This window comes from Pantherophis guttatus, chromosome 18 (genome assembly GCF_059756535.1).
Source record: "Pantherophis guttatus breed Tessera chromosome 18, ASM5975653v1, whole genome shotgun sequence".
Classification (NCBI taxonomy): domain Eukaryota; kingdom Metazoa; phylum Chordata; class Lepidosauria; order Squamata; family Colubridae; genus Pantherophis; species Pantherophis guttatus.
Window position 1 is genome coordinate 6591697 of NC_142080.1, and position 70048 is coordinate 6661744.

General features: G+C 44.5%; 2 protein-coding genes, 1 long non-coding RNA gene and 1 pseudogene across 5 annotated transcripts in view; 2 read left to right on the forward strand and 2 right to left on the reverse strand.

The window, feature by feature from the left end:
• The window catches only part of LOC132712553 (uncharacterized), a 10200-nt gene extending 2984 nt beyond the window's left edge, over positions 1–7216 (reverse strand). Inside the window, exon 1 of the long non-coding RNA XR_009623187.2 lies at positions 6485–7216. This is a non-coding gene — a long non-coding RNA (uncharacterized LOC132712553). The remainder of the gene's footprint in view (positions 1–6484) is intronic.
• Positions 7217–12084: 4868 nt separating this feature from the next.
• On the forward strand, positions 12085–21023 carry ACKR1 (atypical chemokine receptor 1 (Duffy blood group)). Of its 3 annotated transcripts, none has more exons than XM_060694380.2 (3): positions 12123–12200; positions 14234–16240; positions 19406–21023. In XM_060694380.2, exon 3 carries the CDS (start codon positions 19463–19465, stop codon positions 20312–20314), a length of 852 nt encoding a protein of 283 aa, XP_060550363.2. In that variant the 5' UTR covers positions 12123–12200; positions 14234–16240; positions 19406–19462; the 3' UTR covers positions 20315–21023. The 3 variants fall into 3 exon arrangements, with proteins under 3 accessions (XP_034264341.2, XP_060550363.2, XP_060550364.2); XM_060694381.2 differs by having other exon boundaries at positions 12155–12200; positions 16093–16240; XM_034408450.3 differs by lacking the exon at positions 14234–16240 and having other exon boundaries at positions 12085–12200.
• A 12991-nt stretch (positions 21024–34014) lies between these two features.
• Positions 34015–48629, forward strand: LOC117657498 (mucosal pentraxin-like). Its single transcript, XM_060694379.2, has 2 exons — positions 34015–34195; positions 45831–48629. The coding sequence occupies exons 1-2, from the start codon at positions 34132–34134 to the stop codon at positions 46424–46426; spliced, it is 660 nt and encodes a 219-aa protein (XP_060550362.2). The 5' UTR covers positions 34015–34131; the 3' UTR covers positions 46427–48629.
• On the reverse strand, positions 39427–40518 carry LOC117656471 (C-reactive protein pseudogene; annotated as a pseudogene).
• Positions 48630–70048: the final 21419 nt, after the last annotated feature.

The following is a 70048-nucleotide window of genomic DNA, read 5'->3' on the forward strand; positions in this document are numbered from 1 at the left end:
TTTGTCTCTCTCTCTGTGTCTCTCTCTCTCTTTATCTTTCTATCTTTCTCTCTTTCTCTCTCTCTCTGTGTCTCTCTTTCTCTGTGTCTCTCTCTCTCTTTATCTTTCTATCTTTCTCTGTGTGTGTGTGTCTCTCTCTCTTTATCTTTATCTCTCTCTTTATCTTTCCCTCTTTCTCTGTCTCCCTCTCTCTTTCTCTCTCTCTGTGTGTGTCTCTCTCTCTCTTTATCTTTCTATCTTTCTCTCTCTCTGTGTGTGTCTCTTTCTCTGTGTGTGTCTCTGTCTCTCTCTCTCTTTATCTTTATCTCTCTCTTTATCTTTCCCTCTTTCTCTGTCTCCTCTCTCTATGTGTCTTTCTCTGTCTCTCTCTCTCTCTCTCTTTATCTTTCTCTTTCTCTGTGTGTGTCTCTCTGTCTCTGTCTCTCTCTGTCTCTTCATCTTTCTCTCTTCATCTTTCTCTTTATCTCTCTCTTTATCTTTCTCTCTTTCTCTGTCTCTCTCTTTCTCTCTGTCTCTCTCTTTCTCTCTGTCTCCCTATCTGTCTCTCTCTCTTTCTCTCTCTCTCTCTCTCTTTCTCTCTGTCTCTCTCTCTCCCAACAGCGCCGTTCCCTCCCCATTTTTCAAAATCTTTCTCCCTTCATGAATACATATGCAAATGTTGCCATGCTCTCCTTAGTCCAGTAAGGAAAAAAAATTAATCGTCATCATTATAAAAGCTCGCGTTCTTCTTTCGTCTTCTACATCTTTAACCACGGAGGGAGGGAGGGAGGGATGGGGGGGGGATTCGAACAGATGGAGGCTGGGGTGGGCAAGCGAGCCCTGGGAGGGGGGAAAAAATTATTTGCAAAGTTAAAGTAGGAATTTAAAAATATCCAGGGCATGGAAGGGGATGACTGGAGGAGATAAAAGTATTTGAAAAACCCAATTAATTTATAACTGCTTGCATTGAATGGTCCTTTTTCTTTTCGGCAATTCACACTTGGAGTGAATAGCTGGATCCTAAAGTTGATTTTATCCAGCAATCCACTTTCTGTGGGATTCGTCGCCACTGCCGTTCCTTGCTCTAATTTCATGCCAACATTGCTAAAACCAGCTGAGAATCTTATCTCCCTCCTTTAATAAGATCCTAGACCTCATGCTGGCCCAAATTATATATAGAAAAATAAGAAAATAAGAAGGCAGATTCGAAATCTCAAAAGCCAAGGTTGGCATCGGGGAAGTGAGTACCAACTCGGCTCTATTCTTCACACCTTCTCAGCCTTGGTTACTTTAAGGTGTAAGGACTTCAACTCCCAGAATTCCCCAGCCAGCTGTGTTGTGCTGGCTAGGGAATTCTGGGAGTTGAAGTCCCTACATCTCAAAAAGGCCACGGTTGAGAAAAACTGCTTTACACCGTCTAGGTGACAATCATTTACATGTCTATCGCACAGGTAAATCCTCAACTTACAACCATTTGCTTAGTAACCGTTTGACGTTGTACAGTGTTGTGAAAAACTGCCTTAAGTTATGACCGGTCCTTGTGCTTATTTATGACCATTGCATCACATGATCACTGTTGATGACCTTCCCAGAAGCTTCTGGGGAGGGGAAGGCAGGGAAGGTCACAAATCAGAGTCATGTGATGTCTACTTAATGACCACACTACTCAGCAGTGAATTTTCTGGTCCCTATTGTCATAAATCAAGGACTACTTGTATATGTATGTGTGTTTCATATTCAGTAGCAAGGAGCTAGCAGATAGGGAGATGATAGATAGAAGATAGATAGATAGATAGATAGATAGATAGATAGATAGATAGATAGATAGATAGATAGATAGGATTGATAGATAAATATAGATGATAGAGATATAGTTGAGAGAGAGAGAGATGATAGATGATAGATGATAGATAGATAGATGATAGATAGATAGATAGATGATGGATAGATAGATAGATAGATAGATAGATAGATAGATAGATAGATATAGATGAGAGATATAGATGAGAGAGAGAGATGATAGATAGAAGATAGATAGATGATGGATAGATAGATGATAGATTAGATAGATATAGATGATAGATAGATAGATAGATAGATAGATAGATAATAGATAGATAGATAGATAGATAGATAGATAGATAGATAGGATTGATAGATAAATAGAGATGATAGATGATAGATAGATAGATAGATGATAGATAGATAGATAGATGATGGATAGATAGATAGATAGATAGATAGATAGATAGATAGATAGATATAGATGAGAGATATAGATGAGAGAGAGAGATGATAGATAGAAGATAGATAGATGATGGATAGATAGATGATAGATTAGATAGATATAGATGATAGATAGATAGATAGATAGATAGATACATACATAGATAGATAGATAGATAGATAGATAGATAGATAGATAGATAGATAGGAAAGAGAGATGATAGATAGGTAGAGAGAGATGATAGATATTGATAGATAGATAGATAGATAGATAGATAGATAGATAGATAGATAGATAGATAGGATTGATAGATAAATATAAATGATAGAGATATAGTTGAGAGAGAGAGATGATAGATGATAGATAGATAGATGATAGATAGATAGATGATGGATAGATAGATAGATAGATAGATAGATAGATAGATAGATAGATAGATATAGATGAGAGATATAGATGAGAGAGAGAGATCATAGATGATAGATAGATAGAAGATAGATAGATGATGGATAGATAGATGATAGATTAGATAGATATAGATGATAGATAGATAGATAGATAGATAGATAGATAGATAGATAGATAGATAGATAATAGATAGATAGATAGATAGATAGAAAAGAGAGATGATAGATAGGTAGAGAGAGAGATGATAGAGATAGATAGATAGATAGATAGATAGATAGATAGATAGATAGATAGATAGATAGATAGATAGATAGATAGATAGGATTGATAGATAAATATAGATGATAGAGATATAGTTGAGAGAGAGAGAGATGATAGATGATAGATGATAGATAGATAGATAGATGATAGATAGATAGATGATGGATAGATAGATAGATAGATAGATAGATAGATAGATAGATAGATATAGATGAGAGATATAGATGAGAGAGAGAGATGATAGATGATAGATAGATAGAAGATAGATAGATGATGGATAGATAGATGATAGATTAGATAGATATAGATGATAGATAGATAGATAGATAGATAGATAGATAGATAGATAGATAGATAGATAGGAAAGAGAGATGATAGATAGGTAGAGAGAGAGATGATAGATATTGATAGATAGATAGATAGATAGATAGATAGATAGATAGATAGATAGATAGATAGATAGATATGGATGTAGATAAGATGATGTACCACTAATGTCTTAAATTTTGTTCTGAGTGTGTCATTCTTTGACTGAAAAATAAAAATAAACAACCATATATAGTGAAAAAAGATCTTAATCAGTTCATTGGGCACCTGTGATTCTCAAAGGCCCATTAAATCGGAAGGTATGTCACCCACAACCATTGAATGACACCATTACACAAATTATGTCATTTACATCATTGCATAATAATGTCATTAAGTAAATTGGTTGAAAATTGGTCCATTTTATGCCAAGTCGCTGCACAGAGTGAAGATAATTTGAGGTTAAGTTTTCTTGCCGTCCCTTCCTTTAAATAGCTAGGCATTAATCCACACGAATGGCTTCGGATAACCCCTCGCAAAAAATCCTGTTTTATTTCAACCTGCCAGGTAGGTTTGTAAAATATTTTTTTAAGGTGAAAAATAGACATGAGTGTCAAGAAGCTTCTGTATCTTACTTGGAAGGAGCTCCAGGAAGAAAAAAAAAGAGAAACAAATTGGTTGGATCAGAGGTTACCAATTCGAGATCAAGGAATCCATATTTTTCATATGGAAGGGAGGGAGGAAGAAAGAAACAAAGAGAGAGAGAGAGAGAGAGAAAGAAAAGAAAAAAGAGAAAAAAAGAAAGAAGGAGGGAGGGAGAAAAAAAGAAAGAAAGAAAGAAAGAAAGAAAGAAAGAAAGAAAGAAAGAAAGAAAGAAAGGAGAGGGAGGGAGGGGGAAAGAAAGAAAGAGAAAAAGAGAAAGAAAGAAAGAAAGAGAGAAAGGAGAGGGAGGGAGGGGGAAAGAAAAAGAGAAAGAAAGAAAGAGAAAGAAAGGAAGGAGAGGGAGGGAGGGGAAAAGAAAGAAAGAGAAAAAGAGAAAGAAAGAAAAAGAAAGGAAGGAAGAGAAAGAAAGGGAAGGGAGGGAGAAAGAAGGGAAAGAGAAAGAGAAAGGAAGGAAGGAAGGAAGGAAAAAGAAAGGGGAAGGAGGGAAGGTGAAGGGAGGGAGAAAGAAGGGATAGAGAAAAAGAAAGAGAATGAAAGAAGGAAGGAAGGAAAGAGGAAGGGAGGGAGAAAAGGGAAAGAAATTAAGAAAGAGAAAAAGGAAGGAAGAAAGAAAGAAAGAAAGAAAGAAAGAAAGAAAGAAAGAAAGAAAGAAAGAAAAAGAAAGAAAGAAAGAAAGAAAGAAAGAAAGGCTCATAAGTTGTGTGAATGCTATCTCTCCACTAACCTGGTAGCTCTGACTTGCTTTGCTCAGTGGCAGTGCGGGACACAAAACGGGGACTTCCCATGTGATCTTTCTCTGCTCAGCTGCACAGACCCTTCCCGGCTCCTATGATGGGGGGGCTGCCCCCCCCCGAACAGAGGCACGCATGCCAGGTTGGCACCAAGTGTCTCAGGGCCTCGGCCAGGCCTGCCCTTCCCTTGTTCCACCCCAACCACATTCGTGGGGTGAGCTGCTTCGGAATGAGCTGCAAATCCTACAGGAGCCTCCCCCTCCCCCTCCCCAATTACGCTTCTTTGATCCCCCCTCCCTCCCCCCGAATTAGCCCTCGCCTCTAAATGGGCTACGATGGTTTCTTTAATTAACTTTTACCCAAACAGCAGCTGCCGAGGCAGTTAACATGCACGGGAGAGCACAAATCACGCGGGGATTCGCAACCAGGCCCTGCTGCACCTTGCTGAACCGCCAACCGAACCCCCAAAGCCCCCCCTTTTCCTTCCCATGGGGTATGGGTGGGTTCCACTTAACTTTACTACCGGTTCGCAACGGGATCGCCTGTGCGCTCGCTTCACTCGGGTATGCGCAACGCCTCTGCGCATACGCAGATCACCCATGACGATGTTGTGGTGGGTGGGCAGAGTCTCCCGCTGGTTTTACTACCGGTTCTATAGAACTGGACCGAACCAGGAGCAACCCACCACTGGTATGGCTGGGTGCACATCTGGCTGGAGAAAGGGGAGCAGATGAGGGAGCCAGGGGGGAGGACGATCCCGCCTTAAATTACAGCTAATCGTCCTCTTACAATAGTTTCGTGACCGAAGTTACAACGGCCCTGAAAAAAGCAACTTACAACCATGTTTCACACTTACGACCGTTGCACCATCCCCAGGTCATGTGATTTGCATCTGGATCTCGACAACGGACTCCCGTTTAGGACGGTTGCGGTAATCCCGTGTTCCTGCGATCTCCTTTTGCGACCTCCAGTCCAGCAAAGTCGATGGGGAAGCCGGATCCATGTCACAACCTTAACAACAGCTGGTGTTTGCTTAACAACGGTGGCCAAAACAGGTCGTAAAATGGGGCAGAACTCCATTCTCTCGCCGAGCTGCTCGATTGTGGTCATAAGTGAAGGATTACCTGTAAATTGCGCAATGACTCCCATCCCCCATGTCAAAAGTGCAGGGCTGAGTAGGCTGCGGGGGGGGCGCCTCCCCACCCCCTCAAAACTAAGATTAACCCCCTCCCCAAACAGATCCACTGCAATTGGTGACTTATTTCCTGATTCTTTGAAGGCAAGAGAGAATTTTCAAGCCGTCAACGGCTGCATTCAACACTGTCCTTATGTCAAACTCCCCACATCTGGAATATTTTTCTCAGTTTGGGCTGAAGCAACCTTACAAAGCTTAGAGACAGCCTTCTGGGATGTTAAAATGCCCCATCCAGATGTTTTCAGTAACTGTCATCAAACAAGACCCCGATCAGAGGTGGTATTCAGCCGGTTCGCACCGGTTCGCGCGAACCGTTCAAAATTTGGCCAAGGTCGCCGAGCCGGTAGCGATAACTGCCTCCGAACTGGTCCCCACATCGCTGCTCGCTCGTCCCACCCGCCATGTTCGTCGCCGCCATGTTCTTTGTGCATGTGCATCCCATTCCCTTCCAAGCCCAAATCCAACTCTCTCCAAAATATCTCCCTTGGTTCACATATTCTTCCTATCTGGCAAGGGGAGAGGGAGAGACGCTCTAGGCACTCAACTCTGTAGCTGCATCTTGCTCACAGCCTCCTCTGCGGTGAATTTCATCTCCCCCCCCCCACATGGCGAGATGCAGGGAAAAAAAATCCTTGTCCCCTTGTTAAAAATAATCATCATAATAAAGTGTAAACCCGTAAACAGTCTCTTCCCCCAGCGGAAATTTTCCCTTACCTGCAAGATTGATGACCTCTCCTCGCTTCTCCTAGACGCCGTGTGAAGTTACTCATCAGTTACTCCGCGCAAAACCGCTTACCGTTTCCATGACCTGCAGGGACTCCATCTGTCATCCACCATAATAAAACAAGAAGGGGAATTGAACTCAGGAATAATACGGGTAGATCATTCGGGAAAGACGCAATAACTTTTATTCCTGCTCGTAAAAAGAGGAGGGAGAATGTCGGTGGGTTACCTAAAAGACGCGACGGAATCCTATCCAGTCCAGTACAGGTAGTCCTCGACTTACAACAGCGATCCATCTTCCAACTTTTCCCGCACTCACCGGAAGTCAAAGAAGACAAATCTCTATGTTATCCTGGCTACTTCTAACCTTTGGCTCTCTTCTTCTGATCCCCAGAGAACCCCTTGCTAAAATCTTTGACGCCCACCCCTGCCCTCTACCCGTCTCACCACATGGCACCTGGGAAGATTACATCACCCGGCAAAGCTCAACCAAGCTTGGGACTCAGGACAGCCTACGGAGTTCCCCCTGCATGGCCCCATGGGAGTCTGACAACCAATCAGAATACAAGCTCAATTTCAAAAGCCCAGAGAGGCAGGGGTGGGCTTCAAAAATTTTAAGAAGGGGTTCGCCACCCGGTTGCTGGGTGGGTGTGGCCATGGTGGGCGTGGCTTAGTTGGCCTCCTGCAGCACGGCGGGGAGATTGTTTTTGCCCTCCCCGGGCTCCAGAGGCTGTCCTCGAGCCTCCGGGAGGACAAAAATGGCCTCCCCAGGCTCCGGAGACCCTCTGGAGGCTGGAAACAGGCCCGTTTCCCGCCTTCTCGAACTTCCGGTAGGCCCATTTTTCACCCTGCCCGAGCCTCCGTGCACTTACCTACATCCAAAACGGGTTGTGTGGGGACTCCGGGGAGGGGAGGGGCGGGGTGGGCAGAAGGGCAGCCAGGAGGGGGATTTAGGGGTTCTCCGAACTGCACAGAATCTTCCCTAGAGGTTTTCCCGAACCCCCTGTGAACCCTTAGCCGCCCACCACTGCAGAGAGGGTATAAAACTCGGGCACCTCTCAGCATCCCTTCCCTTTTTTTCTCTCACTTCAAGGCATGTGATAAGCCCGTTAAAAACCATCTTTCCAAGTCACTTCCATAAATCCAGTGTCTTTTTTTTTCCCCCACTTGGAACTGAACCCAGATGGACATTTCTTCCAACACCAGGGACAGAGGGGAAATCTCCGGGCACTCCGAGGCAGGCGCTGTGGGGCAGCCGTGCGTAATGCTTCAGAGGCGGCCCAGAGGGGGTTTGCCTGTCAAACTCCTACCATCTTCTCTGCATCCACCGAGGCCTGGTCTCTCCCCCCACCCCATAGCCGTTGCCCCCTTCCAGAATTCCCCTCCCCAAAATCCAGCCAGAAAATGGAAGACGAATAATTCTCCAGCGCCGGGAAACAGGGGACGTTCCTTGATATTAAGGAGAAGCTTGCAATAACCCCACCCCATCTCTCTTGAAACGGAGATGACAGGCAGATGGCAGGTGTCAATCAAGAGAGAAAGAAGTGCATTCCTTTTCTTTTCTCCTCCTCCTCCCTCCCATCTCTTATTAACAGAGAAACCCAGATTTTTTTAACCTCTACCCCTCCACCCCCACCCCAAATTTTTCAGCAACATCCATTGAGGGAGTGTCTGGCTGGGATCGATAGCTCCACACTGCCACCTGGTGGCCACCTGGCCGAGGAGGGGAGGGGGGGAAGGTCAATAAATAGCCATTAAAGCTATTTATTGTTTTACTGAGTTTTTTTGGTTTTCTAGGGTGTTCAGGAGCATGGGTCTTATTTTATTTATTTTATTTTTTAATTTAATTTAATTTGTATACCGCCCTACTCCCGAAGGACTCAGGGCGGTGAACAGGCACAGAGTAAAACACGTAAAATACAAAAATTAAGAGCAGAAATAAAATCGAATTAAATCAATTTAGCCCAAGACAAATTTAAAACCCCAGGTTAAGAACAAATTAAAATTTACATTAAAATTTACATTAAAAAAGAATGGGAAAGGTTAGGCCAGACCAGCCTGGTGAAATAAAAAGGTCTTAAGAGCGCGGCGGAAGGCGCGTAGGTCCGGGATCCTCCGTATTAGGCAGAGGTGGGCTTCCAAAATTTTAGCAAGGGGTTCTCTGCCCGATCGCCGGGTGGGTGTGGCCATGGTGAGTGTGGCCTAGTCGGCCTTCTGCACCACAGCGGTGGGGAGGGCATTTTTGCCCTCCCCAGGCTCCGGAGGCTTTTCTCAAGCCTCCGGGAGGGCGAAAACGGCCTCCCCAGGCTCCGGAGGCCCTCTGGAGGCCGGAACCAGGCCAAATTCCCAAATTTCTAGTAGGCCCATTTTTTGCCCTCCCTGAGCCTTACCTGCATCCAAAATGGGCCGCGTGGGGACTCCTGGGAGGGGTGGAGTGGGCGGGGCTAGCCAAGAGTGGGATTCGGGGGTTCTCCGAACCGCACAGAATCTTTCCTAGAGGTTCTTCCGAACCCCTGCGGACCCCCAGCAGCCCATCCCTGGTCGTAGGGAATTAGCACGATAGCACAGCCCTTTCAACATCTATGAGTTGTTCTTGTTGTTGTTTTGTTGTTGTTATTAATTATTATTATTATTTTAAGGGGAAATGCAAGTACGGCAGTCCTTCACTTACCATCATCCCATCAATGACAGTTCACACTTGCAATGGTACAGGTGGTCCTCGGCTTACAACAGTTCATTTAGTGACCATTTAAAGCTCTGAACATGTGACCTATGACCGTTTTTCACACTTATGACCGTTGCGGCCTCCCCAGGGTCACGTGATTCAAGTTCAGACGCTTGGCAAGTGGCTCGTATTTACTTACGACGGTCGCGGTCTCCCACGGTGGCGTCATCCCCTTTTGCGACCTTCTCACGAGCCAAGTCCATGGGGAAGCGGGATTCCCTTAACGACGGTCGCAAAACTGACTTAGCCAATGTCTCCCTTACCGACAGAAATGTTGGGCTCAATTGTGGTCGTAAGTCAAGAGCTACCTGTACTGGAAAAAGTGACTTACGACCGATCCTCGCACTTACAACCATTGCAGCATTCCCATGATGACGTCATCACGTCGAAGCTTCCCCTTCTGGTCTGCTCCTGGCATTATCTTGAAAGGTAGACTGCGCCAGTTTATGGAGGTTTCACTCAAATAGCTGGCCAAAGGAAGAGGAAAAAAAACAAAACTTATATACAGGCAGCCCTAGACTTACGACCACAATTGAGCCCAAAATCTATGTTGCTAAGTGAGAAACTTGTTTAAGTGAGTTTTGTCCTGTTTTGCGACCTTTCTTGCCACAGTTGTTAAGTGAATCGCTGCAGTTATTCAGTTAGTAACCGAGTTGTTAAGTGAATCTGGCTTCTCCGTTGACTTTGCTTGTCAGAAGGTCGCAAAACAAGATCACTTGACCCCGGGACACTGCAACCGTCATAAATGTGAGACAATTGTCAAGCGTCCGACTGTGTAAATCACGTAACCGCGGGGATGCTACAATGGTCATAAGTGGGCCAAAACGGTCGTAAGTTGCTTTTTTTCAGCGCTGTTGTAACTTCGAGCGGTCACTAAGCATCGAATGTGTAAATCACGTAACTGCGGGGATGCTATAACAGTCATAAGTGGGCCAAAACGGTCGTAAGTCGTTTTTTTTTTTCAGCGCCATTGTAACATCGAGCGGTCACTAAGCGAACGGTTGTCAGTCGATAAGACTAACCTGTATACAATCAGCACAAAAGCAATCAGCATTTCCCGATTAAACTTTGAAAAGTGGGGAAGCTGAGCTAATTCCCTTGGATTTCAGCTTTAAAGCGAAAGAAGTTATTTACGTTTTGCTGGCAAGATATTACGAGATGTTCCTTTTGGAGAAAGCCCTAAGACATGTTGTGACGTCTTAAGAAGAGATAAATCAGTGGAGGGGGGGGCGAATCAATAATTTAGCACATTCCCCTCAAACAGGTTGGTTTGTCCCCGGAGTAATCTGTCTTAATAGTTGCTCGTGGAGATGATAAGCGATGAATAATTTAGCACAAATGCGCGCACACACACTCTCCGGCACTTCACTGCTGTAATTAAAGAATGTGAAACTTCGTTTGTTATACAAAATTATTGCTGAATTATTCAGATCCTGAGTAATTACTAAAACGGTGCCGGGATTCGCCGGCGGGAGGGGGGGAAGGAAAACCGGGGCCCTCTGGAAGCGTCACCTGCGAGCAACGGGCAAGGAAATCAATGGTGTGTGTGACCTCACAACTGGAGATGGTGTTATGTGGGAGGTTTTCTTGCCCCCTAAAAAGAGAGATCATCCCCCCCCAAAAAAGCCCCTTTTTTTTAATATAATATGTGACAGTGAAATAAGCTTTGCAAAACAACACAAACTGTTACCCACAGTTGTTTACACGCGCTGGGATGGGAAGTGTGTCTAATATAAAGGCGATGATGTTATTAATATTGTTAATATTAAGCCACGCACGGTGCAAATTAAATTAAAGATTGAGATTACAATCGTGCGCCTTGTGTCCTGGGAGTAAATTTCATGGAACATGGTAGGATAATGTTGGTGATGGGTTTATTGTTCCTTCTAATGCAGTCTTTCTCAGCCTGGGCAATTTTAAGCTGGGTGGACTTCAATTCCCAGAATCCCCCAGCCAGCATGCTTTAAGATGAATGGACTTCAACTTCCAGAATTAAAGCATGCTGGCTGGGGGATTCTGGGAATTGAAGTCCATTCATCTTAAAGCATGCTGGCTGGGGGATTCTGGGACTTGAAGTCCTCCCATCTTAAAGCATTCTGGCTGGGGGATTCTGGGAATTGAAGTCCATTCATCTTAAAGCAGGCTGGCTGGGGGATTCTGGGAGTTGAAGTCCATTCATCTTAAAGCAGGCTGGTTGGGGGATTCTGGAAGTTGAAGCCCACCCCTTTTAAAGCAGGCTGGCTGGGGGATTCTGGGAGTTGTAGTCCACCCATCTTAAAGCAGGCTGGCTGGGGGATTCTGGGAGTTGTAGTCCACTCATCTTAAAGCAGGCTGGCTGGGGGATTCTGGGAATTGAAGTCCTCCCATCTTAAAGCAACCTGGCTGGGGGATTCTGGGAGTGGAAGTCCACCCCTCCATCCACTCCATCCTCTTTCCTTTATCTTCAACACTGGTGGGTCTACACAACTCTTGGTCTCTCCACCATATTCCTATGCGAAAGACCTCGCCCTGCCACAGACCCTCCTCAAGAAAACGGTTGGCCTTCGAGACAACACACAAGGCACGTTGTCGGTTTATTGTACCCACCACACCTTGGCCTCTCTCCTCTCTCTCTTGTTGCTTTTGGCCCGCTTCAGAAGAGGTCTACCAAGACCAGGAAGAAGGTCCAAAACCAAGGGGAATTTGACGTGCCTTCTAAAACGTTCCGGAGATATTTCCTCAAGTTCCTGCCAAGCGTCCGTCTCCCCCTCGCTTTCCGTTTTCCACCCAGAAGATGGAGTGAGTCCACTATGTGCTTCCTGTCCAAGAACACACCCACCTTGCTTATCTTCCTCCCCCTCTCCATCCTTCCCCCCCCCTCCCCAATCTTATCTATGAAGACCAGATGCCACCTCCGAAGACTGTTGGAGCTACCAGGTCACACAGACTTCAGTGGAAGCCACCGGGCTTGGCATAGACATCATGGGTAACTGCATTCGCACGGTGAGTCTTTCCAAGGTTTTGGAGATCTTTTTGGGGGGCGAGGGGGCTGGGAGAAGAGGGGGGGCTACTAATATAATGATGAAGATGATGATGACTGGCGTAGCGTCCCCACAATTCATGGGACTGACCGGCACAATGTATTTACATGGGTTGCAGCATTCCAGGGGCTCACGGGATGAGTCCCCCCCATTTGCCCCCCCCTTTCCAGGGGTCTTCCAATCAGCAAAGTCAGGGTGGGGTGGGGTGGGGAGAAGCCGGATTCGGCTTAACGACCATGGGGATTCGCTGAACAGCTCCAGGGATTCGCTTAACAACCACAGCAAAAAAAAAAGGGGGGATAAGAATCGGGGGGGGTGGCTCCTTAGACCCAGACAGAAGGGCCGGCGGTCCCAATTGTAAGTCGTAAGTCGAGAACGAACTGTAGTGGTGGAAGAGCTGGACTAGGAGCCTGGAGACCCAGGTTCGAGTCCTGCCTTGGCCATGGGACACCCATCGGTGCTCTTAGCTAATTGCACTTTCTCTCTCTCTCCCTCTCTCTCTCATTCCCCACTCTCTCTCCTTCCCTTTCTTCCTCTCTCCCACTCTCTCTGCCTCCCTCTCCCTCTCTCACCTTCCCCCATCTTTCCTTCCCTCTCTCTCTTTGCCTCTCTCTGCCTCTCTCTCATTCCTCCCTTGCTTTCATTCCCTCTCTCCCTCTCTCTCTGCCTCTCTCTCCCACTCCCTCTCTCTCTTTGCCTCTCCCTCTCTCCATCGTTCTCTCATTCCCCCCTCTCTCCTTCCCTTTCTCCCTCTCTCCCTCTCTCCTTCCCCCTCTTTCTTCTTCCCTCTCCCTCTCCATCTCTCTCTGCCTACCTCTCCCTCTCTCATCTCCCCTTCCCCCTTCTCTCCTTCCTTCTCTCTTTGCCTCTCTCTGCCTCTCTCTCACGCTCCCTCTCTCTCTCCCTCTCTCTCTCTCATTCCCTTTCTCCCTCTCTCTCCCTCTCTCCTTCCCCCGTCTCTCTTCTTCCCTCTCCCTCTCTGCCTCCGTTCATTCCCTCTCTCCCTCTCCCTCCCTCTCTCTCTCTCCCTCTCTCTCTCCTTCCCTTTCTCCCTCTCTCCCGCTCTCTCTGCCTCCCTCTCCCTCTCTCATCTTTCCCCATCTTTCCTTCCCTCTCTCTCTTTGCCTCTCTCTGCCTCTCTCTCATTCCTCCCTCACTTTCATTCCCTCTTTCCCTCTCTCTGCCTCTCTCTCCCGCTCCCTCTCTCTTCTACCCTCTCCCTCTCTCCATCTCTCTCTCATTCCCCCCTCTCTCTCCTTCCCTTTCTCCCTCTCTCCCTCTCTCCTTCCCCTTCTTTCTTCTTCCCTCTCTCTCTGCCTCTCTCTCATTCCTCCCTCGCTTTCATTCCCTCTCTCCCTCTCTCTGCCTCTCTCTCCCGCGCCCTCTCTTCTTCCCTCTCCCTCTCTCCATCTTTCTCTCATTCCCCCTCTCTCACCTTCCCTTTCTCCCTCTCTCCCTCTCTCCTTCCCCCTCCTTCCCTCTCCCTCCATCTCTCTGCCTACCTCTCCCTCTCTCACCTTCCCCCTTCTCTCCTTCCTTCTCTCTTTGCCTCTCTCTGCCTCTCTCTCATTCCCTCTATCTCTCTCTGCCTCTCTCTCCCGCTCCCTCTCTCTCTCCCTCTCTCTCTCCTTCCCTTTCCCCCTCTCTCTCCTTCCCTCTCCCTCTCTCCCTCTCTCTCTGCCTTCCTCTCCCTCTCTCATCTTCCCCCTTCTCTCCTTCCTTCTCTCTTTGCCTCTCTTTGCCTCTCTCTCATTCCCCCCTCTCTCTCATTCCCTCTCTCCCTCTCTCTGCCTCTCTCTCCCGCTCCCTCTGTCTCTCCCTCTCTCTCTCTCCTTCCCCCCTCTCTTCTTCCCTCTCCCTCTCTCTCCCTCTCTCCTTCCCCCCTCTCTTCTTCCCTCTCCCTCTCTGCCTCCGTTCATTCCCTCTCTCCCTCTCCCTCCCTCCCTCCCTCCCTCTCCATAATATGTGGGATTATATTATTATTTTTTTGCTTAGACAAAAAAGAAAAATGAATTCTGAACCTTTTCAAAAGTCAAATTCCACAGTTAGCCTCAAACCATCCAGTAAATTCATTTGCGTTTGGATCTCTTCTTTCAAATCTGACATTAACCTTTTCTGGAGCAGAAATCAGCTTACAAAATAATCACGAAAAGAAGGCAATTTTTTTTTTCTCGGGAGCCCCTGACCTTCCCTTGCAGACAATAAAAATGAAAGAATTATGCAACTTGATACAAGGCAGGTAGATCTGCCCTTAATTGTAGCAGGCGTTCGGAATATACAGACCTTCCAAATCGGAATTTAAATGGAAATGTTATACGTGAGGAGCTGAAAGAAAGAAAAGCATTTCCCCCCCCAAAAAAATCTCCCAGAAATAACATTATTGATGTACAGTAACACCAAAACTGCAAAGAGAAACTAGACAAATCGATCCAATAAAAGCCTAAAATATCAATAGACAAAATGATATGATATTATTTAAACAAAGCAAAATCCCTTTGGCTCTCATACAGGTAGTCCTCAAATTACGACCATCAGAGACCCCGCCCCCCACGGTTATAACTCATTACGGTCATAAAGCGAGTCAGTTTTTATGACCCACCTGATTGGATGCCCTTTTTTTTTTTGGCACCCATCATTAAGTGAATCCTCATGCGGGAGGGGAACCCCCGTGATTGTTCAGCGAATCATAGAAGCCAATGGTGTGATTTTGAGCAAAACCGTCGTAAAACACAGCCACGTGACTGCGGGACGATGCAAACGGCCGTAAAACGAACCGTCCCGATAGGTCGGTGGGGAACGTCAAACAGTCGCTAAGCGATCCGTCGTAAGTCGAGGGATGTCCACCAGCCGTCCCTTCATTTGCACAAAGGATTGCACAAGGGGAGCCCAAAGAGAGGAGCCATTTTTATTTTAGTTTGGCTTAAGGACAGAGCTTGGATTTTGCAAAAAGCATTAGGAGAGGCGGTTTGCAGGGTAAAACTGCAAATTAAGTGTGTAAAACTCCAGTGCAAACAACCTGATTCCCACAATCCATCCCAGGCAAGAGGCAAATTCCAAATAGCGTAACTTTTGGCCAGGTGGGAAGGCAGGGAATATGGGTCTAGATCCCCCATACATTTTGGGGTTTCTTATCTTGGTAGAACCTCCACGTCCAGGACAGTGGTGGGTTTCAAAATTTTTTTACTACCGGTTCTGTGGGCGTGGCTTGATGGGCGTGGCATGGCTTGGTAGACGTAACAGGGGAAGGATACCGTAAAACCTCCATTCCCACCCCACTCCAGGGGAAGGATACTGCAAAATCTCCTTATGAGCCGAGGTGGCGCAGTGGTTAGAGTGCAGTACTGCAGCTACTTCAGCTGACTGCTAGTTCAGCAGATTAGCGGATCAAATCTCACCGGCTCAAGGTTGACTCAGCCTTCCATCCTTCCGAGGTGGGTAAAATGAGCACCCAGATTATTGGGGGGCAAGATGCTATTTAGTATGCTGTCTTTGGTGTAAGCCGCCCAGAGTCCTCGGAGAGTGGGCGGCATAGAAATATGACTAATAAAAATAAATAAAAATAAATTCCCACCCCGCTCCAGGGGAAGGTTACTGCAAAATCCCCATTCCCTCCCAATCAGCTGGGACTCAGGAGGCGGAGAATAGATGGGGGCGGGGCCAGTCAGAATTTTTTACTACCGGTTCTCCGAACTACTCAAAATTTCCGCTACCGGTTCTCCGAACTACTCAAAATTTCCACTACTGGTTCTCCGAACTACTCAAAATTTCCGCTACCGGTTCTCCAGAACTGGTCAGAACCTGCTGAAAGCCACCTCTGGTCCAGGAGAAGTTTACCTTAGCGTGTCCTTTACTAGGAGAAGAAACATCCAGAGAAGCTTTCCGGTTTTGGCCTCCGGGCGGATCGGCGTGAAAGGGGAAGACGCTGAGCTAAGGGAAGCTCCGGTCTGGCTCAGAATGGCTTTATCTTGATGACGTTTCTGCTGCGGCTTCTGGAATGTTATTGTAAAGCTGTTTATTATTTTATGCTGCGGTTCTATATTTTACTGTTTTTATTAGGTTTGCAATTTAGCAATTTTATTGTGTTTTAATGATGTTCCTCCTTGGGAAAGCAGCTTGAGATCTTTTTAAATTAAAAGATGGGGTGGAAATATATTTGCGAAGGAGGAAGGAGGGAGGGAGGCTGGGAGGGAGGGAGGGAGGGAGGGAAGGAAGGAAGGAAGGAAAGGAGTTGGGAGAGAGGGAGGGAGGGAGGAAGTTGGGTGAAAGGGAGGGAGGGAGGAAGGAGGGAGGAAGTAAGTTGGAGGGAGGAAGTTGGGAGAGAGGGAGGGAGGAAGGCAATTGGAAAGGAGGGAGGAGGGAGGGAGGAAGGAGGGAGGGAAGAAGGAAGGAAGTTGGGAGGGAGGAAGTAAGTAAGTTGGAGGGAGGGAGGAAGGAAGTTGGGCAGGAGGGAGGGAGGGAGGAAGGAAGTTGGGAGAGAGGGAGGAAGTTGTGCAGGAGGGAGGGAGGAAGGAAGTTGGAGGGAGGGAGGAAGGAAGGAAGTTGGGAGAGAGGGAGGGAGGAAGGCAATTGGAAAGGAGGGAGGAGGGAAGAAGGAAGGAGGGAGGGAAGAAGGAAGGAAGGAGGGAGGGAGGGAGGAAGGAAGGAAAGAAAAGTTGGGCGAAAGTGAGGGTGGAAGGAAGTTGGGAGGGAGGGAGGGAGGAAGGAAGGAAGGAAGGAAGGAAGGAAGGAAGGAAGGAAGGAAGGAAGGAAGGAAGGATTTTTTGAAGAAGTTGGGGTCTCTGCTTCATTAAACCACGATGGGGGAGGAATTGACTGCCTTTCGCGCAACGTCTTTTTCTAATTCAAGCCTGCGATCTTATCGTCACCTAAAGGAAGAGGATGAAAAATGGCCTCGTCTCCTTCCAGGTGGGACGAAGTGGCGGCCAGAGGGGAGAATTATTCAGCGTATAAAAATCCAGCCCTCTCCCGCTCTGAGCCGGAGTTTTGCTCTGGGAAGGGATATCTCAGACACACAGACACACAACCGACACACCAACACCGGCACCCTTTTGCCACCCACACCTCAGCTGTCAGATGGAAACATCGGCCGGCCATAATGAAAAAGACAAACTCTGTTTGCCCCATCACACTAAAAGTCTTCTTTCTTTCTTTCTTCTTCTTTCTTCTTCTTTCTCCTCCTTTTTTCTTCTTCTTCTCTCTTCTTCTCTTTCTTCTTTCTCTTCTTCTCTTTCTCCTTCTTCTCCTTCTCCTTTTTTCTTCTTCTTTCTTCTTCTCCTCTTCTCCTCCTTCTCTCCTTCTTTTTCTTCTCCTTCTTTCTTCTCTTCTTCTTTTTCTCCTCCTCCTCCTTCTCTTTCTCCTTCTCTTCCTCCTCCTCCTTCCTTTTCATCTCCTCCTCATTCTCTTCCTCCTTCTCCTTCTCTCCTCTTCTCTTTCTCCTTCTCCTCCTTCTCTTTTCCTCCCTCTTCTCCTTCTCTTCTCCTTCTCTTTTTCCTTTTGCTTCTCCTTCTTCTCCTCCTCCTTTTCCTCCTTCCATCTCCTCCTCCTTCTCTTCTTCCTTCTTCTTTTCTTCTTCTCTTTCTCCTTCTCTTTCTCCTTTTGCTTCTCCTTCTCCTCCTCCTTTTCCTCCTTCCTTTTCATCTCCTCCTTCTTCTCCTTCTCCTTTTGCCTCTCCTTCTCCTCCTCCTTTTCCTCCTTCCATCTCCTCCTCCTTCTCTTCTTCCTTCTTCTTTTCTTCTTCTCTTTCTCCTTCTCTTTCTCCTTTTGCTTCTCCTTCTCCTTTTCCTTTTCCTCCTTCCTTTTCATCTCCTCCTCCTTCTCTCCTTCTCCTCCTTCTCCTCCTTCCAGCTCCTCCTCATTCTCTTCCTCTTCCTCCTTCTCTTTCTCCTTTTGCTTCTCCTTCTCCTCCTCCTCTTCCTTTTCCTCCTTCCTTTTCATCTCCTCCTCCTTCTCTCCTCCTCCTCCTCCTTCTCCTCCTTCCAGCTCCTCCTCATTCTCTTCCTCCTTCTCCTTCTCTTCTCCTTCTCTTTTTCTCCTTCTCTTCTCCTTCTCCTTCCAACATTTCGCTCTCAGCTCTTCCCCTTTGGGGCAACTCTCTCTCTCTCTCTGCCTCCCAGAAGTCAGTTTCCCCATCCTGTTCGGTGATCCATCGGACATCACTCCCCGATAATAAATGTGTTTAAGGAAAGGCTAAGGTGAAGAGATAAATTCCCATTAATTCGAGTGGCAGTCTAGCAAGGGACGCATAAAGTTATCAAAGGGAACGTCTGGGAGGGAAACAAATTCACATGCCGAGCAAGTCTGCCCTTCGGTAACTCTTTTTTTCCCTTTCTTTCTGGAGCCAAATGGATCCTCTGCTCTTCGAAATCTTAAACACAAACACCTGCGAATCCTCCTGCAGTTTTGCCACCTTGGGAATTCTGCAAAAACTCCCCTAGGCCCCATATTTCCCCCCTCCCCCATACCAGAGTTTGAGAAATAACATCTTCCACATGTTGCCCTTCCTATATCCTCCCCTGTATCATCATCCTAACAAGACCACATCTGGAATGCTGCAACCAATTGTGGTCCCCAGACTTACAAAAACAAAAGATGTTGAGACTTTGGGAAAACTTTAAGACAAGAGCAACCAAGATGATCAAAGGCAGCAGTGGGCTTCCAAAAAAAATTTTTTTTAATTGCCCGGTTGCTGGGTGGGCGTGGCCATGTTGGCCTCCTGCACCATGGCAAGAGGGGGGCATTGTTGCCCTCCCGGGGCTCTGGAAGTTTTTCTCGAGCCTCCGGGAGGGTGAAAATGGCCTCCCCAGGCTCCGGAGGCCCTCTGGAGGCCAGAAACAGGCCCATTTCCGGCCTTCCCAATCTTCCAATAGGCCCGTTTTTCACCCTCCCCAAACCTCTGCACGCGCCCTGCACTTATCTGCATCCAAATTGGGCGGCGTAGGGACTCCTGGGAGGGCCAGCCAGGAGTGGGATTTGGGGGTTGTCCGAACTGCACCGAATCTTAGCTAGAGGTTCTCCCGAACCCCTACGAACCCCCAGCAGCCCCACCCCTGCTACAAGGTCCCTTCCAACTCTGTTAAATTTGTATAATCCTCCCCATTTCCTTTCACATTTTCCATTTATCTCCTTCCCCGTCCTTCACCTCTCCATCTTCTCTCTCCCAATGGACAGGATTTAGCCAACAGCACCGTGTATGACTATACAACCAATCCTGACCTCTGGGAGCTGATGGACAACTTCACCCAGAACGAAACAGCGGAAGACGACTGGTATCAAAACTTCGCGGAACCGTGCCAGTACACCTTTTGTTCCAGTTTTATCGGCGGGATTCCGGTTTTCCTAGGCATCACCTGCTTCCTGGGAATTGTTGCCAACGTGGCGCTCGGCATTGCCTTAACCAAATGCCCTCGGTTTTGGGATCAGTGCCAGCCAGGGAAGGTGGAGCTTGTCCTGCTTGCCGTCGGAGGGGTCATCTTTGCTTTCACGTTGCCGTTTTTCGCCCTGGGCATCGGCTGGAGGTGGGCCATAGAAGACCGTCTCTGCCAAGTGATCCATGGACTGAAATTCGGGAGCCTCTTCGCTCACGGCTTGTTGGCGGCTGGCACCGCCTGCCGAAGCTCATGGGGTCTCCTTCAGCCATTTCTGCCCACCCTGCTGTGGATGATGGGCTTCCTCTGCGCCATCCCGGCCGCGTTGGTGAGCAGCACCGATGGGCTTTGCATCCCAGATCGTCTCGCCAAGCTTCACGCCTGGTCCCTGGTCCACGTGGCCTTCTGTTTGGTGATTCTGGCCCTTCTCCCGCTCATCGTGGTCTTGACCACGGCGGGTCTCAAGGGGTGTGGAAAGAGGGGCCACCCCCGTTGGAACATCAGCTGGATTTTTTATCTCTTTTGGGGTCCCTACGGGGTCGCCGTGTTTCTGGACATGCTTCAGGAGGAAACGAAGTTTTCCCAAAGTTGCCGTTTTCTGGAACATCTCAACTCCTTCTTGGGCCTGTCAGAAGGATGGGGGATGCTCCACTGTTACCTGAGCCCCTTTTTAATTTTGGGGTTGGGCTTTTATCGCCGAAAGACGGCCTAAAATGATAAAGAACTGAGAGAAAATTCCTACAGATAGTCCTCGACTTATGACCACACTTTGAGGCCACAATTTCAATTGTTAAGCCAGGCGGTTGTGAAAAATGAGCCGTGCCCGATTTTACAACCACTGCAGTCGTTCGGCGAATCACACAGTCATTAAATGAGTCCAGCTTCCCCACTGACTTCACTTAATGGATGTCAGCCTGAACTAGGTGGCTCAGTGGCTCAGACGCTGAGCTTGTCGATCAGAAAGGTTGGCAGTTCAGCAGTTCGACTCCCTAGTACAGGTCTCCTTGCGTGAGCAGGGGGTTGGACTAGATAACCTCTAAGGTCCCTTCCAACTCTGTTACTGTTAGTTTGAACTGGGGAAAGGTCACAGATGGAGATCCGGGGACACACACACACCCTTCCCGGTCCGAATTTCGATCACGGCATGGCGGGGATGCTGCAATGGTCATAAAAGCGAGTCACTTTTTTCAGCGCCATCATCACTTCAGACGGTCACTAAATGAATGGTCGTAAGTCGAGGACTACCTGGCCCTTGAACAGTCTCCTTTACTTCCCGCGATGAAGCCCCCGAGGGCATTTCTGGTGCGTTGGCCACTGAACTTTCGCTATTGAACAAATCACGTTGTGTTTTCCATAAAAGTGTGTGGGTGGGTTTTTTTTTTTTATTGTTTAGCATTGCAAATAAAGATGTTTGAAATGGCCCCTCTTGTATGCTTTGGCTGAGTCGAGCCTGGCACTTTGTTGCAGAAAGGACTTTGAACGCTAGAGTTTCAGGCATGGTCCCAATCCAATCGGAATAGAAGCTGGAAGGGACCTTGGAGGTCTTCTAGTCCAACCCCCTGCTTAGGCAGGAAACCCTACACCACTTCAGACAAATCGTTATCCAACATCTTCTTAAAAACCTCCAGTAATGAAGCTACCTGCAACTTCTAGTGGAAAGTTGTTCCACTGGTTAATTGTTCTTACTGTTAGGAAGTTTCTCCTTGGTTCCAGGTTGCTTCTCTCCTGGGTTAGAGTAGAATAGAATAGAATAGAATAGAATAGAATAGAATAGAATAGAATAGAATAGAATAGAATAGGATAGGATAGGATAGGATAGGAGAGGAGAGGAGAGGAGAGGAGAGGAGAGGAGAGGAGAGAAGAGAAGAGAAGAGAAGAGAAGAGAAGAGAAGAGAAGAGAAGAGAAGAGAAGAGAAGAGAAGAGAAGAGAAGAGAAGAGAAGAGAAGAGAAGAGTTGGAAGGGACCTTGGAGGTCTTCTAGTCCAACCCCTTGCTTAGGCAGGAAACCCTACACCACTTCAGACAAATGGTTATCCAACATCTTCTTAAAAACTTCCAGTGTTGGCGAATTCACAACTTCTGGAGGCAAATTGTTCCGCTGGTTAATTGTTCTCACTGTCAGGAAATTTCTCCTTAGTTCTAGGTTGCTTCTCTCCTTGATTAGTTTCCACCCATCGCTTCTTCTCCTATCTTCAGAGGCTTTGGAGAATAGCTTGACTCCCTCTTCTTTGTGGCAGCCCCTGAGATATTGGAAGACTGCTATCATGTCACCCCTGGTCCTTCTTTTCATCAGACTAGACACACCCAATTCCTGCAACCGTTCTTCATATATTTTAGTCTCCAGCCCCCCCCAATCATCTTTGTTGCTCTTCTAATATCTACTCTCCAGACCTTTAATCATTCCGTCTTTGAAATTATATCTGATTCCCTCCTGCTGGTAGGAGGGAGGTTGGGGTCTTGTCTGACTACAAAACCTATAAGCAGGAGCCATGGAAGGGTCGTTGCAAATTTTGATGCAGGAGAGAGTTTCTGACAAGTGGAATGATTATTAGGACAAGCGGAATAATTGGGGGGGGAAACCCCTTTCTTTTCTTCTGATCTTCTAAACTTCCAACCTCGGTTCTTTCCAAAAAAAGAAATTGTGCTGTTCTACCAGGAATATATATATATGTGTGTGTGTGTGTGTGTGTGTGTGTGTGTGTTTTTCTTCTAGCCAGGTTTTCCCTACGTAGCCAAGGTTTTTTTTGTAGCTCCAGCTCAGTAGAATCACATCTACAAAAAAACCTTGGCTACGTAGGGAAAACCTGGCTAGAAGAAAAACACACATAAACCCTACGAAGAAGTAAGAAAATTTATATATATATATATATATATATATATATATATATATATATATATATATATATATATATATATATATATATATATATATATAAATATTTACCAAATATATACACTTAAAAAATTTACACCAAATTTACACTTAAAAAACTAAAAAGCTAAAAAGAGCTAAAAAAGATTATATATATATATATATATAATCTTTTTTAGCTCTTTTTAGCTTTTTAGTTTTTTAAGTGTAAATTTGGTTTTAATTGGATTGTTTTAAATTGTGGGCCAAAGCTGTATAATTCTTTCAATTGATTTTAAATTTTGTATTGGTATGTTTTTTATCCTTGGCTGTGCACCGCCCTGAGTCCAATAGGAGAAGGGTGGTATAGAAATTGAATGAATGAATAAATAAATAAATTTATTTATTCCAAGAAAGTCCTTGTTTTGATCGGTGGCTGATCGTTCCCAAACTACCAAGTGATTAAATCTGATTTTTGGGAAGCAACAGATTGCAAGATGCCAAAATAAACACATTAATTTCGGGCAGTGTGCGGCATCCGGAAGCCTTTGTTAATCAAGGGGGTCATAGACACACAAATATACACAACTCTGTTTCTGGGAAGAGTTAAACCAGAGCTGATTACGATTTCCTTCCAAGACAATTGTAGGAAAATCAGAACAACTCTTCTCATTTAATGTTTAGCAGTGTTCTAATATTTGAAGGGACGCGGTGGCTCAGCGGCTAAGACGCTGAGCTTGTCGATCGAAAGGTCGGCAGTTCAGCGGTTCGAATCCCTAGTGCTGCCGCGGAACGGGATCAGCTCCCGTGACTTGTCCCAGCTTCTGCCAACCTAGCAGTTCGAAAGCAGGTAAAAAAAAATGCAAGTGGAAAAATAGGGACCCCCTTTGGTGGGAAGGGAACAGCGTTTTCCGTGCGCCTTTGGCGTTGAGTCATGCCGGCCACACGACCACGGAGACGTCTTCGGACAGCGCTGGCTCTTCGGCTTTGAAACGGAGATGAGCCCCCTAGAGTCGGGAACGACCAGCACATATGTGCGAGAGGAACCTTTACCTTTACATTTAATATTTGAGGGGCTGCCACAAAGACGAGGGGGGGTCAACTCATTTTCCTAAGGCAAGACAAGAAACGATGGATGGAAACTAAGCAAGGAGAGAAGCAACCTGGAATTAAGGAGAAACTTTCTAACAGTGAGGACAATTAACCAGTGGAACAGCTTGCCACCAGAAGTTGTGGTTGTTCCATCACTGGGGTTTTCAAGAAGAGATTGGACCGCCATTTGTCTGGAATGGGGATAGGGTCTACTGTTTGAGCAGTGGGTTGGACTAGAAGACCTCCAAGGTTCCCTTCCGACTCTGTAATATCTATGTTCTCTATTCTTTTTGGAGACTTGTCTGGTCTTCGCCTTTGACTGCTGAGATTCCCATGTTGTCCATTGAGGGTTTCAAAAAATTTAAGACCAAATGTTAAGATCAGGTTTCTCAAACTTTAAGACCGGTGGACTTCAACTTCCCAGAATTCCCCAGCAAGCTTTGCCAAGATTCCACTCAGAATCACTTTGGATAGTGAGATGGGAGGCATTTATAGTCCTCAATCTACGACAATTGCAATTTCCACTGCTGAGCAAGGCAGTTGTTAACCGAGTCACTAAATGAATTGTTGTAAATCGAGGATTTTGTAACTAACTGGCATTTCTAATGTGAAAGCCAACTAAACCACTCTTCGTAATAACAAGCCACTTAAAATTCTCCCCTTCCCTAAACGTCACTCGCCTTCCCTCACTCCTAAAGATTTACCATATTTTTCGGACTATAAGATGCACCTTTTTGTCTCTCAAAAGGGGGTGGAAATGCCTGTGCGTCTTATAGACCGAATATTGCCAAAGCCCCGCCCACCCGCCAGCCATTTTTTTTTGGCCTCCGCATGCCCTGTTTTCGAGCCTTTTTCAGCCTTTTTCAGGCCTTTCTTCGACCCATTTTTTGGCTTTTTCGGCCTGTTTTTGAGGCTTTTTTTGGCCCATTTGGGGGGCTTTTTTGGCCCATTTTGGAACTTTTTTCAGCCTGCTTTTTTGCCTGTTTCCAGCCTGTTTGGGGGGCTTTCTTTGGCCCATTTTTTAGGCTTGAAAACAGACCAAAAAGAAGCCTCACAAATGGGCCAAAAAAGCCTCGAAAACACTCCCCAAAAAGCCTCAAAAACAGCCCCCCAAAAGCCTTGAAAACAGCCCCCCAAAAGCCTCGAAAATGGGCCAAAAAGCCTTGAAAACACTGCCCAAAAAGCCTTGAAAATGGCCCCCCAAAAGCCTCAAAAACGGCCCCAAAAAGCCTAGAAAATGGGCCAAAAAAAGCCTTGAAAATGGGCCCAAAAAAGCCTCGAAAACAGGCCAGAAAAAGCCCCAGAAACAGGCTGAAAAAAGACTGGAAAAGGGCCGAAAAATGGCCCGAAAAAAGGGAGGCCAAAAACTTTTTGTTGTTGTTTTCCTCTTCTAAATTTAGGTGCATCCTATAGTCCGAAAAATACGGTAACCACTTTTAAACCAGCAAACGTGGTTTGTGCTGTTCCCAGGATCGAGAGACCCCTTCCCTATCCTGGCCAAATGCCTGTCTGTTTTGTGATTCAAGTGTCCCTCGCTGCTGGCTTTACGCAAGGATAAGAGTTAGAAGGCCATCGGATCAATGCACTCAGCACATCGACTTCACACTCATACACACACACACACACACAATTGCAAAGTGGCCTTCCTTCCTAAGCGAGGAGCTCCTTTGAAGGCATCTGACGGGCTGGATTATTAATCTCATTGTATTTTTAAAAAATGAGATGCTTTAACCAGGATGGAACCAGAAAGCGGCCTCTCTCCCCGTTCATTCATTCATTCATTCTCCGCAGGCTTTTATTGACTGTTGCTCCATCAACTTAAATGCGCATCAAATTAACGTGCCCTTATGAAAATTGGGGAGGGGGGCGGCAGAGCCTTTTGTGAGTCAGCACTGCCCCCTGCTGTCTGGCATGAGCATTGCGGGTTCCCCCCAGAAAGACCAGCCTGTAATGATCTGGATAGGATAGGATAGGATAGGATAGGATAGGATAGGATAGGATAGGATAGGATAGGATAGGATAGGATAGGATAGAATTGGATAGAACTGGATAGAGAAGAGAAGAGAAGAGAAGAGAAGAGAAGAGAAGAGAAGAGAAGAGAAGAAAAAAGAAAATAGAAGAGAAGAGAAAATAGAAGAGAAGAGAAGAGAAGAGAAGAGAAAATAGAAGAGAAGAGAAGAGAAGAGAAGAGAAGAGAAGAGAAGAGAAGAGAAGAGAAGAGAAGAGAAGAGAAGAGAAGAGAAGAGAAGAGAAGAGAAAATGGAATGGAATGGAATGGAAATATTTCTTGTTCTTTTGCAACAGGTAATCCTCAATTTACGACCACAATTGAGCCCAACATTTCTGCTGCTAAACTTGTTAAGCGGACTTTGCGCCATTTTACCACCTTTCTTGCGACTATTGCCAAGTGAATCACTGATCCAATTAGTAATAGGTTTGTTAAGTGAATCTGGCTTCCCTCATGGACTTTTGCTTGTCAGAAAGTCGCAAAACGGGATCCCGGAACCCCGTGACCTTCTGCAACTGGCATAAGTACATGCCAGTTGCCCAGCATTTGAATTTTGATCACATGACCATGGGGATGCGGCAACGGTCATCACTGTGAAAAACGGTCATAAGTCACTTGTTCGGTGCTGTTGTAACTTCAAATAGTCATTTTATAAACTGTTGTAAGCTAAGGACTATATAATATAGTCTTGTTTTTACCTTTTTCCAGACCTAAATTCAGTGATGAAATCTAAATTTTTTTACTACTGGTTCTGTGGGTGTGGCTTGGTGTGTGTGGTGTGGCTTGGTGGGCGTGGCAGGAGAAGGATACTGCAAACTCTCCATTCCCTCCCCACTCCTGGGGGAAGGATATTGCAAAATCTCCATTCCCTCCCCACTCCTGGGGGAAGGATATTGCAAAATCTCCATTCCCTCCCCACTCCTGGGGGAAGGATATTGCAAAATCTCCATTCCTAGCCCATTCTGGGGTCAGCCAGAGGTGGTATTTGCCGGTTCTCTGAACTGCTTAAAATTTCCGCTACCGGTTCCCCAGAACCTGTCAGAACCTGCTGGATTTCACCCCTGCCTAAATCCCATTCCATACCCAGAATAAACAGGGATCTGTTTTTAAAAGTCTTCGGGATGCCTGATTTAAGTTGCACCGTTTTCCCGCTAATAGCTCCGAGATCTCCGCCGATGTTATTAACTTTTTTCTCTAATTTGGAAGCCGGTGGAAGCTTCCACTTCCCAGCAATTACTCCCCGGGGGAATCTTAATTATTTTAGCAATGAGAATTTGTAATGCGTATCCTTGGCTTGGCAGTGTAGGGTAGATGTAGGAAATGCTCACAGAGGGAGCCTGGCCCCCCAGGGAGGACAGGAAAAACCCTTGGCATTGCAGCTTGCAAGATAACAATCCTCCTTGCATCATGGACGAATCCTCTCTGGGTTGTGAATTGCTGATGACAAAAAGCTTACGAAATTTCGTGGCAATGCAGTCTTGGGAACGAAAATTGTAGCGAAGGAGGAAAGCAAGGAAACAGAAGGAAACTTTTTGGTCTGAGCACCAAAACGTGTAGAGAGTAAGGGAGATGACCTTGAAGGCTCATCTAGGAGAGCTGGGTGGCAAACAGCACAAAAGAATAACAGAGTTGGAAGGGACCTTGGAGGCCATCCAGTCCAACCCCATGCTCAAGCAGGAGACCTTGCCTTATAGCATTTCAGACAAAGGGTTGTCCAATCTCCTCTTAAAAACTACCAGTGTTGGAGCTTTCACAACTTCTGGAGGCAAGTTGTTCCACTGATTAATTGTTCTCACTGTCGGGAAATTTCTCCTTAGTTCTTAAGTTGCTTTTCTCCTTGATTAATTTCCACCCGTTGCTTCTTGTCCTGCCTTCAGGGGCTTTGGAGAATAGGTTGACCCAGGGGTGGGCTTCAAAAATTTTAGCAAGGGGTTCTCTGCCCAGTTGCTGGGTGGGCGTGGCCATGGGTGTGGCCTAGTCGGCCTCCTGCATCACAGCGGGAGGGCATTTTTGCCCTCCCCGGGCTCCAGAGGCTTTTCTCGAGCCTCCGGGAGGGTGAAAACAGCCTCCCCAGGTTCTGGATGCCCTCTGGAGGCCAGAAATGGGCCCATTTCCAGCCTTCCCGAACCTTTTTCACCCTCCCTGAGCCTCTGCGAGCACTCTGCACTTACCTGCATCCATAACAAGCCATGTGGGGACTCCTGGGAGGGGAAGGGAGGGGTGGGCTGGGCGGAGCCAGCCAGGAGTGGGATTTGGGGGTTCTCTGAATTGCACAGAATCTTACTTAGAGGTTCTCCCGAACCCTTAAGAACCCCAGCAGCCCACCCCTGGGTTGACCCCCCCTTGTCTTTGTGGCAGCCCCTCAACTATTGGAATATGCTTTCATTCTTTACCTTCAGCTTCTGAAGAACTTAAGAAGCTCCTTAGATGAGAAGTGAATCCTTTTCAAAGGAAGGTAAAAAAACACCCCAAGAAACTCCAGTTGCCATTAGGACAACCATGACCTGGATGGTTGAGAATCTCCACAGATGGGTGATGAATCTTTGAGGGAGCTGGGTATGTTTAACCTATCGATGATAAGGGTTGGGGGGAGCATGTTAGAAGACGGGGGGGCTCAACCTATTCTTCAAAGCACTGGAAGGCAGGACAAGAAGCAACGGATGGAAACTCATCGAGGAGAGAAGCAACCTAGAACTAAGGAGGAATTTCCTAACAGTGAGAACAGACATTGTGGGACGTGAGTGCTCCACCACTTTTCAAGAAAAAGTCATCCATTTGTCTGAAACGGTGTAAGGTCTCATCTCTTGAGCAGAGGGCTGCTGTCAGACTTCGATGCTATCTCAAAATAAATGAATTTCCAAACTGCCAATCTTTAAGGAAATCTTTTCTTTAATTGAGCACAGCCACCGGATCATGACTCGATGCGGACAAGACTGACCTTTTGCCCCCCAATCCCTCCCTTTCTGATCCCCAAATCTCTGCTTCTCATTGGCTATCTTCCAAGTCATTCTTCAGACTTCTTGTCTCGTCATTTCCCAGGAATGTCTCCCCCCCTCGTTTCCATGACAACCCGACTTCAAAGGGATTTAGCAGGCAAAAGTTCAGAGCTTATCTCTCTCTCTCTTCTCTGCTCTCTATGCCAGCGTTGCAGCGCTGACAGCTGGACTAGAAGACTTCTAGGGCTAAGATTCTATTTATTTATTTATTTATTAAATTTATATACCGCCCTATTCCTAAGGGACTCAGGGTGGTGAACAGCGAACGATAAAAATACATGTAATACAAACGTTAATAATAAAAAACCAATTAAAATATACTAAACATTCTGGTCCTAGATAATTCAAGACATCCTAGTTTAAAATAAAATCAAAAAGCAATATAAAGGGAAAGTTAGGCCAGGCCGGCCTGCTGAAACAGGAATGTTTTGAGGGCACGGCGGAAAGTGCGCAGATCCGGAATCTTCTGTATCTCTGGGGGGAGCTCGTTCCAGATGGTGGGTGCCCTCACAGAAAAGGCTCTCCCCCTGGGGGCCGCCAGTCGACATTGTTTGGCTGACGGCACCCTGAGAAGCCCCTCTCTATGGGAGCGTACTGGGCGGTGAGAGGCTATTGGTGGCAGAAGGCGGTCTCGTAAGTACCCCGGTCCTAAGCCATGGAGCGCTCTAAAGGTGGTAACTAAGACCTTGAAGCGCACCCGGAAGACCACAGGGAGCCAGTGCAGCTCGCGCAGGAGGGGAGCCACATGGGAGCGCCATGCTGCTCCCATAACTATGTTCTATGTGTCCAGAGAAATCAAAAACGGCCTTCACGTGCTGGACTCTGGTTGGACTCGCCGTTTTCCCGCACGAAGGGATTAGAAATTGGGCCAAAATGAATCTCCAACTCTGCTCCAATTCAAGGCAGAAAATATATCACTTTGACGAGCTGATTTGATTTGCATTACCTTCGACTCCAATCAAACCCCCCTCCCCACCTCTCCCCGCATCAAAGCTTGCACATCTCTAAGTGATTATTGTCCAACGGCATTGAAAGCAGGCAATGGAAACATGACAAATTAGCAAGGCAGCCAGGCGAAGAGGCAGACAGAAATCCATGCTGTTAAAACGGGGGGTTGTCACTTCCACGAGGTAGGAAATCAACTCTGCGGGAAAGCTAAAATAACGTTGACGGAGATAGGCTATATTGTAACACAGGTAAGTCCTCGGCTCACAACCACAACGGAGCCACAAGGTATCTGTTGCTAAGGGAGACAGTTGTTAAGTGAGTTTTGATCACGTGATCTCTCGTCTCTATCTATTCGTCCATCCATCTGTCTATTATCTGATGTGTTTGCTCAAAGCACCTGAAGGCAGGACAAGAAGCAATGGATGGAAACTAATCCAAGAGAGAAGCAATTTGGAACTGAGGAGAAACTTCCTAACAGTGAGGACAATTAATCAGTGGAATGGCTTCCCATCATCTTCTTCTTCCTCCTCCTCCTCCTCCTCCTCCTCCTCCTCCTCCTCCTCCTCCTCCTCCTCCTCCTCCTCCTCCTCCTCCTCCTCCTCTTCTTCTTCTTCTTCTTCTTCTTCTTCTTCTTCTTCTTCTTCATCTTCATCATCATCATCATCATCATTATTTTAAAACAGGAATGTCTCACCCCCATTTGCTCTTTCACAGCTGACTGGGCAGTTGTCAAGTTATTAAACGAGGCAGGGCTTCGTGACATGCTCATCTGTGGTCTGTAATTGTCCCCTGGCTGGGTCGGATGACATGGCATGGATCTTGGCTTGTCGAGAGAGGCAAGGAAGGTGAATCCCCCACCCCCATTCTGTCACACACACCCTCATTTCTTATTTAAGAAAATGACAAAAGGGAAGGGAATTAGAGGGGACGGGAAGAGGGGAAAGGAGGGGAGGGGAAGGGAAGGGAAGACAGGAAGGGAAACTGAGTGAGAAGGCAGGGAGGGAAGGAAGGAGGGAGGGAGGGAGGGAAAAGGAAGGAAGGAGAACAGGAGGAGGAGGAGAGAGAAGGAGGTGGAAGGAAGGAAGGAGAGAAAGAAAGAAAGAAAGAAAGAAAGAAAGAAAGAAAGAAAGAAAGAAAGAAAGAAAGAAAGAAAGGAAGGGGAGGTGGGAGGGAGGGAAGGAAGGCAAACAGGAGGAGGAGGAAGGAAGGAAGGAAGGAAGGAAGGAAGGAAGGAAGGAAGGAAAGAAAGGAAGGGGAGGTGGGAGGGAAGGAAGGAAGGCAAAGGGGGAGGAGGGGGAGGGGGAAGGGAGGGAGGGAGGAAGAGAGGGAGGAAGGGAGGGAGGGAAGGAAGGAAGAAGAGGGAGGGAGGGAGGAAGGAAAGAAAAACGGGAAGGGAGGGAGAGAGAGAGGGAAGGAGGGAGGAAGGAAGGAAAAATGGGAAGGGAGGGAGGGAGAAGGAAGGAAGGAAGGAAGGAAGGAAGGAAGGAAGGAAGGAAGGAAGGAAGGAAGGAAGGAAAGAAGGAAGGAAAAAGGAAGGAAGGAAGGAAGTCTTGTCAAACTTTGCAAGTTAAGGCTAATCTCCATGACAATTTTCTAAGACTATAGCCAAGTTCCAGCAATACGTTGCCTTGACAGAGGCCACCATGTTACGAAACAATACGGTTTATCGTTTTCCGCATCGCTCGTTGGTTGAACGCAAATGGTGCCTGTGTTATTCCAGATGGACCGTTCAGCCGGTTTGGAGAACAACAAAGCTACCCTGTTCAGCGGGACTTCAACCCAGCTGAGATACATTTTACCCCTTGACCCCAAAACAAGATCAACATTCATTCCGCCCCAAGGCAGAATCCAAATAGCTGACTTTTTCGGGAACAACATGTTGTTGAGTCATCCAATTTCATAAAAAGAGGAGCACCTGACAGGCGGCTTCAGCTGTGAAGCGCCTGACTCTTAACACTTTGCCAGAATCAACATACAAAACCCTGGTTTTGTTCCTTGGGAAGGAAACAAATCCATCAAAGACAATTTAAGGACCTATCAATCAGGCCCAAACCAGCCTTCCATAGTCCTGGAGAAGATTTCCAGATCTGGGTTGCAAAGATCTGAAGAGCCACTAGAGGGCAGGAAGAAGAGACGGGAAGGGGAAAAATGAGACTCTTTGTCTCCAACTAGTGGCAAATTGTATATTAGCACTCCCTCTTTCTCTTTTTTTAATACTCAGAGTTATGGACGTCAGTTCTAGAGATTAATTGAGCAACAAATAGCCTGAAAATGCAGTAGGATCCTAACCAGTGGTGGGTTGCTCCCGGTTTGGACCGGTTCACAAGAACTGATAGTAAAACCGGTGGGAGACCCCACCAGAGTTGGGTTTCAGCAGGTTCTGGAGAACCGGTAGCGGAAATTTTGAGTAGTTCGGAGAACTGGTAGTAAAAAATTCTGACTGGCCCTGCCCACATCTATTCTCGGCCTCCCGAGTCCCAGCTGATTGGGGAGGAAATGGGGATTTTGCAGTAATCTTCCCCCGGAGTGGGGTGGGAATGGAGATTTTACAGTATCCTTCCCCTGTCATGCCCACCAAGCCACGCCCACCAAGCCATGTCACACCCACCAAGCCACACCCACAGAACCAGTAGTAAAAAAAATTTGAAACCTACCACTAGGCCCCACCCACCACCCTGAATGTCGTCATCGGCGATCTGCGCAATCCCGTTGCGAACCGATAGTAAAGGTAAGTAGAACCCACCGCTGAGCCTAACCCCCCTCCCATATAAGAGAAATGAAAACTAGCCCAAATGGCGTTGAGAAGCAATTATTTATCTGTGTTAGATTCCATGTAGTCCTCAAGTTACGACAGTAACAGAGCCTGCCCATTACTGTCATAAGTCGTAATGGTCACAAAATGGATTTGTTCACGTGACCGACCTAATTTCGTGACTCTTTTTTTTTACAAATATTAAGTGAGACCATTGTTCGGCCTGGTTCGATTTTGCCTCAAACCAGAAATAAGTGCCCGGGGTTTTTTTGCGCGAAAATGCGATCAAGTGACCACAGGACGCTGCAAACAGCCCTAAAATGTGATTGTGTGTCACTGAGCAGTCATGCGATTTAGAGTACAATTGTCCGAACGTCCAGATCTGGGATGTAATTCGCCTTCTTCAAGTCGGTCGTAAGTCGAGGGCTAGCCATCTCTTCCACTTCAGGAAGAGTTTTCCGAACTGGAAATCGGAAGGATAAACCGGCAGCCATTTTGTGAAGATTTTTCACCTCCTCGAACTCGGTTCCCTAATTTACAGAGGAAGGAGTTTTTTAAAAATGCTCTTAAGACATTAAAAACACAATCCTTCCAGTGGTTCTAAGAAGGTTTCACACCCATTTGCACTACTCAGGTGACCCTGAGGGTGTAGATCAGGGGTCCTCAAAGTATGGCCTGCAGGCCGGATATAGCCCACCGAAGCCATTAATCTGACCCGCACGGGACCACGAGGCTTCCCCACCCACATCGCCCCACCTACCCGCCGGCCCCCACCTGCCTTCTGATGGCTGAGGCCAAAAACGGGACACGCGGAGACCCCAAGAGGCCAAAAATGGCCCCGTTTTTGGCTTCCCCAGCCTCCAGAGAGAGAGGGAGGGAGGGAGAGGGAGGGAGAGAGACACACACACAAAGAGAAGTCCCTCACCCCACCCCACCCCAGGCAGCCACATCCCTTCCCTAACCTGCTTTTCACCCCCAGGAGCATAATAATAATAATAATAATAATAATAATAATAATAATAATAATAATAATAATAATAATAATAATAATAATAATAATAATAATAATAATAATAATAATTTTATTTCTATACCGCCCTTCTCCCGAAGGACTCAGGGCGGTGTACAGCCAATTTAAAAACACAAGACACAACAATGATTAAAATTTAAAATAATTAAATAGATTTGGCCGGGTTAAAACCCCAAAAATTTAAAATACCCCAATTTAAAATCATAACAGATTAAAGTTTAATTTGTGCGTATTGTTTAACGGACTGCTAAATTGGTCATGCCCACCCAGTCACATGACCACCTAGCTACGCCCACCCAGCAGGTCCAGCCACACACACACACACACACACACACACACACACAGTCTGAGGGACCATGAATTGGCCCCCCTGTTTAAAAAGTTTGAGGACCCCTGGCGTAGATAAACCTCCGAGTGGCCTCAGTGACTCTCAGAGAGAGCACTAACGACCAGAGGACTGCAAAAGCTGATCAATCCTTCCATTCACCCTCCCGTTCAGTCAGAACTGAAGAAGCTTCTCGGATGAGAAAGCGAAACGTCTTCAAGGAAAAACAAGGGAAGTCCAGTCCCAAGGACTTTTGGGACAACCACGGCCTAGATGACCAAGTCATTGAGTTAAAAAAGAGCCTCTTTGGTGACTTCTACACACCCTAAAGCCCACCCCAAATATTTGTGGTTTGGATTCCACCCCAATCGCATTGCAGGATAAATTTAGACCCAGCCCTGGAGGCTACATATTTGCAGAGCTGCTGGTTTTCCAGCTTGCAGACACCTCTGAGCTCAGTTTCTCACGGACCAAATTCCCTCTCCAACCTCTCGCCTGTTTCTTTTTCCCTGGGCAAGGAGAAGAAGATGGCGCCGGGTTGGATCTGCTTGGTCCTCTTTGCCGCTCTCTCGAAAACGTCTCTCCAGGAAAGTGAGTATTGATCAGGAAAGTAGATCGCCAGGCAAGACTTCAAACCGACTGGCAGGGCAAAAGATCCTGGCATGAGAAGATGGGGCTTCTTGACTTGATTTTCTATTTGAGTTTTTGACCTTACATTTTACTTTTTAAGTTTACTTTTTTTTTAAACAACTTACTCTTTACTTCGCATTTTACTTTACGTTGTGTTTTCTTTTCCTTTCCCTCTGTTCTCCATCCAGTTACTTCCTTTCCTTTCCTCTCTCTTAGTCCTTCCTTCCTCCCTCCCATTCTATCTTTCCTTTCTTTCCTTTTCTTTTTCCGTCCTTTTCCTTTCTTTTCCTTTCCTCTTTCTATTAGTCCTTCCTTCCTCCCTTGCTCCAATTCTATCTTTCCTTCCCTTCCCTTCACTCTCTCTTAATCCTCCCTCCCTCCCATTCAACCTTTCCTTTCCTTCCCTTCCCTTCCCTTCCCCTCCCTTCCTTTCCCCTCCCTCTCTTAGTCTTCCCTCCCATTCTATCTTTCCTTTCCTTTCCTTTTTTCTATTTTCCTTTCCTTTCCTTTCCTTTCCTTTCCTTCCTTTCCCTTCCCTTCCCTTCCTTCCCTTCCCTTCCTTCCCTCTCTTAGTCCTCCCTCCCATTCTATCTTTCCTTTCTTTCCTTTCCTTTCCTTTCCTTTCCTTTCCTTTCCTTTCCTTTCCTTTCCTTTCCTTTCTTTCCTTCCTTTCCCTTCCCTTCCCTTCCCTTCCCTTCCTTCCCTCTCTTAGTCCTCCCTCCCATTCTATCTTTCCTTTCTTTCCTTTCCTTTCCTTTCCTTTCCTTCCCTTCCCTTCCCTTCATTATCTCTTAATCCTTCCTCCCTCCCTCCCATTCTATCTTTCTTTTCCTTTCTTTTCCCTTCCTTCCCTCTCTCTGTTAGTCCTTCCTCCCATTCTACCATCCCTTTCCTTTCCTTCCCTCTTAGTCCTCCCTCCCATTCTATTTTTCTTTTCCCTTCCCTTCACTCTCTCTGTTAGTCCTCCCTCCCTCCCATTCTACCTTTCCTTTCCCTTCCCTTCACTCTCTCTTAATCCTCCCTCCCATTCTACCTTTCCTTCCCTTCCCTTCCCTTCCCTTCCCTTCCCTTCTCTTCCCTTCACTCTCTCTCTTAGTTCTTCCTCCTTCCCTCCCATTCTCCCTTTCTTTTCCTCTCTTTTCCTTCCCTTCCCTCTCTCTCTCTCTTAATCTTTCCTCCCTCCCTCCCTTTCTCTCTTTCTCTTTCTCTCTTTTTTCTCTCAAGTCAGCGGATGTCCCTTCGTAAGGGAGCTGTCGGGGGAGGGAAATAGCCCTTAGATGCCACGACATTGCTAATAAAAAAGCATATATTGTCGGAATTACGAGCGCTGTCATGTTTTTTAAGAAACCGTGTCAACGCGTGGTATTATATATGCTTGGAATTTGGAGGCGGTTAACGACGGTAGGTAGGACTGAAAGGCGGCCGGGACATTGCAAATAAGGGGTAAAAATGACATTTCCTTTTAATAGGAGGTTAATGGGAAAGGAAATGATTTATGTGATACAAATTATTTAATTAGTTGGTAGCCGTAAAGGAAGCAAGGGGAAGAGTCAGCTGGTTTGGGCAGATGCTGATAAGGAAATATTTCATTTTTCCACTTGGAACAGGAGGCAGCAGCGACGGCCTAACATCAATTAAAAAAAAGAACGGTCTGTCAAAAAAAATCGTCTGTTTTTCCGACTTCCTTTCTTTGTGTGCGTTGCGAAGGGCAAGGGGGCAAATCTGATTGTTTTTCATGTACGGCGTCCGAGGAAGAGTTGAGTACCCAGGATTTGGGGCGAGCTCACCCCACCCACCCCCAAATAATTGGTCCTTGACTAGGGAAAGTCAAGGAGGATCCCGGCAAGATTCTGCAGAGAAGGTTCTCGTGCTTGCTCTCTACCTGATTTTTTTTAATTATTTCTCAGAAATCATCTATTCCAGCACATTAGATAGTCACAGAGGGAGCTGCGCCTGCTTCTCCAGCCCTATCATTCCTTCTTCCCTCTTTCTCACTCACTCCTTCCTTCCTTTCCATTCTCTCTTCCACTCCCTTCCACTCTTCCTTCCTTCCTCCCTACCTCTCCTTCCCTCCCTCCTTCTCCTCTCTTTCTTTCCTTCCTCCTTTCCTCTCCCTCCCACTTTCTCCTTTCTTTTCTTACATCCTTCTTTCCTTTCTTCCTTCCTTCCTCCCTCCCTTTGCCTCCCTCTTTCTTCTTTCTTTCCTTACTTTCTTCTTCCTTTCCTTTCCTTACTTCCTTCTTTCCTTTCTTTCTTCCTTCTTTCCTTCCTTCCTCCCTCTTTCCCTCCCTCCTTCTCCTCTCTTTCCTTCCTTCCTTCCTTCCTCCCTCCCACTTTCTCCTTTCTTTCCTTACATTCTTCCTTCCTTCCTCTCTCTCACTTCCTCCTCCTCCTTTTTTCCTTCCTTCCTGCCTTCCTGCCTTCCTGCCTTCCTTTCTTCCTCTCTCCCTCTCCTTCCTTCCTTCCCTCCCTCCTTCTCCTCTCTTTCCTTCCTTCCTCCCTCTCCCTCTCCCTCCCACTTTCTCCTTTCTTTCCTTACATTCTTCCTTCTTTCCTTCCTCTCTCTCCCTCCCTCCCTCCCTCCTCCTCCTTTTTTTCCTTCCTTCCTTCCTCCCTGCCTCTCCCTCACACACAAGGACTTAAGTGGCAATATTGTGAGGGTCCTTAGCAGTGGTGAAATCCAACTATTTTTACTACCAGTTCTGTGGGCGTGGTGTTGCTTGGTGGGAATGGCAGGGGAAGAATACTGCAAAATCTCCATTCCCTCCCCACTCCTGGGGGAAGGATATTGCAAAATGGAGATTTTGCAGCATCCTTTCCCTGGAGTGGGGTGTTTTAATCTCCAGGTCTTTAAAATCATCCTGGTTGCTCTTCTCTGCACTTTTTTCCAAAATCTCAACCAGGGGTGAAATCCAGCAGGTTCTGACAGGTTCTGGAGAACTGGTAGCGGAAATTTTGAGCAGTTCGGAGAACCAGCAAATACCACCTCTGGCTGGTCCCAGAGTGGGGTGGGAATGGAGATTTTGCAGTATCTTTCCCTTGGAGTCGGGTGGGAATGGAGATTTTGCAGTATCCTTCCCCTGGAGTCGGGTGGGAATGGAGATTTTGCAGTATCCTTCCCTTGGAGTCGGGTGGGAATGGAGATTTTGCAGTATCCTTCCCTTGCAGTCAGGTGGGAATGGAGATTTTGCAGTATCCTTCTCCTGCCATGCCCACCAAGCCACAGAACCAGTAGTAAAAAAATTTGGATTTCACTACTGGTGTCAACATCTTTTCTGTAACGGGTGGGGGGGGGGCAAAAACCGGATGCAAATATTCCAGATGTGGCCCTTACTTAAGGCCCTTTATGAATCCTTCACATGATTTTTTTTTATTATTTATTATTTATTTATTTTTATATGCCGCCCTTCTCCGGAGACTCAGGGCGGCTTACAGTGCGTTAAGCAATAGCCTTCATACTTTTTGTATATTTTATACAAAGTCAGCTTATTGCCCCCACAAACCGGGTCCTCATTTTACCCACCTTAGAAAGGATGGAAGGCTGAGTCGACCTTGAGCCTAGAATCTAGAATCAACATGATGTTGATTCTATGCCTCTGTTTAGACAACCTACCCGTTGTGTTTGCGGCTTTTAACCGCAAGTCCGAAAGCTCTCCTGGGGGGGGGGAGAGGAGGGCAAAAGGGCTCCCCCACCCTGCCAACGGATGGGAGCAGGGGGGAAGAAAGAGAGTGATTCGCACTCGCTGCTTTTCGCTGGAGGGGTGGGGTGGGGGTAATTGCAGCAGGAATTGGTGAGACTGGCATGTAGGCCGATATAATTAGCTTGATCTGGATGCTTTGCAAAGGTACATAAATCCCGTACCTGCTAATGCATGCACAACATGGTAGTAGGATGTTATTCCAACGTATAATTTATGGAGCTGTGAGATTTGGCAAGGACCGACAGAAGGGGAGGGAAGGAAGGGAAGGGGGCCTGTGAAGGCAGCGGGAGATCCTCAGGGATGAATGGCTAACATCTGTGCCATCACTGGGAACATTCCCATCATTCTCTTATCCTGCATATTAATATATTGTATAATAGTAGTATATTGTATATCCTACTATATTAGGACACTTTTATTCTACGTTCTATGTTCTCTTATTCCCATTAGCCAAAAGGGTAGCTTCTGATTATCTTTCTTTCTTTCTTTCTTTCTTTCTTTCTTTCTTTCTTTCTTTCTTTCTTTCTCTTTCTTCTTTCTTTCTTTCCTTCCGTCCTTCCTTTCTTTTGACTGTCTTTTCCTTTTTTTTCTTTCTTTTTCTGTCTGTCTTCCTTCTTCCCCTTCCTTCTTTCCTTCCTTCCAGCCGTCCATTCTCCCTCCCACCTTCTTTCCTCCTTCCCTCCCATCTTACTTACTTCCTTCCTTCCTTCCTTCTTCCCCTTCTATCTTCCTTCCTCCCTCCCATCTTCCTTCCTTCTTTTCTTCCTTCCTCCCTCCATTCTTCCTTCCGTTCCATCCTCCATCCCATCTTCCTTTCTTCCTCCCCCTCCCATCTTCATCCTTCCCTCCCTCTCATTTTTCTCCCTTCCTTCCATCCTCCTCCCTCCCTCCCATTTTCCTTCCTTCCTTCCTCCCCTTCCTCCTTCCTATCTTCCTTTCTTCCTCCCATCTTCCTTCCCTTCCTTCCTTCCTTCCTTCTGTCACTCCATCCCATCTTCCTTTCTTCCTCCCCCTCCCATCTTCATCCCTCCCACCCACCCACTCACCCACCCACCCATCTTCCTCCCTTCCTTTTTCCGTCACTCCATCCCATCTTCCTTTCTTCCTCCCCCATCTTCATCTTTCCGTCCCTCTCATCTTCCTCCCTTCCTTCCATCCTTCTCCCTCCCTCCCATCTTCCTTCCTTCCTTCCTCCCCTTCCTCCTTCCTATCTTCCTTCCTTCCTCCCATCTTCCTTCCTTCTTTTCTTCCTCCCTCCCTCCCATCTTCCTTCCTTCCTTCCATTACTCCATCCCATCTTCCTTCCTCCCTCCCTCCCTCCCTCTCATCTTCCTCCTTTCCTTCCTCCCTCCTCCCTCCCTGCCTCCCATCTCCCTTCCTTCCTTCCTCCCCTCCTCCTCCTCCTTCTTCTCTCTCTCTCTCTCTCTATCTGTCTCTCTCTCTCACACACACACGCAAAGAAACTCACACACATCTGCACTTCCAAAACACAACCAAAATGTTCTCTAGACAAATTAAGCAAACCAGCAGCTTTTATGTACGGGGCAAGGTTTTTCTGTGGGAGAAAGTTGGTGTCTTCCATAACTAGAAAAGTTGGCGATCGCTGTCCTTCTTCTTGACTGAATCAAGAGTCAAGGTGGGGACCAAACTTTTGGGCATCGACTAACTTTTCACGCCTGTTTGGGAATCCAAGCCTTCTCACTTCAGCAGGCACAGATGTTGGAAGGTGCCACGATCACGTCTCCATGGGTTTCGTAATACAGCTCTCGCCAATCGATGAGCGGATGGGGCACCACTCGGTTGTGCCAAACTCGGCAAATTTCATCCGGTTGCAAGACCCGGTTCCAGAAGTAGACATCTTCGATCTCTCCCACAAAGCACTGGCTGGCATCAAACTGGCCACCAAAGGAGTCTTGTTCCTGGCCCAGGACGATGGAGGCGTTGCCTTGGACAACGAGATTTTTCATGATGATTTTTCGAGGTAAGGGTTGTCCGTTCCACCACAAACTTGCCAATCCAGTCTTGGACTCCCAGGTGAAACAGAGATGCTCCTTGCAGCTAGACGAGGCGGGTGTTTTGGAGATGTCAAAGTTGATGATCCCTTGTTTCATGAAGACACTCAAGATGTTCTGCTTGCTGGTGTGGAGCAAGAATTCGTTGTCGTCGTCCTTGGTGGCGTAAGAGAAGAGGACAAACGGACGCACCACCTCCGTCTGGAACCTCTCGCACACCGTGAAACTGGTCAGAGGCTTCTGGAGGTCCATCATCAACTTCACGAAGACCATGTTTGAAGCCAACGGGAACACAAAGGCTTTTCCTTCAAGATCTGGGACGAAATCAATAGAGGAACCATGAATGGTCCTGTCTTCTCTGTAGGGAACATGTCCTAAGTATGCATTCGGCTTCCCTCATTGACAAGTCTACACCCAACCAACATTGAGGTGCTACAAAGCTTTCTGAGCAGAAATATCTCCCGGATCTTCTCATTTTCTGATATGTCAATATCAAGACGGCTCAACTTTCCCTTAAATAGACATTGATCTTTCTCCCAGAATGCCCTGGGGGAAAGGAACCCTATTTTTGTGAAAGATGTCCCTTCTCTTTGATGCAAAACAGAAAGCAAAAGAAAATGATGGATGTTACCATCACTGTTCTCCAAGACTGGATACATTTTTGAGGGTGTTTCTATGATAGGAGATGCTCACTTTTTGCAATTTTCAGTTCGTATCAGGCATCAGATCAAGAATGGAATAATAAGAACGATGATGATTATGACAACAAAACCTAAGTAGGAGATGGAGGAGGAGGAGGAGGAGGAGGATGAAGAGGAGGAGGAGGAGGAGGAGGAAGGAGGAGGAGGAGAGGGAGAAGGGAGAAGGAAGAAGAAGAAGAAGAAAGAAAGAAAGAAAGAAAGAAAGAAAGAAAGAAAGAAAGAAAGAAAGAAAGAAAGAAAGAAAGAAAGAAAGAAAGAAGGAAGGAAGGAAGGAAGGAAGATGGGATGGAGTGATGGAAGGAAGGAAGGAAGGAAGATGAGAGGGAGGAAGGAAGGGAAGGAAGATGGAGGAAGGAAGGAAGATAGGAAGGAGGAAGGGGAGGAAGGAAGGAAGGAAGATGGGAGGGAGGGAGGAGGAAGGAAGGGAGGGAGGAAGATGAGAGGGAGGGAAAGGATGAAGATGGGGAGGAAGAAAGGAAGATGGGATGGAGTGACGGAAAAAGGAAGGGAGGAAGGGAGGAAGATGGGAGAAGAAAGAAGGAGAAGGACAAACCTTCTTGGAACTGTGAAAGGACTGCGTCCCACGCATTTGGACTATTCGGGTAACCCTCAGGGCACAGATAAACCTCCAAATGGCCTCAACAATTCTCAGAGAGAGCGCTAACGACCAGAGGACTGCAAGGAACATACATCCGTCCATTCTCCACTATTCACTCAGAACTGAAGAAGCTTCTCGGATGAGAAGCGAAACCTGTTCCAGGAAAAACCAAGGAAGTCCAGCTGCCTCTTGAAAAAGAGGGACAACCCTGACCTGGATGATGGAGAACCTCCAAAAACATTCGTGCCGAATACTCACTTTCCTGGGAGAGCGTGCCCAGCAGGTCCGAGAGAAGGAGAAGGAAGGAGAAGAAGCTCTTCATGTCGATGGACACTACCAGGAGGACTAAGAAGAGCCGATCAAATCCAGCTGGAGCCAAGCCTGCTTTGCAGAGTTCAGCCTCCGACCTCCTAGACTTTTATCCTGACGTTAAAGGGGTTGGGTCTAAATTCCCTGCCAGTCCAGATAAAGGAGGTATTTGGTATTTTCCCTTATGCCCAGGTGTCTTTTCCCACCCCCTTTCTGACCTCCAGCTGATCTCTCTCTCTCTCCTTCTCCGTTTCCCTCCCCCCCTCTCTCTGTGTGTATCTCTCTGTGTGTCTCTCTCTGTGTGTCTTTCTCTATCTCTTTCTGTCTCTCTGTCTCTCTGTCTCTGTCTCTCTCTGTGTGCGTCTCTCTCTGTGTCTCTCTCTCTCTTTCCCTGTCTCTCTCTCCCTCCCTTCCTCTCTCCCCCTCTCTCTCTGTCTCTCTATCTCTCTCTCCCTTTCTCCCCCTCTCTGTCTCTCTCTCTGTGTCTCTCTCTCTCTCGTGTCTCTCTCTCCCTCCTTCCCTCTCCCTCTCTCTCTCTCTCTGTCTCTCTCTCTCTGTGTGTCTCTCTATCTTTCTGTCTCTCTGTCTCTCTGTCTCTGTCTCTCTCTGTGTGCGTCTCTCTCTGTGTCACTCTCTCTCTTTCCCTGTCTCTCCCTCCCTCCCTCTCTCTCCCCCTCTCTCTCTGTCTCTCTATCTCTCTCTCCCTTTCTCCCCCTCTCTGTCTCTCTCTCTGTGTCTCTCTCTCTCTCGTGTCTCTCTCTCTCTCTGTGTCTCTCTATCTCTTTCTGTCTCTCTGTCTCTCTGTCTCTGTCTCTCTCTGTGTGCGTCTCTCTCTGTGTCTCTCTCTCTCTTTCCCTGTCTCTCCCTCCCTCCCCCTCTCTCCCCCTCTCTCTCTGTCTCTCTATCTCTCTCTCCCTTTCTCCCCCTCTCTGTCTCTCTCTCTCTCTGTCTCTCTCTCTCTCTCTCGTGTCTCTCTCTCCCTCCTTCCCTCTCCCTCTCTCTCTCTCTGTCTCTCTCTCTCTCTGTGTCTCTCTATCTCTTTCTGTCTCTCTGTCTCTCTGTCTCTGTCTCTCTCTGTGTGCGTCTCTCTCTGTGTCTCTCTCTCTCTCTTTCCCTGTCTCTCCCTCCCTCTCTCTCTCCCTCTCTCTCTCTGTCTCTCTCTGTGTGTCTCTCTGTCTCTCCCGCCCTCCCTCTCTTTCCCTGTCTCTCTCTCTCCCTCCCTCCCTCTCTCCCTCTTTCTCTCTCCCTCTCTCTCTCTGTCTCTCTCTCTCTCCCTCCCTCCCTCTCTGTCTGTCTCTCTCTTTCCCTGTCTCTCTCTCCCTCCCTCCCTCTCTCCCTCTTTCTCTTTCCCTCTCCCACTCTCTCCCCCCCCCCTCTCTCTGCAAAGCCCAAAGTTTGCTGAGCAGAACAGGGTCAGAAGTCTCTTTTATGATTTGCAAGAGAGCTGGGACTGACAGGTGCTTAATTGCTTCTATCGTGGCTCGGAGAAGGATTGGGGGGGGGATAGGATGGCCGTCTTCCAATATTTGAGGGGCTGCCCCAAAGACGAGGGAGGTCAACCTATTCTCCAAAGCCCCTGAGGGCAGGACAAGAAGCCACGGAGGGAAGCTAATCAACTAAGAATTAAGGATAAATTCTTATTCATGAAGAATTAATAAATTAAGAATTCTTAATAACACCGAGGACAATTATTCAGTGTAAAGGTTTGCCTCCAGAAGTCGTGGGTGCTCGACACTGGAGGTTTTTCAAGAAGAGAAGGGACAACCATTTGTCCAGAATGATACAGAGTCTCCTGCTTGAGCGAGGGGTTGGACTAGAAGACCTCTAAGGTCCCTCCGACCCCTGTTATTCTCTATTCTCTGCTCTCTCTGTGGATCACCAAGTTGCCAGGTATCGAACAAACCAAGAGCACAAAGGAAAGAAGAAAAGAAAAGAAAGGCTATTGCTTAACGCATTGTAAGCCGCCCTGAGTCTCCGGAGAAGGGCGGCATATAAATCAATTTTTTTTTTAAAAAAAATGCCCTGAATGATTGGTCTAATGCCAGGGCTGACGATTGGCACACAGAGTTCCAGCCAGCTGGCAATCTTTAGGTGGCCAAGGACAGAATGACCAGTGAAAAGGGAAGGTCACTATTTTTGGCCTTGCTGGGTGTGTTGCAAGAACCCATGAATGAACGCTGCCAGAGGGCAGCTCTTCAGACACGGGGTATGGTCAACAAAGATGGCCGCCACCATGGCAAAGTAACGGAAGCTCCATCCTCTCGTGGCGTCCATCTTGGGTTTTCTTTTTTTTAGGCCGCCACACCCCACAGACACCCCTCTGCAGTCCTCAACTTACAACCATTCCTTTTTTTTTTTTTTTTAATTTGATTTATATGCCGCCCTTCTCCGGAGACTCAGGGCGGCTTACAATGCGTTAAGCAATAGCCTTCATTCTTTTGTATATTTTATACAAAGTCAGCTTATTGCCCCCACAATCTGGGTCCTCAATTTACCTACCTTACAAAGGATGGAAGGCTGAGTCAACCTTGAGCCTTGGAGAGATTCGAACTATTGTGCAGAAATGAATAGATTAACTATGGTGATAAAGGAAAGAGAAGATGCAGACTATTTTAAGATATGGAATAAATTTTACTATTGGTTAGGAAAGAGATACCAATAAGTTTTTAAAAGAGATTTTTTTTAAAAAAAAATGGGTTGTAATTAGAATAAATATACTGCTCAAAAAAATAAAGGGAACGCAAGCAGAAGACATCCGAGATCTGAATGAATGAAATAGCCTGATTAAATACTTTGTTCGTTACATACAGTAGTTTATACACTGCTCAAACAACTAAAGGGAACACAAAACTACCGTATGTAACGAACAAAGTATTTAATCAGGCTATTTCATTCATTCAGATCTCGGATGTCTTCTGCTTGTCTTCCCTTTATTTTTTTGAGCAGTCTATATTAGGGGAAAATCTTTGTAATGGATTTGGTGAGATTGAAGACAGAAGAGGAGAGAAGAAACTTTGGAAGATAACACCGAAATGTCACAATGGAAGAAATGAATGATGTACTAAATGTTTGTTTGTCTTAAAAAATAAAATTAAAAAAAAAAAACAACTTACAACCATTCATTTAGCAACCTTTTGAAGTCACAATGACACTGGGAAAAGGGACTTATGATTGGTCCAGGGGTGAAATCCAGCAGGTTCTGACAGGTTCTGCAGAACCGGTAGCGGAAATTTTGAGTAGTTCGGAGAACCCGCAAATACCACCTCTGGCTGGCCCCAGGAGTGGGGAGGGAATGGGGATTTTGCAGTATCCTTCCCCTGGAGTGGGGAGGGAATGGGGATTTTGCAGTATCCTTCCCCTGCCACGCCCACCAAGCCACGCCCACAGAACCAGTAGTAAAAAAAAAATTGAATTTCACCACTGGACTGGTAATCCTCACACTTATAACGATCGCAGCATCCCCACGGTCTTTTAATGACCCCATAATCCCTTGCACCGGGGTGGAGTTGGGGCAACTGAATGGAGCTGAGTGTTTTACTGGCCGGATGCTCTTCCTGTTGCCAATACGGAGTTTTGTTCAGCAGAGAAATTCTCATCGAGCCCAAGAGAGAGAAATATCTTCCGCTACCTAGGATCGAACTCACAGCCTCCTGATTGTGAGGCGAGAGCTCTAGGCCACAGCACCACTCACCCCATCCCCATGGTCACATGGTTAAAATTCAGGCACTTGGCAACTGTCCTGTATTTATGACGGTTGCGGCATCCTGAGGTCAAGCGATTGTCATTTGCAGTCTTCTGACAAACAAAGTCAATGGGGGGAGGGGGAAGCCAGGTTAACTTAACAACCATGTGACTAACTTAACAACGGCAGTGACCCCCTTAACAACGATGTCAAGAAAGGTCGTAAAACGCCTCGCTTGTGGTTGGTTGTATGTCGAGAACTACCCGTAGCTAAACTGCTAATAGATTTAATAGTAGTAGTAGTTTATTTAGCGCCTGGCACTGCAAAGAGATGTGCCAACAAAGGGATAAAATAAAGAGTGCCATTCTCTCAACTTGAATTTCCTTCCTTCCTCCCTCTCCCTCTCTTTTTCTTCTTTCCTTCCTTCCTTCCTTCCTTCCTTCCTTCCTTCCTTCCTTCCTTCCTTCCTTCCTTCCGTCCTTCCTTCCTTCCTTCCTTCCTTCTTGAGTTTTCCAAAGAAACAGTGTGATGGAAGTGCACTAAAATACAACCCCAATCAATCTGCCTTCTCTCTTTCTCTCTCGTTCTCCCAGATCTGGAGGGCTACTCCTTCGTTTTCTCCCACAAAGGCTACGTCACCTTGGAGGTGGAGCAACCTCAAGACCTTCTCCAGAACATCACCATCTGCCTCTGTTCTTTCTCCGACTCACCATCCAAACAAGCCCTCTTCTCCTATGCCACCAAAGACCAAGACAAGGAAATCTTGATCTATAAGGTTCATAACCCAGCGGATGGCTTTTGGTGGTACACAGTCTACATCGGCGGTGTGCCTCAGCGCTTCCGGGTCCCCGATTCCTACCAAGATTGGCAGGAGATCTGCATCCAATGGGCATCAGAGTCAGGAATCCTCTCCTTGGAGGTCAATGGAAAAATGTTGGCCAGGAAGGTAGTACGTCAAGGTTACTTCATCAAACCCCACGCTTTGGTCCAGCTTGGGCGAGCCCACCATGAGGACGTTTTCTTCCATGGAGAGATCCAGAAAGTGAATATGTGGAACTCTACTGGCAATGTCCGCTCTACAATGTACACGCCAGCCATGATCGGTTGGTCCAACCTGAACTATGAAACTCAAGGCAACGTGGCTCTGTATTACCTTTACAGCCCATATAATACCTGTCAGATGTACTAAATCTCCATCTCATATCTTACTCCGGTCATCTTTGGTCCTTCAAAATCCATCGAGCTCACCATTGAAAACCCAGGACATTCAGATCATATTTGATCATCACACCCAGAATTTGGATCTCTGCCCATTTCCATTGGATCAGTTGAATCAGTTCAGACCTTCAAGACAAGGTGATTTTCCAAATTTGTTGGAGGTGGAAACAGAAAGTAGTTTGACTTGAAGACCTCCGACCTGATCCCTCAACTGGACCTTCTGAATTTTGATTTTTTTCAGAAATTCAGTGGCTGGAGCTTTGAGTCAAATGGCCAAATTGAAAGTTTCCCTTGCTTTTTGGAGCCTGTTGCCCCTCACATTTAGGGTTCAGCCATTGTGTCACTCATGGTGCTCTTTAAGTAGATGTTGACCTATCTAGGTAACATCATAGTGCTAGAAGGCATGGGGTTTGCAGAGAGGAGAAGGAGAAGGAGAAGGAGAAGGAGAAGGAGAAGGAGAAGGAGAAGGAGAAGGAGAAAGAAGGAGAAAGAAGGAGAAGGAGACGGAGACGGAGAAGGAGAAGGAGAAGGAGAAGGAGAAGGAGAAGGAGAAGGAGAAGGAGAAGGAGAAGGAGAAGGAGAAGGAGGAGAACCTAGTTGGGTCATGAAATGTCTGCAAGAGAACAATCAAGTTCAGAGAGCACCAAGGACTCTGTCAGGGTTCTGACGTGCCCTAATTAAATCATGAGCTTCGAGCCAAGCTTCAAAAGAAATCCTGTTATTTATTAGGAGCTTCATGTCGGCACCTTCCCAAGTGAAGCCAGCTCTGACCCTACGTAATTTATGCCCCAATTATGACCCTGTTTCCCTCCCTCCCCTCAGGGCGTGTCATCAATCACATTCCAACGGAGCAATTTCCCGGGTTGTAGAGATCACTCCCCTCGGCTGCTGTAGGTAACCCTGGGAGACAGCCTTGAGAGAGATAAGCATGGAATGCGCATCTGTCTTTGGCTGCCATTCCGTTTCACCGGTTTCCCATCCCCTCTGGCCTATTGCAACTCGAGAGCAGGCCAGAGATGCTTTGCGAGTTGACAGACTCCTTATCTCAACTATAAGTTACAAGTATGCTCTTCTATCTGAATCTTGTCCCTTCTTCCTCACTCCCCCATCATCTCCTGTGTTTTTATAGGCATGGACCACGTGGTTAGTACTCCTGGTAGTAAGCATTAAATGAGCATATTACGTGCTGCAGTTAAAACCAATATAGACATAGCGTTAAAAACAGCAGTAAAATTATAACGTACTAATCAATTATAACATCACGATATAAAATAAGGCACCTCTAGATTAAGAGGCTCGTAATATATCACGCTATCATTATTGATACATTAATACTTTTTTTTGGGAAGTTTTTGAAGCAATATAATCCCTTTAGCTTTGCGCAAGAATAATTGTGGATAAGTCAACCTCAAAAAAATCAAAAGTCAGGTGAGAAAAGACAGCGAAATCTTCAAATATCCAGGAACAAGACTTTTTCCCCCCAAATGCATAAACCAGTAGTGAAATTCAAATTTTTTTACTACCGGTTCTGTGGGCATGGCTTGGTGGGCGTGGCTTGGTGGGCGTGGCAGGGGAAGGATACTGCAAAATCTCCATTTCCACCCCACTCCAGGAGAAGGATATTGCAAAATCCCCATTCCCTCCCCACTCCAGGGGAAGGATACTGCAAAATCCCCATTCCCTCCCTACTCCATGGGAACGATATTGCAAAATCTCCATTCCCAGCCCACTCTGTGGCCAGCCAGAGATGGTATTTGCCGGTTCTCCGAACTACTCAGAACTTCCGCTACCGGTTCTCCAGAACCTGTCAGAACCTGCTGGATTTCACCCCTGGCGTACACCAAGAGGTACAGTGCTCAATTTATGACCGTAATTGAGTCCCGCAAGTAGAGTTCTAAGTCATGACGGTCGTAAATCAGATCATCACGTGACCAGTCCTAATTTTATTAACTTTTTTGCAGGAAATTGTTAAGCAAACACAGCGGTCATAATAAAGGAAACAGGATGGTCATTAAGTGAACTCTGTGGTTCTTAAGCAAAGCCATTGTTCACCATGAAGTGTTTTTTGTTTGTTTGTTTGTTTGTTTGTTTTGCAAGAAATTGGAAGTAAATGCTGATTTCTATCAAAAAACATTGGCAGCCTTTAATAAATTCATCCGTGTATATAACATCTTCATCCGGTCTTGTGGTTTTTTGGTCTGGAATTTCAGGGAGCCAACTTGCAATCCCAAAAATTTGTGCAGCCACCAAATTGGGTGTATATTTTATGGAACTAAGGGTATAGTTGTGAGTGCTGCTATTCAGGAAAAGGAGGAGGGGAGGAGGGGAGGGAGGGAGGGAGGGAAGAGAGAATGAGAAGGAGGGAGGAAGAGAGAGGGAGGGAGGGAAGGATGAAGGAAGGAAAGTAGAGAAGAGCGAAGAAGGAAAAAAAGAAGGAAAGTAGAAAAGAAGGCAGTGAGTTGGCAAGAAGGAGAAGTAGAGAAAGAAGGGGAGGAGGAGGAGGTGAAATGGAAAGAAGAGAGAATGAGAAGGAGGGAGAAAGACAGAGGGATGAAGGAAAGAAAGTGGAAAAGAGAGAGGGAGGAAGAAGGAGAAGTAGAGAAAGAAGGGGAGCGGGAGGGAGAGAAGAGTGAAGGAGGGAGGAAGACAGAGGGAGGGAGGGATGAAGGAAAGAAAGTGCAAAGAGGGAAAAAGGAATGAAAAAAGGAAAGTAGAAAAGAAGGCAGTGAGTTGGCGAGAAGGAGAAGGAGAGAAAGAAGGAAAGTAGAAAAGAAGGCAGTGAGTTAGTGAGAAGGAGAAGTAGAGAAAGAAGGGGAGGAGGGAGAAGGAGGAGGGGAGAGAAGAGAGTAGGAGAAGGAGGGAGGAAGATGAAGGGAGGGATGAAGGAAGGAAAGTAGAAACGAGGGAGGGAGGAAAGAAAGAATGTAGAAAAGAAGGCAGCGAGTTGGCAAGAAGGAGAAGTAGAGAAAAAAGGGGGAGGAAGAGGGGAGCGTAGAAGAAGGAGGCAGGTAGATGGAGGGAGGGATGAAGGAAGGAAAGTAGAAAAGAAGGCAGTGAGTTAGTGAGAAGGAGAAGTAGAGAAAGAAGGGGAGGAGGGAGAAGGAGGAGGGGAGAGAAGAGAGTAGGAGAAGGAGGGAGGAAGATGAAGGGAGGGATGAAGGAAGGAAAGTAGAAACGAGGGAGGGAGGAAAGAAAGAATGTAGAAAAGAAGGCAGCGAGTTGGCAAGAAGGAGAAGTAGAGAAAAAAGGGGGAGGAAGAGTGGAGAGTAGAAGAAGGAGGCAGGTAGATGGAGGGAGGGATGAAGGAAGGAAAGTAGAAAAGAAGGCAGCGAGTTGGTAAGAAGGAGAAGTAGAGAAAGAAAGGGAGGAGGAGGAGGGGAGAGGGAAAGAAGAGAGAATGAGAAGGAGGGAGAAAGACAGAGGGAGGGAAGAAGGAAGAAGGAAAGTAGAAAAGAAGGCACTGAGCTGGCAAGAAGGAGAAGTAAAGAAGGAGAAGGAGAAGGAGAAGGAGAAGGAGAAGGAGAAGGAGAAGGAGAAGGAGAAGGAGAAAGAAAGAGAAGCCAATTCTCCCCAAATTCAACCCTCAGATATGCAGTGTGTGATTTGCGTAGCGTTGAGGTCACCAAGGGGCCCCTGCTATTGTCCAGCATGAACTCCTACGATCTTCGCTGAAGGTCCGCGGCCTCCCTGTTTCCAAACCGTCTCTACTAAGTCCCAGGAGAAGCTCATCCTGAGATCCTTTCTCAGAAGACGAGCCATATCCTTCAACCTCTGGAGAACCTTAGACGATATCTGATGGAGAACTGGAGTCCGTCTTGACGTCGGACATTCCAGTGGCCCTTGGGAGTTTGAAACCGATCCAGGCCAACCACCAGGATCTCTAACACAAGGCCCAATTCGCCTAAATTTTGAAAAACTTCATTCATTCTCTTGGGGTTGTTGTTTCCCCCCCCCCCCGGAGTCCTATCAGATGACTCCGATGTTATTGATATTCTGTCAGCTTGGCCTTTGATACTCTAAGTCACACCGAACCAACAGAAGAGACATCACAGTACGTTCGGTGCAACAAGATACAACAAGTGCTGAAAACAAACGAGGAAAGGTCCACCTTGATCGACGCAGAGGAGGTTGGGAATTCGGGGTTTCCAATGCTTTGGGCCTCCCATTTCACTTTGTACGTCAACCGTTTTGTGAACGGAACGGTGTTCCGTTTTGGTCGCCACGATGTAAAGAAAAAGATGTGGAGACTCCAGAAAGAGTGCAGAGAAGAGCAACAAAGAGGATTAAGGGAACCGGAGGCTAAAACATTCGACGAACGGTTGCAGGAACTGGGTATGTCTAGTTCGGGTGTCAGCAACCTGCGGCTCCGGAGCCGCATGTGGCTCTTTGGGCCCTCTGCTGTGGCTCCCTGTCGGGTGATCCCACCACTAGATGGCCCCGCCCCTCGCCCTCCCCTCCCAGTCACTCCTCGCCTGGCCTGAGAAGGTAAGTGTGACGGCGGGAGATGGAGAAACGGTCGGGGCAGAGACAGAGAGATACAGAGAGAGAAAGACATAGAGAGATACAGAAAGGGGAGGAGAGACAAGGAGAGAGGGGGGAGAGAGAGAGAGAGAGAGAGAGAGAGATGTCAAAAGGGTTTTGTGGTTCCTGGTGTTTTTTAACAAGCAGTTCTCTGCCCTAATGATTGACTGGGTAGGCGTGGCTACGGGGAGTGTCATGTGACTGGTGGAAGTGAGTGACATCGAGTTGGCCACGCCCACCCAGGTTTTGTGGCTCCCGCTGTTTTCTTTTCGGTGGGAAATCCCACTCTTGGCTGGCGCCGCCCGCCCCGCCCCGGCCTCCCCTCCCACAAGTCCCCACGCAGCCCGTTTTGGATGCAGGTAAGTGCAGGATAAACACAGAGGCTCAGGGAGGGCGAAAAATGGGCCCCTCGGAAGTTCAGGAAGGCTGAAAACGGGCCTGTTTCTGTCCTCCAGAGGGCCTCCGGAGCAGGCGTGGGTTCTAAAAAATTTTTACTACTGGTTTTGTGGGTGTGGCTTATTTTGTGGGTGTGGCTTGGTGGGGGTTAATGTGACTGGGTGGGTGTGGCCAACTTTTTTTTTTTTTTACAGTTTTAAAAAGTAAAAGAGTCCCTTGGGAGTTGGGCGGCATAGAAATGCGACAAAATAAATAAGATAAAATGAATAAAATTTAAGAGGTTGTAGAAAAAAATGCTTTTAAAAGCCTCTGACGATCCCAGCTGAGCCGCACAATCATCAGAGGCTTTTTTTTTTTTTACCTTTAAAAGCAATTTTTCGGCCGAAGAGGTTGTAGAAAAAATGCTTTTAAAAATATTTTTAAAAAGCCTTTGATGAAGTGGGTGGGGTAAGTGAGTGGCGACAGGGCCGGGGACCTGTTCGGGGGCATGGCAAGCCAATGTTATTACCAATTCTTCAAACTACTACAAATTTTTACTACTGGTTCTTGCGAACCAGTGCAAACCGGGAACAACCGACCACTGCTCCGGAGCCTGGAAAGGCCATTTTCGTCCTCCCGGAGGCTCAAGAAAAGCCACCGGAACCCAGGGAGGGCAAAAATCGAGTGTTTTTGCTGCCCGAGGAAGAAAATGCATGATACCGCGGTCAGAAAAAAATTTGCCCAGGAGCAAAAAAAATTTTTTTTGACTCAAATGTAATAACGGATGCTAGGATGTGATTCGGGGTGGAATTCCATGCTTAAAAATGTTATTATTAGCCGTTTTTAAAAATCGAGTGTTTTTGCTGCCCGAGGAAGAAAACGCGTGATGCCGCGGTCAGAAAAAAATTTGCCCAGGAGCAAAAAAAATTTTTTTGACTCAAATGTAATAACGAATGCTAGGATGTGATTCGGGGTGGAATTCCATGCTTAAAAATGTTATTATTAGCTGTTTTTAAAAATCGAGTGTTTTTGCTGCCAGAGGAAGAAAACGCGTGATGCCGCGGCCAGAAAAAACGTTGCCCAGGAGCAAAAAATTTTTTTTGACTCAAATGTAACAACGGATGCTAGGATGTGATTCGGGGTGGAATTCCATGCTTAAAAATGTTATTACTAGCTGTTTTTAAAAATCGAGTCTTTTTGCTGCCAGAGGAAGAAAAGGCGTGATGCCGCGGTCAGAAAAAAATTTGCCCAGGAGCAAAAAAAATTTTTTTGACTCAAATGTAATAACGAATGCTAGGATGTGATTCGGGGTGGAATTCCATGCTTAAAAATGTTATTATTAGCTGTTTTTAAAAATCGAGTGTTTTTGCTGCCCGAGGAAGAAAACGCGTGATGCCGCGGTCAGAAAAAAATTTCCCAAGGAGCAAAAAAATATTTTTTTGACTCAAATGTACCAACGGATGCTTGAATGTTTTTCGGGGTGGAATTCCACGCTTAAAAATGTTATTATTAGCTGTTTTTAAAAATTGAGTGTTTATGCTGCCCGAGGAAGAAAACGCGTGATGCCGCGGTCAGAAAAAACGCTGCCCAGGACCAAAAATTTTTTTTTGACTCAAATGTAATAAGGGATGCTAGAATGTGATTCGGGGTGGAATTCCACGCTTAAAAATGTTATTATTAGCTGTTTTTAAAAATTGAGTGTTTATGCTGCCCGAGGAAGAAAACGCGTGATGCCGCGGTCAGAAAAAACGCTGCCCAGGACCAAAAATTTTTTTTTGACTCAAATGTAAGGACGGATGCTAGGATGTGATTCGGGGTGGAATTCCATGCTTAAAAATGTTATTATTAGCTGTTTTTAAAAATTGACTGTTTTTGCTGCCAGAGGAAGAAAACGCGTGATGCCGCGGTCATAAAAAAATTTCCCAAGGAGCAAAAAAATATTTTTTTGACTCAAATGTACCAACGGATACTAGAATGTGATTCGGGGTGGAATTCCACGCTAAAAATGTTATTATTAGCTGTTTTTAAAAATCGAGTGTTTATGCTGCCCGAGGAAGAAAACGCGTGATGCCGCGGTCAGAAAAAAATTTGCCCAGGAGCAAAAATTTTTTTTTTGACTCAAAAGTAATAACTAATGCTAGGATGTGATTCGGGGTGGAATTCCATGCTTAAAAATGTTATTATTAGCTGTTTTTAAAAATCGAGTGTTTTTGCTGCCCGAGGAAGAAAACGCGTGATGCCGCGGTCAGAAAAAAATTTACACAGGAGCAAAAAAATTTTTTTTTACTCAAATGTAAAAACGGATGCTAGGATGTGATTCGGGGTGGAATTCCATGCTTAAAAATGTTATTATTAGCTGTTTTTAAAAATCGAGTGTTTTTGCTGCCAGAGGAAGAAAACGCGTGATGCCGTGGCCCGAAAAAACGTTGCCCAGGACCAAAAATTTTTTTTTGACTCAAATGTAACAACGGATGCTAGGATGTGATTCGGGTTGGAATTCCATGTTTAAAAATGTTATTATTAGCTGTTTTTAAAAATCGAGTGTTTTTGCTGCCCAAGGAAGAAAACGCGTGATGCCGCGGTCAGAAAAAAATTTGCCCAGGAGCAAAAAAATTTTTTTTGACTCAAATGTAATAACGAATGATAGGATGTGATTCGGGGTGGAATTCCATGCTTAAAAATGTTATTATTAGCTGTTTTTAAAAATCGAGTGTTTTTGCAGCCCGAGGAAGAAAACGCGTGATGCCGCGGTCAGAAAAAAATTTGCCCAGGAGCAAAAAAATTTTTTTTGACTCAAATGTAATAAGGAATGCTAGGATGTGATTCGGGGTGGAATTCCATGCTTAAAAATGTTATTATTAGTTGTTTTTAAAAATCGAGTGTTTTTGCTGCCCGAGGAAGAAAACGCGTGATGCCGCGGTCAGAAAAAAATTTGCCCAGGAGCAAAAAAATTTTTTTTGACTCAAATGTAATAAGGAATGCTAGGATGTGATTCGGGGTGGAATTCCATGCTTAAAAATGTTATTATTAGCTGTTTTTAAAAATCGAGTGTTTTTGCTGCCAGAGGAAGAAAACGCGTGATGCCGCGGTCAGAAAAAAATTTGCCCAGGAGCAAAAAAATTTTTTTTGACTCAAATGTAATAACGAATGCTAGGATGTGATTCGGGGTGGAATTCCACGCTTAAAAATGTTATTATTAGCTATTTTTAAAAATCGAGTGTTTTTGCTGCCCGAGGAAGAAAACGCGTGATGCCGCGGTCAGAAAAAAATTTGCCCAGGAGCAAAAAATTTTTTTTTGACTCAAATGTAATAAGGAATGCTAGGATGTGATTCGGGGTGGAATTCCATGCTTAAAAATGTTATTATTAGCTGTTTTTAAAAATCGAGTGTTTTTGCTGCCCGAGAAAGAAAACGCGTGATGCCGCGGTCAGAAAAAAATTTGCCCAGGAGCAAAAAATTTTTTTTTACTCAAATGTAACAACGGATGCTAGGATGTGATTCGGGGTGGAATTCCATGCTTAAAAATGTTATTATTAGCTGTTTTTAAAAATCGAGTGTTTTTGCTGCCAGAGGAAGAAAACGCGTGATGCCGCGGCCAGAAAAAACGTTGCCCAGGACCAAAAAATTTTTTTTGACTCAATTGTAACAACGGATGCTAGGATGTGATTCGGGGTGGAATTCCATGCTTAAAAATGTTATTATTAGCTGTTTTTAAAAATCGAGTGTTTTTGCTGCCCGAGGAAGAAAAGGCGTGATGCCGCGGTCAGAAAAAAATTTGCCCAGGAGCAAAAAAATTTTTTTTGACTCAAATGTAATAACGGATGCTAGGATGTGATTCGGGGTGGAGTTCCACGTTTAAAAATGTTATTATTAGCTATTTTTAAAAATCGAGTGTTTTTGCTGCCAAAGGAAGAAAACGCGTGATGCCGCGGCCAGAAAAAAATTTGCCCAGGAGCAAAAAAATTTTTTTTGACTCAAATGTAACAACGAATGCTAGGATGTGATTCGGGGTGGAATTCCATGCTTAAAAATGTTATTATTAGCTGTTTTTAAAAATTGAGTGTTTTTGCTGCCAGAGGAGGAAAACGCGTGATGCCGCGGCCAGAAAAAAACGTTGCCCAGGACCAAAAAAATTTTTTTGACTCAAATGTAACAACGGATGCTAGGATGTGATTCGGGGTGAAATTCCATGCTTAAAAATGTTATTATTAGCTGTTTTTAAAAATCGAGTGTTTTTGCTGCCTGAGGAAGAAAACGTGTGATGCCGCGGTCAGAAAAAAATTTGCCCAGGAGCAAAAAAATTTTTTTTGACTCAAATGTAATAACAAATGCTAGGATGTGATTCGGGGTGGAATTCCACGCTTAAAAATGTTATTATTAGCTGTTTTTAAAAATCGTGTGTTTTTGCTGCCCGAGGAAGAAATCGCGTGATGCCGCGGTCAGAAAAAACGTTGCCCAGGACCCAAAAATTTTTTTTGACTCAAATGTAACAACGGATGCTAGGATGTGATTTGGGGTGGAATTCCACGCTTAAAAATGTTATTATTAGCTGTTTTTAAAAATCGAGTGTTTTTGCTGCCCGAGGAAGAAAACGCGTGATGCTGCGGTCAGAAAAAACGTTGCCCAGGAGCAAAAAATTTTTTTTTGACTCAAATGTAATAAGGAATGCTAGGATGTGATTCGGGGTGGAATTCCATGCTTAAAAATGTTATTATTAGCTGTTTTTAAAAATCGAGTGTTTTTGCTGCCCGAGGAAGAAAACGCGTGATGCCGCGGTCAGAAAAAAATTTGCCCAGGAGCAAAAAATTTTTTTTTGACTCAAATGTAATAAGGAATGCTAGGATGTGATTCGGGGTGGAATTCCATGCTTAAAAATGTTATTATTAGTTGTTTTTAAAAATCGAGTGTTTTTGCTGCCCGAGGAAGAAAACGCGTGATGCCACGGTCAGAAAAAAATTTGCCCAGGAGCAAAAAAATTTTTTTTGACTCAAATGTAATAAGGAATGCTAGGATGTGATTCGGGGTGGAATTCCATGCTTAAAAATGTTATTATTAGTTGTTTTTAAAAATCGAGTGTTTTTGCTGCCCGAGGAAGAAAACGCGTGATGCCGCGGTCAGAAAAAAATTTGCCCAGGAGCAAAAAAAATTTTTTTGACTCAAATGTAATAAGGAATGCTAGGATGTGATTCGGGCTGGAATTCCATGCTTAAAAATGTTATTATTAGTTGTTTTTAAAAATCGAGTGTTTTTGCTGCCCGAGGAAGAAAACGCGTGATGCCGCGGTCAGAAAAAAATTTGCCCAGGAGCAAAAAAATTTTTTTGACTCAAATGTAACAACGGATGCTAGGATGTGATTCGGGGTGAAATTCCATGCTTAAAAATGTTATTATTAGCTGTTTTTAAAAATCGAGTGTTTTTGCTGCCTGAGGAAGAAAACGTGTGATGCCGCGGTCAGAAAAAAATTTGCCCAGGAGCAAAAAAATTTTTTTTGACTCAAATGTAATAACAAATGCTAGGATGTGATTCGGGGTGGAATTCCACGCTTAAAAATGTTATTATTAGCTGTTTTTAAAAATCGTGTGTTTTTGCTGCCCGAGGAAGAAATCGCGTGATGCCGCGGTCAGAAAAAACGTTGCCCAGGACCCAAAAATTTTTTTTGACTCAAATGTAACAACGGATGCTAGGATGTGATTTGGGGTGGAATTCCACGCTTAAAAATGTTATTATTAGCTGTTTTTAAAAATCGAGTGTTTTTGCTGCCCGAGGAAGAAAACGCGTGATGCTGCGGTCAGAAAAAACGTTGCCCAGGAGCAAAAAATTTTTTTTTGACTCAAATGTAATAACGAATGCTAGGATGTGATTCGGGGTGGAATTCCATGCTTAAAAATGTTATTATTAGCTGTTTTTAAAAATCGAGTGTTTTTGCTGCCCGAGGAAGAAAACGCGTGATGCCGCGGTCAGAAAAAAATTTGCCCAGGAGCAAAAAAATTTTTTTTGACTCAAATGTAATAAGGAATGCTAGGATGTGATTCGGGGTGGAATTCCATGCTTAAAAATGTTATTATTAGTTGTTTTTAAAAATCGAGTGTTTTTGCTGCCCGAGGAAGAAAACGCGTGATGCCACGGTCAGAAAAAAATTTGCCCAGGAGCAAAAAAATTTTTTTTGACTCAAATGTAATAAGGAATGCTAGGATGTGATTCGGGGTGGAATTCCATGCTTAAAAATGTTATTATTAGTTGTTTTTAAAAATCGAGTGTTTTTGCTGCCCGAGGAAGAAAACGCGTGATGCCGCGGTCAGAAAAAAATTTGCCCAGGAGCAAAAAAATTTTTTTTGACTCAAATGTAATAAGGAATGCTAGGATGTGATTCGGGCTGGAATTCCATGCTTAAAAATGTTATTATTAGTTGTTTTTAAAAATCGAGTGTTTTTGCTGCCCGAGGAAGAAAACGCGTGATGCCGCGGTCAGAAAAAAATTTGCCCAGGAGCAAAAAATTTTTTTTTACTCAAATGTAACAACGGATGCTAGGATGTGATTCGGGGTGAAATTCCATGCTTAAAAATGTTATTATTAGCTGTTTTTAAAAATCGAGTGTTTTTGCTGCCTGAGGAAGAAAACGTGTGATGCCGCGGTCAGAAAAAAATTTGCCCAGGAGCAAAAAAATTTTTTTTGACTCAAATGTAATAACAAATGCTAGGATGTGATTCGGGGTGGAATTCCACGCTTAAAAATGTTATTATTAGCTGTTTTTAAAAATCGTGTGTTTTTGCTGCCCGAGGAAGAAATCGCGTGATGCCGCGGTCAGAAAAAACGTTGCCCAGGACCCAAAAATTTTTTTTGACTCAAATGTAACAACGGATGCTAGGATGTGATTTGGGGTGGAATTCCACGCTTAAAAATGTTATTATTAGCTGTTTTTAAAAATCGAGTGTTTTTGCTGCCCGAGGAAGAAAACGCGTGATGCTGCGGTCAGAAAAAACGTTGCCCAGGAGCAAAAAAATTTTTTTTGACTCAAATGTAATAAGGAAATCTAGGATGTGATTCGGGGTGGAATTCCATGCTTAAAAATGTTATTATTAGCTGTTTTTAAAAATCGAGTGTTTTTGCTGCCCGAGGAAGAAAACGCGTGATGCCGCAGTCAGAAAAAAATTTGCCCAGGAGCAAAAAATTTTTTTTTGACTCAAATGTAATAAGGAATGCTAGGATGTGATTCGGGGTGGAATTCCATGCTTAAAAATGTTATTATTAGTTGTTTTTAAAAATCGAGTGTTTTTGCTGCCCGAGGAAGAAAACGCGTGATGCCACGGTCAGAAAAAAATTTGCCCAGGAGCAAAAAAATTTTTTTTGACTCAAATGTAATAAGGAATGCTAGGATGTGATTCGGGGTGGAATTCCATGCTTAAAAATGTTATTATTAGTTGTTTTTAAAAATCGAGTGTTTTTGCTGCCCGAGGAAGAAAACGCGTGATGCCGCGGTCAGAAAAAAATTTGCCCAGGAGCAAAAAAAATTTTTTTGACTCAAATGTAATAATGAATGCTAGGATGTGATTCGGGCTGGAATTCCATGCTTAAAAATGTTATTATTAGTTGTTTTTAAAAATCGAGTGTTTTTGCTGCCCGAGGAAGAAAACGCGTGATGCCGCGGTCAGAAAAAAATTTGCCCAGGAGCAAAAAAATTTTTTTGACTCAAATGTAACAACGGATGCTAGGATGTGATTCGGGGTGAAATTCCATGCTTAAAAATGTTATTATTAGCTGTTTTTAAAAATCGAGTGTTTTTGCTGCCTGAGGAAGAAAAAGTGTGATGCCGCGGTCAGAAAAAAATTTGCCCAGGAGCAAAAAAATTTTTTTTGACTCAAATGTAATAACAAATGCTAGGATGTGATTCGGGGTGGAATTCCACGCTTAAAAATGTTATTATTAGCTGTTTTTAAAAATCGTGTGTTTTTGCTGCCCGAGGAAGAAATCGCGTGATGCCGCGGTCAGAAAAAACGTTGCCCAGGACCCAAAACTTTTTTTTGACTCAAATGTAACAACGGATGCTAGGATGTGATTTGGGGTGGAATTCCACGCTTAAAAATGTTATTATTAGCTGTTTTTAAAAATCGAGTGTTTTTGCTGCCCGAGGAAGAAAACGCGTGATGCTGCGGTCAGAAAAAACGTTGCCCAGGAGCAAAAAATTTTTTTTTGACTCAAATGTAATAACGAATGCTAGGATGTGATTCGGGGTGGAATTCCATGCTTAAAAATGTTATTATTAGCTGTTTTTAAAAATCGAGTGTTTTTGCTGCCCGAGGAAGAAAACGCGTGATGCCGCGGTCAGAAAAAAATTTGCCCAGGAGCAAAAAAATTTTTTTTGACTCAAATGTAATAAGGAATGCTAGGATGTGATTCGGGGTGGAATTCCATGCTTAAAAATGTTATTATTAGTTGTTTTTAAAAATCGAGTGTTTTTGCTGCCCGAGGAAGAAAACGCGTGATGCCACGGTCAGAAAAAAATTTGCCCAGGAGCAAAAAAATTTTTTTTGACTCAAATGTAATAAGGAATGCTAGGATGTGATTCGGGGTGGAATTCCATGCTTAAAAATGTTATTATTAGTTGTTTTTAAAAATCGAGTGTTTTTGCTGCCCGAGGAAGAAAACGCGTGATGCCGCGGTCAGAAAAAAATTTGCCCAGGAGCAAAAAAAATTTTTTTGACTCAAATGTAATAAGGAATGCTAGGATGTGATTCGGGCTGGAATTCCATGCTTAAAAATGTTATTATTAGTTGTTTTTAAAAATCGAGTGTTTTTGCTGCCCGAGGAAGAAAACGCGTGATGCCGCGGTCAGAAAAAAATTTGCCCAGGAGCAAAAAATTTTTTTTTACTCAAATGTAACAACGGATGCTAGGATGTGATTCGGGGTGAAATTCCATGCTTAAAAATGTTATTATTAGCTGTTTTTAAAAATCGAGTGTTTTTGCTGCCTGAGGAAGAAAACGTGTGATGCCGCGGTCAGAAAAAAATTTGCCCAGGAGCAAAAAAATTTTTTTTGACTCAAATGTAATAACAAATGCTAGGATGTGATTCGGGGTGGAATTCCACGCTTAAAAATGTTATTATTAGCTGTTTTTAAAAATCGTGTGTTTTTGCTGCCCGAGGAAGAAATCGCGTGATGCCGCGGTCAGAAAAAACGTTGCCCAGGACCCAAAAATTTTTTTTGACTCAAATGTAACAACGGATGCTAGGATGTGATTTGGGGTGGAATTCCACGCTTAAAAATGTTATTATTAGCTGTTTTTAAAAATCGAGTGTTTTTGCTGCCCGAGGAAGAAAACGCGTGATGCTGCGGTCAGAAAAAACGTTGCCCAGGAGCAAAAAAATTTTTTTTGACTCAAATGTAATAAGGAATGCTAGGATGTGATTCGGGGTGGAATTCCATGCTTAAAAATGTTATTATTAGCTGTTTTTAAAAATCGAGTGTTTTTGCTGCCCGAGGAAGAAAACGCGTGATGCCGCGGTCAGAAAAAAATTTGCCCAGGAGCAAAAAAAAATTTTTTGACTCAAATGTAATAACGAATGCTAGGATGTGATTCGGGGTGGAATTCCATGCTTAAAAATGTTATTATTAGCTGTTTTTAAAAATCGAGTGTTTTTGCTGCCCGAGGAAGAAAACGCGTGATGCCGCGGTCAGAAAAAAATTTGCCCAGGAGCAAAAAAATTTTTTTTGACTCAAATGTAATAAGGAATGCTAGGATGTGATTCGGGGTGGAATTCCATGCTTAAAAATGTTATTATTAGTTGTTTTTAAAAATCGAGTGTTTTTGCTGCCCGAGGAAGAAAACGCGTGATGCCGCGGTCAGAAAAAAATTTGCCCAGGAGCAAAAAAATTTTTTTTGACTCAAATGTAATAAGGAATGCTAGGATGTGATTCGGGGTGGAATTCCATGCTTAAAAATGTTATTATTAGTTGTTTTTAAAAATCGAGTGTTTTTGCTGCCCGAGGAAGAAAACGCGTGATGCCGCGGTCAGAAAAAAATTTGCCCAGGAGCAAAAAATTTTTTTTTACTCAAATGTAACAACGGATGCTAGGATGTGATTCGGGGTGGAATTCCATGCTTTAAAATGTTATTATTAGCTGTTTTTAAAAATCGAGTGTTTTTGCTGCCAGAGGAAGAAAACGCGTGATGCCGCGGTCAGAAAAAAATTTGCCCAGGAGCAAAAAAATTTTTTTTGACTCAAATGTAATAACGAATGCTAAGATGTGATTCGGGGTGGAATTCCACGCTTAAAAATGTTATTACTAGCTGTTTTTAAAAATCGAGTGTTTTTGCTGCCCGAGGAAGAAAAGGCGTGATGCCGCGGTCAGAAAAAAATTTGCCCAGGAGCAAAAAAATTTTTTTTGACTCAAATGTAATAACGAATGCTAGGATGTGATTCGGGGTGGAATTCCACGCTTAAAAATGTTATTATTAGCTATTTTTAAAAATCGAGTGTTTTTGCTGCCCGAGGAAGAAAACGCGTGATGCCGCGGTCAGAAAAAAATTTGCCCAGGAGCAAAAAAATTTTTTTTGACTCAAATGTAATAAGGAATGCTAGGATGTGATTCGGGGTGGAATTCCATGCTTAAAAATGTTATTATTAGTTGTTTTTAAAAATCGAGTGTTTTTGCTGCCCGAGGAAGAAAACGCGTGATGCCGCGGTCAGAAAAAAATTTGCCCAGGAGCAAAAAAATTTTTTTTGACTCAAATGTAATAAGGAATGCTAGGATGTGATTCGGGCTGGAATTCCATGCTTAAAAATGTTATTATTAGTTGTTTTTAAAAATCGAGTGTTTTTGCTTCCCGAGGAAGAAAACGCGTGATGCCGCGGTCAGAAAAAAATTTGCCCAGGAGCAAAAAATTTTTTTTTACTCAAATGTAACAACGGATGCTAGGATGTGATTCGGGGTGGAATTCCATGCTTAAAAATATTATTATTAGCTGTTTTTAAAAATCGAGTGTTTTTGCTGCCAGAGGTAGAAAACGCGTGATGCCGCGGTCAGAAAAAAATTTGCCCAGGAGCAAAAAAATTTTTTTTGACTCAAATGTAATAACGAATGCTAAGATGTGATTCGGGGTGGAATTCCACGCTTAAAAATGTTATTACTAGCTGTTTTTAAAAATCGAGTGTTTTTGCTGCCCGAGGAAGAAAAGGCGTGATGCCGCGGTCAGAAAAAAATTTGCCCAGGAGCAAAAAAAATTTTTTTGACTCAAATGTAATAACGAATACTAGGATGTGATTCGGGGTGGAATTCCACGCTTAAAAATGTTATTATTAGCTATTTTTAAAAATCGAGTGTTTTTGCTGCCCGAGGAAGAAAACGCGTGATGCCGCGGTCAGAAAAAAATTTGCCCAGGAGCAAAAAATTTTTTTTTGACTCAAATGTAATAAGGAATGCTAGGATGTGATTCGGGGTGGAATTCCATGCTTAAAAATGTTATTATTAGCTGTTTTTAAAAATCGAGTGTTTTTGCTGCCCGAGGAAGAAAACGCGTGATGCCGCGGTCAGAAAAAAATTTGCCCAGGAGCAAAAAATTTTTTTTTACTCAAATGTAACAACGGATGCTAGGATGTGATTCGGGGTGGAATTCCATGCTTAAAAATGTTATTATTAGCTGTTTTTAAAAATCGAGTGTTTTTGCTGCCAGAGGAAGAAAAGGCGTGATGCCGCTGCCAGAAAAAACGTTGCCCAGGACCAAAAAATTTTTTTTGACTCAATTGTAACAACGGATGCTAGGATGTGATTCGGGGTGGAATTCCATGCTTAAAAATGTTATTATTAGTTGTTTTTAAAAATCGAGTGTTTTTGCTGCCCGAGCAAGAAAACGCGTGATGCCGCGGTCAGAAAAAAATTTGCCCAGGAGCAAAAAAATTTTTTTTGACTCAAATGTAATAAGGAATGCTAGGATGTGATTCGGGGTGGAATTCCATGCTTAAAAATGTTATTATTAGCTGTTTTTAAAAATCGAGTGTTTTTGCTGCCCGAGGAAGAAAACGCGTGATGCCGCGGTCAGAAAAAAATTTGCCCAGGAGCAAAAAATTTTTTTTTACTCAAATGTAACAACGGATGCTAGGATGTGATTCGGGGTGGAATTCCATGCTTAAAAATGTTATTATTAGCTGTTTTTAAAAATCGAGTGTTTTTGCTGCCAGAGGAAGAAAACGCGTGATGCCGCGGCCAGAAAAAACGTTGCCCAGGACCAAAAAAAATTTTTTGACTCAATTGTAACAACGGATGCTAGGATGTGATTCGGGGTGGAATTCCATGCTTAAAAATGTTATTATTAGCTGTTTTTAAAAATTGAGTGTTTTTGCTGCCCGAGGAAGAAAACGCGTGATGCCGCGGTCAGAAAAAAATTTGCCCAGGAGCAAAAAAATTTTTTTTGACTCAAATGTAATAACGAATGCTAAGATGTGAGTCGGGGTGGAATTCCATGCTTAAAAATGTTATTATTAGCTGTTTTTAAAAATCGAGTGTTTTTGCTGCCCGAGGAAGAAAGCGCGTGATGCCGCGGTCAGAAAAAAATTTGCCCAGGAGCAAAAAAATTTTTTTGGACTCAAATGTAATAACGGATGCTAGGATGTGATTTGGGGTGGAATTCCACGTTTAAAAATGTTATTATTAGCTGTTTTTAAAAATCGAGTGTTTTTGCTGCCCGAGGAAGAAAAGGCGTGATGCCGCGGTCAGAAAAAAATTTGCCCAGGAGCAAAAAAATTTTTTTGGACTCAAATGTAATAACGGATGCTAGGATGTGATTTGGGGTGGAATTCCACGTTTAAAAATGTTATTATTAGCTGTTTTTAAAAATCGAGTGTTTTTGCTGCCCGAGGAAGAAAACGCGTGATGCCGCGGTCAGAAAAAAATTTGCCCAGGAGCAAAAAATTTTTTTTTGACTCAAATGTAATAACGAATGCTAAGATGTGAGTCGGGGTGGAATTCCATGCTTAAAAATGTTATTATTAGCTGTTTTTAAAAATCGAGTGTTTTTGCTGCCCGAGGAAGAAAGCGCGTGATGCCGCGGTCAGAAAAAAATTTGCCCAGGAGCAAAAAAATTTTTTTTGACTCAAATTTAATAACGAATGCTAAGATGTGATTCGGGGTGGAATTCCATGCTTAAAAATGTTATTATTAGCTGTTTTTAAAAATCGAGTGTTTTTGCTGCCCGAGGAAGAAAAGGCGTGATGCCGCGGTCAGAAAAAAATTTGCCCAGGAGCAAAAAAATTTTTTTGGACTCAAATGTAATAACGGATGCTAGGATGTGATTCGGGGTGGAATTCCACGTTTAAAAATGTTATTATTAGCTGTTTTTAAAAATCGAGTGTTTTTGCTGCCCGAGGAAGAAAACGCGTGATGCCGCGGTCAGAAAAAAATTTGCCCAGGAGCAAAAAAATTTTTTTTGACTCAAATGTAATAACGGATGCTAGGATGTGATTCGGGGTGGAATTCCATGCTTAAAAATGTTATTATTAGCTGTTTTTAAAAATCGAGTGTTTTTGCTGCCAGAGGAAGAAAACGCGTGATGCCGCGGCCAGAAAAAAATTTGCCCAGGAGCAAAAAAATTTTTTTTGACTCAAATGTAACAACGAATGCTAGGATGTGATTCGGGGTGGAATTCCATGCTTAAAAATGTTATTATTAGCTGTTTTTAAAAATCGAGTGTTTTTGCTGCCCGAGGAAGAAAAGGCGTGATGCCGCGGTCAGAAAAAAATTTGCCCAGGAGCAAAAAATTTTTTTTTGACTCAAATGTAATAACGGATGCTAGGATGTGATTCGGGGTGGAATTCCACGTTTAAAAATGTTATTATTAGCTGTTTTTAAAAATCGAGTGTTTTTGCTGCCAGAGGAAGAAAAGGCGTGATGCCGCGGTCAGAAAAAAATTTGCCCAGGAGCAAAAAAATTTTTTTTGACTCAAATGTAATAACGGATGCTAGGATGTGATTCGGGGTGGAATTCCACGTTTAAAAATGTTATTATTAGCTGTTTTTAAAAATCGAGTGTTTTTGCTTCCAGAGGAGGAAAACGCGTGATGCCGCGGCCAGAAAAAAACGTTGCCCAGGACCAAAAAATTTTTTTTGACTCAAATGTAACAACGGATGCTAGGATGTGATTCGGGGTGGAATTCCACGCTTAAAAATGTTATTATTAGCTTTTTTTAAAAATCGAGTGTTTTTGCTGCCCGAGGAAGAAAACGCGTGATGCCGCGGTCAGAAAAAACGTTGCCCAGGACCCAAAAATTTTTTTTGACTCAAATGTAATAAGGAATGCTAGGATGTGATTCGGGGTGGAATTCCATGCTTAAAAATGTTATTATTAGCTGTTTTTATAAATCGAGTCTTTTTGCTGCCAGAGGAAGAAAATGCGTGATGCCGGGGTCAGAAAAAACGTTGCCCAGAACCAAAAATTTTTTTTTGACTCAAATGTAACAACGGATGCTAGGATGTGATTCGGGGTGGAATTCCATGCTTAAAAATGTTATTATTAGCTGTTTTTAAAAATCGAGTGTTTTTGCTGCCCGAGGAAGAAAACGCGTGATGCCGCAGTCAGAAAAAAATTTGCCCAGGAGCAAAAAAAAATTTTTTTACTCAAATGTAACAACGGATGCTAGGATGTGATTCGGGGTGGAATTCCATGCTTAAAAATGTTATTATTAGCTGTTTTTAAAAATCGAGTGTTTTTGCTGCCCGAGGAAGAAAGCGCGTGATGCCGCGGTCAGAAAAAAATTTGCCCAGGAGCAAAAAAATTTTTTTTGACTCAAATGTAATAACGAATGCTAAGATGTGATTCGGGGTGGAATTCCATGCTTAAAAATGTTATTATTAGCTGTTTTTAAAAATCGAGTGTTTTTGCTGCCCGAGGAAGAAAAGGCGTGATGCCGCGGTCAGAAAAAAATTTGCCCAGGAGCAAAAAAATTTTTTTTGACTCAAATGTAATAACGGATGCTAGGATGTGATTCGGGGTGGAATTCCACGTTTAAAAATGTTATTATTAGCTGTTTTTAAAAATCGAGTGTTTTTGCTGCCCGAGGAAGAAAAGGCGTGATGCCGCGGTCAGAAAAAAATTTGCCCAGGACCAAAAAATTTTTTTTGACTCAAATGTAACAACGGATGCTAGGATGTGATTCGGGGTGGAATTCCACGCTTAAAAATGTTATTATTAGCTTTTTTTAAAAATCGAGTGTTTTTGCTGCCCGAGGAAGAAAACGCGTGATGCCGCGGTCAGAAAAAACGTTGCCCAGGACCCAAAAATTTTTTTTGACTCAAATGTAATAAGGAATGCTAGGATGTGATTCGGGGTGGAATTCCATGCTTAAAAATGTTATTATTAGCTGTTTTTATAAATCGAGTCTTTTTGCTGCCAGAGGAAGAAAATGCGTGATGCCGGGGTCAGAAAAAACGTTGCCCAGAACCAAAAATTTTTTTTTGACTCAAATGTAACAACGGATGCTAGGATGTGATTCGGGGTGGAATTCCATGCTTAAAAATGTTATTATTAGCTGTTTTTAAAAATCGAGTGTTTTTGCTGCCCGAGGAAGAAAACGCGTGATGCCGCAGTCAGAAAAAAATTTGCCCAGGAGCAAAAAAAAATTTTTTTACTCAAATGTAACAACGGATGCTAGGATGTGATTCGGGGTGGAATTCCATGCTTAAAAATGTTATTATTAGCTATTTTTAAAAATCGAGTGTTTTTGCTGCCCGAGGAAGAAAGCGCGTGATGCCGCGGTCAGAAAAAAATTTGCCCAGGAGCAAAAAAATTTTTTTTGACTCAAATGTAATAACGAATGCTAAGATGTGATTCGGGGTGGAATTCCATGCTTAAAAATGTTATTATTAGCTGTTTTTAAAAATCGAGTGTTTTTGCTGCCCGAGGAAGAAAAGGCGTGATGCCGCGGTCAGAAAAAAATTTGCCCAGGAGCAAAAAAATTTTTTTTGACTCAAATGTAATAACGGATGCTAGGATGTGATTCGGGGTGGAATTCCACGTTTAAAAATGTTATTATTAGCTGTTTTTAAAAATCGAGTGTTTTTGCTGCCTGAGGAAGAAAACGTGTGATGCCGCGGTCAGAAAAAAATTTGCCCAGGAGCAAAAAAAATTTTTTTCACTCAAATGTAATAACAAATGCTAGGATGTGATTCGGGGTGGAATTCCATGCTTAAAAATGTTATTATTAGCTGTTTTTATAAATCGAGTGTTTTTGCTGCCCGAGGAAGAAAACGCGTGATGCCGCGGTCAGAAAAAACGTTGCCCAGGACCAAAAAAATTTTTTTGACTCAAATGTAACAACGGATGCTAGGATGTGATTCGGGGTGGAATTCCACGCTTAAAAATGTTATTATTAGCTGTTTTTAAAAATCGAGTGTTTTTGCTGCCCGAGGAAGAAAACGCGTGATGCCGCGGTCAGAAAAAACGTTGCCCAGGACCCAAAAATTTTTTTTGACTCAAATGTAATAAGGAATGCTAGGATGTGATTCGGGGTGGAATTCCATGCTTAAAAATGTTATTATTAGCTGTTTTTAAAAATCGAGTCTTTTTGCTGCCCGAGGAAGAAAACGCGTGATGCCGCGGCCAGAAAAAAACGTTGCCCAGGAGCAAAAAAATTTTTTTTGACTCAAATGTAATAACGGATGCTAGGATGTGATTCGGGGTGGAATTCCATGCTTAAAAATGTTATTATTAGCTGTTTTTAAAAATCGAGTGTTTTTGCTGCCTGAGGAAGAAAACGTGTGATGCCGCGGTCAGAAAAAAATTTGCCCAGGAACAAAAAAAATTTTTTTCACTCAAATGTAATAACAAATGCTAGGATGTGATTCGGGGTGGAATTCCATGCTTAAAAATGTTATTATTAGCTGTTTTTAAAAATCGAGTGTTTTTGCTGCCCGAGGAAGAAAACGCGTGATGCCGCGGTCAGAAAAAACGTTGCCCAGGACCAAAAATTTTTTTTTGACTCAAATGTAACAACGGATGCTAGGATGTGATTCGGGGTGGAATTCCACGCTTAAAAATGTTATTATTAGCTGTTTTTAAAAATCGAGTGTTTTTGCTGCCCGAGGAAGAAAACGCGTGATGCCGCGGTCAGAAAAAACGTTGCCCAGGACCCAAAAATTTTTTTTGACTCAAATGTAATAAGGAATGCTAGGATGTGATTCGGGGTGGAACTCCATGCTTAAAAATGTTATTATTAGCTGTTTTTAAAAATCGAGTGTTTTTGCTGCCCGAGGAAGAAAACGCGTGATGCCGCGGTCAGAAAAAACGTTGCCCAGGACCAAAAAATTTTTTTTGACTCAAATGTAACAACGGATGCTAGGATGTGATTCGGGGTGGAATTCCACGCTTAAAAATGTTATTATTAGCTGTTTTTAAAAATCGAGTGTTTTTGCTGCCCGAGGAAGAAAACGCGTGATGCCGCGGTCAGAAAAAACGTTGCCCAGGACCAAAAAATTTTTTTTGACTCAAATGTAACAACGGATGCTAGGATGTGATTCGGGGTGGAATTCCACGCTTAAAAATGTTATTATTAGCTGTTTTTAAAAATCGAGTGTTTTTGCTGCCCGAGGAAGAAAATGCGTGATGCCGCGGTCAGAAAAAACGTTGCCCAGGACCCAAAAATTTTTTTTGACTCAAATGTAATAAGGAATGCTAGGATGTGATTCAGGGTGGAATTCCATGCTTAAAAATGTTATTATTAGCTGTTTTTAAAAATCGAGTCTTTTTGCTGCCAGAGGAAGAAAATGCGTGATGCCGGGGTCAGAAAAAAATTTGCCCAGGAGCAAAAAAAAATTTTTTTACTCAAATGTAACAACGGATGCTAGGATGTGATTCGGGGTGGAATTCCATGCTTAAAAATGTTATTATTAGCTGTTTTTAAAAATCGAGTGTTTTTGCTGCCCGAGGAAGAAAACGCGTGATGCCGCGGTCAGAAAAAACGTTGCCCAGGAGCAAAAAAATTTTTTTTGACTCAAATGTAATAACGAATGCTAGGATGTGATTCGAGGTGGAATTCCATGCTTAAAAATGTTATTATTAGCTGTTTTTAAAAATCGAGTGTTTTTGCTGCCCGAGGAAGAAAACGCGTGATGCCGCGGTCAGAAAAGAATTTCCCATGGAGCAAAAAAATTTTTTTTGACTCAAATGTAATAACAAATGCTAGGATGTGATTTGGGGTGGAATTCCATGCTTAAAAATGTTATTATTAGCTGTTTTTAAAAATTGAGTGTTTTTGCTGCCCGAGGAAGAAAACGCGTGATGCCGCGGTCAGAAAAAAATTTGCCCATGAGCAAAAAAATTTTTTTTGACTCAAATGTAATAACGAATGCTAGGATGTGATTCGGGGTGGAATTCCATGCTTAAAAATGTTATTATTAGCTGTTTTTAAAAATCGAGTGTTTTTGCTGCCCAAGGAAGGAAACGCGTGATGCCGCGGTCAGAAAAAAATTTCCCCAGGAGCAAAAAATTTTTTTTTGACTCAAATGTAATAACGAATGCCAGGATGTGATTCGGGGTGGAATTCCATGCTTAAAAATGTTATTATTAGCTGTTTTTAAAAATCGAGTGTTTTTGCTGCCCGAGGAAGAAAACGCGTGATGCCGCGGTCAGAAAAAAATTTGCCCAGGAGCAAAAAAAAATTTTTTTACTCAAATGTAACAACGGATGCTAGGATGTGATTCGGGGTGGAATTCC

Coding starts and splice junctions, on each gene's coding strand:
- ACKR1 (XM_034408450.3), top strand. CDS start 12,180: ATGGGTAACTGCATTCGCACG. Junction 12,201..19,405: donor TGGGTAACTGCATTCGCACG/GTGAGTCTTTCC, acceptor CCCAATGGACAG/GATTTAGCCAACAGCACCGT.
- LOC117657498 (XM_060694379.2), top strand. CDS start 34,132: ATGGCGCCGGGTTGGATCTGCTTGGTCCTCTTTGCCGCTCTCTCGAAA. Junction 34,196..45,830: donor GAAAACGTCTCTCCAGGAAA/GTGAGTATTGAT, acceptor TCGTTCTCCCAG/ATCTGGAGGGCTACTCCTTC.